The sequence below is a fragment of the Eurosta solidaginis genome, chromosome 3, assembly GCF_040869045.1.
Source record: "Eurosta solidaginis isolate ZX-2024a chromosome 3, ASM4086904v1, whole genome shotgun sequence".
NCBI lineage: Eukaryota > Metazoa > Arthropoda > Insecta > Diptera > Tephritidae > Eurosta > Eurosta solidaginis.
In genome coordinates, this window is record NC_090321.1 from 221791163 (window position 1) to 221863251 (window position 72089).

General features: G+C 37.2%; 2 protein-coding genes across 8 annotated transcripts; one reads left to right on the plus strand and one right to left on the minus strand.

The window, feature by feature from the left end:
* Positions 1-645: 645 nt before the first annotated feature.
* Positions 646-28414, minus strand: exu (exuperantia). Of its 5 annotated transcripts, XR_010951253.1 has the most exons (8): positions 20960-21117; positions 20694-20806; positions 20105-20348; positions 10365-10517; positions 9361-10291; positions 8959-9277; positions 3204-3552; positions 646-1721 (listed from the first exon to the last, which is right to left on the minus strand). XR_010951253.1 is itself a non-coding variant. In XM_067775267.1 (6 exons), the coding sequence occupies exons 3-6, from the start codon at positions 20282-20284 to the stop codon at positions 9018-9020; spliced, it is 1524 nt and encodes a 507-aa protein (XP_067631368.1). In that variant the 5' UTR covers positions 20285-20348; positions 20694-20806; positions 28255-28413; the 3' UTR covers positions 6730-9017. The 5 variants fall into 5 exon arrangements, 3 of the variants coding, with proteins under 3 accessions (XP_067631368.1, XP_067631366.1, XP_067631369.1); XR_010951254.1 differs by lacking the exon at positions 3204-3552; XM_067775267.1 differs by lacking the exons at positions 646-1721; positions 3204-3552; positions 20960-21117 and adding an exon at positions 28255-28413 and having other exon boundaries at positions 6730-9277.
* A 1376-nt stretch (positions 28415-29790) lies between these two features.
* Positions 29791-32493, plus strand: galla-1 (cytosolic iron-sulfur assembly component galla-1). 3 transcript variants are annotated; one of them, XM_067778047.1, is made up of 5 exons: positions 29791-29919; positions 30013-30368; positions 30430-30542; positions 31061-31211; positions 31602-32493. In XM_067778047.1, the coding sequence occupies exons 2-5, from the start codon at positions 30146-30148 to the stop codon at positions 31697-31699; spliced, it is 585 nt and encodes a 194-aa protein (XP_067634148.1). In that variant the 5' UTR covers positions 29791-29919; positions 30013-30145; the 3' UTR covers positions 31700-32493. The 3 variants fall into 3 exon arrangements, with proteins under 3 accessions (XP_067634148.1, XP_067634149.1, XP_067634150.1); XM_067778049.1 differs by having other exon boundaries at positions 29813-30047; positions 30163-30368; XM_067778048.1 differs by having other exon boundaries at positions 29809-30368; positions 31061-31216.
* Positions 32494-72089: the final 39596 nt, after the last annotated feature.

Consider the following 72089-nt stretch of genomic DNA (forward strand, 5'->3'; position numbering starts at 1 on the left):
GTTTTATGTTCGAAAAGTAGTATAGGATTGTTTTCCTATGTACAATTCTTATCGGCTTAAAAACAATTCAATTTAAAGTACGCTTAGCCCTTAATTGGAAAATTTAAGAGCACAAAATCACCACGTTTAACCAACTCAGCTCAAAAAAGGGAAAGATCTTTTTTCTCCCTCCGGAACTTGTGGTTTTCTTTTTTTTCCGTTAGCGATCGCCCGTCTGTCGTTTTCCTTGTTTTTCGATACTTTTTATCGCAACTTTCGCCACATCACTAGGTGTGTTCGCGTGAACACGCTCCCAAGTGGATCGTAGCCGTAGACCGTAGCAGCAGACCGTAACAATGATCATAGCAAAAAAATAGATAAACACATTTTCAATATATTGCTTGCCAGAAGTGGCTTCTCTCGAAGCCAACAACACCATAAAGCTAAATTTATAAAAATAAAAAATTACAGAATATGTATTTCCTCAAGCGTCCGTAAAGCAGATAGTGATGAAAGCTTCGAAACCGAAAGTATCGAACGATTTAAAAAAAATCGATTCTACATTTCTAAAAAAAAGATCGATTAAAAATCGAATCGAATCGAGCTCTACTCGGCACACCTAAGGATATGAAGAGGATATCCGGTCTATGAACAAATAACACCATATTTAAAAATGATTTTTGAATTTTTATTTCAAATCAAGTACAATTAGTGACAACAGATTATCAGCAAATTTTTTTTTAAAACGAGAAACAATACAAATAAAAAATTTACGATTATTAATATATTATACTCTGATAGACAGTTATGAGTTATTTATGTGCGCACATATGTGATTGAATGTATTGCGAAACGAATTGTATTTGCTGTTTTATGCGTTTCAATGCAAAATACGAGAACAAAAATGAGCAAACGCGAGGTGGGTATGTGTTTAATTATATGCTATTTTATTATATGCATGTACATATGTATGTAGCTTATCGCATATGTGGTTAGTGAGTTAAGTCAGCTTTTGAAGTTAGGACAATTTTTTAACACGCTCTCATATTTCTGTTGTATATATATATTTTTTTATAGTTTTTGTTGCTATTGCTTTTAAATTGTAGCAAATTATTATATTGCTTTTGTTGTGTTGTTTTTTCATTTTTCGTTTATAGAACAAGATATTAAAATTAAAAAATTAAAAATGAACAAGAATCTGTCACTTAAGTGATTCTATATCTTTAGCATGTTCTGATTCGTAAAATATTAATTAATTCATAAGAATCATTTTAGGGATTCCTTGATTATAGAGAACAATATTGAAAGTGTTCAAGCTAATTATAATTATGTACGCACATATGTATCTAATACTGTATGCACTTGTATTATGTGTATGCCACTACCAAGTATTGTCCTTTGTAATATTAAATAACACAATTTCTGATTTTAACAATAATATCCTATAGATCCTCAAATTTTTGTCATTTATAAACTAAAAAACGAAAATTTTCAGCTCAATCTACCAACATGGCTGGTGTTTTAATTGCTGTTATGCTGGCAGTCATATGCGTGGAGACCCATTCTTGTTTGTTGGAAATTACGTTGGAATTAGTCGTCTCTGAGCTTTGGCTTGTTTTATGGCGAATGTGGCTCTGCGCCACTATTTGACTTCGTTATGATCGCGCGTTGCTTTTGTAGGTGTATCAAAAACGTATGTATTTATGCATATAGATATCTTGCTATATATGTATATATCAGACCTGTTAAATTTGAATTAGCATTAGTAATCAATTAATTAGATGCCTATTTTAATGGCCAATGATTATTTCAATTGTTTTCCGTAAAAAGCAATTACTAATTTATTACCATTAGAAAAAAATCAAGAAAAACATCATGATTTTTTCCGATTATTGAAAAAAGTAAAAAAAATAAGATTAAAAATAATCAAAAGTAATCAAAAAAGGCGTTTTTGACTACTTTTGATTATTTTTGATATTTTCGATTTTTTTTTTTTATTATTTTTCTGCTTTGTTGAAAGAAAAATTCTCGTTTGTTGGTGCACGGGATAATTACTACATACAAGTACATTTTAGGATGCAATATTAAATCGTAACCGCTTATCCAGGCAAATACATATATACATGCAACATATAGGGCGAATGGTATATGAGCGTTGATTTAAACATATTCTCCGGTAAGTATATACACGTGCATAATTTGCTACACTCATTTTATAAAATAATAACGATCCTCTATGGTTCATCCTTAAGATGTAATTAATGGTGAATTATAACCATAAAACCATAACCAGATAAAACAGCTGATCGAACCTACCTTATGGAAATCAATGTAATCGATTAATGGTGCCATACCATACCGCTAAAGCCATAACCATAGCATAGCCAACCAATTGGTTTTTGGTTTCTCGCCATATCCACAACTTAAAAATATTTGAGTTGGTGAATTTAATAACTTTTTGTAGATTTTATTCATTGTTTTGGATACGTTATGTCTAAGAGATTTATTTTTTGTGGAATATGTTTGTAATTTTTAGCGTTTTCTTAATTTTTATGAAATTTTCACGATTTTTAGGTTAAGGCACCATTAATCGATCACATTGGAGATGGATATGGATATGGGTATGGTTACGACTATGGCGTTAGGGTTAAGGAGCTTTAATTTGGGCTTTAAGTCAAGCCAATTTTGTTTTGTATACAAAATTAATATATCCACTATTTTGGATTACTTTATGGCTATGCACTGATTGTTTTGTAATCAAAGTTTATCATATTGTTCGCTTTATTTTAGTAATATTGGTTTCATATCATCGCCAGTGTGGGGCAATGTTCTCCAACAAAAGGTGGACTGAAAAATTTGGTACAAAATGAGCTGTATAGCTATCTGGGTGATTCATGTACTAGCATGGACATTTGGAAAACACGAAGTGCGGTGAAAGAAACTGCACGTAGACTTTATTCCGTGCATGCAACAAACAAAAATTGTTCTCTCAACAAAGCGGAAAAAAAATCAAAAGTAATCAAAAAAAAAAAAAAACCAAAAATAAAGGCTTTTTTGATTACTTTTGATTATTTTTTATTTTTTTCTATAATCGTAAAAAATCATGATTTTTTTTTATTATATTTTTAATTAATTGAAAAGTAATCATTAAAAATAGAAAATAATGGCAAGTAATCATTAAATGACGTTCAAAGAAAATAATCAATGGAACGGCTAATCTTTACCATTAGTAATCATTATTTAACAGGCATGGTATATATACACTACGGCTGTTTTAAATTCAAGTTTTTGTTTGCATTCTGTCGTGGCAAATCATTGATGACATTATTATTTTTTTTCTAATAAAATTGCTGCACAAATTATTGTTTATATAATTGCTGCTGCATTCCAAATCTCGATTACTTATTGGTTTGACCTTCAAATTTTGTTTAGTTTCAAAATACACAAATAAATTTTTTTTTCACTAAAATTTTGTTTGCAAGAATTTCAATGGAACTGGCTCGGTTTAATATTTGCTTCTAAGCATTTTGAAAACCCTCACGATTAAATGGCGTTTGAGTGCTTGAAATAGAGCTGTAAAGATCATAAGATGCGTTTAGTTAAATGAGCAAAGATGTGTGAAGTTAAAAAATACTGCATTACTACATAAATTGTAAACAAGGCTATCAACGCAAAAAAAGATGCAACCCCAGACAAAAAAATTGCCTAAATCGCTTAAGACACACTTGATTTGCTATGCACTTTATGATGTTTTAGCGCCATCTTTTTAGGGACCACTTTTGCAGTTTTGAACAATATTTTTTTAAGACCTGGTACGAACATGATTTGTGGGTTACACTTACTTTGCACTTGAACCTAGGGCCTGCCTCCGCGGTGGTAGACGCATTTTCATGCATTTCAAAAAAAAAATTAGTTCTCAATTTGTAGCCAAATGTAACTTTCTAATTGAGCTCACACAGAAACTTAATCGAAGCACAATTTTATTTAATGAAATAATTAAGTTTCTCTTTTTATACAGGACCTTTTGCTTCATTAAGCGAACATCTGTCAGCAGCCCCAACAAAAATAGCTCGTTTTAACAAAAGGTAGTTAAAATGGAAAGCAGCCGTTTCCTTCTTAACTATAAATACATTTACAATAAAATGCATGGCCGACTACACATAGACGTTGCACCTAACCAAATATGTGCCTATTTTCGAAAAAGCCATATCTTTTGCAGCAAATGCAGCGAAAATTAAATTTTGAATTTTTTCGGGTTTTTATATTTTTCGTAAATTATTGAAAATAATTTATTTTTGATTGTCATTTGTTACATTGACAATATAAATCGAAGCACCAAGCAAAGTCGACTGGATTTTTGACTCGATTAGGCATTCAATAAAGCAATAATGGGATAATTAAAAATTTGTATTTTGTATGGTGGATCGAATTCAATTAGGGCTTTAATGTAGAAAACTTGACTAAATATTTCATTAAGGCTCTGTGTGAAATCGATATAAGATTGAAATACTGAATGACGTTCGACATCAATATGAGAATTAAAAATTCTCAAAGGTTGGAGAGTAATAAGAAAATATTGTTAAATATAAACTTGAGAGCTATGAAATCATCATGTTTTTTTGATGTTTGTTGGGCCACTTGGGTGTGAATTTTGATAGAAAAAATCGAAAGATAAAATCTTAAAATCCGAGGGTCCAGGCTTCAAGTCCCACGAAATCAGATGCTTCGGAAATGCCCTCGGAAGTCTCGTCCCTTCAATTTGTAGAAACACTAAAATGTAACACGACGCAATATAATTCGATTCGAAAGCTGTCATATTACATTCTTTTATATTCAAATGCGAAAGAAATTTCTTTCGAATTGTGCTAAAAACCCTACACAAGAATATTTTTCACTGAAGCGCTAATCTTAAATACAATCACCCCTATTCTGCATTTCGATTACGTTCCCGTTCTCCGCTCCGCTTTAATCGAAGTTTGGTATTCTGCATTACGACGGAATCGTAAAGAGAAGAGGAAGAGCAAATGAATTTTCGAAATCATCTGTTGGTACGGAATGTGTGAACATTGGAACAGAATAAATTAAAGCAAATTTGTTAAAAACACTGAAAAACGTTTATATTTTATTATCCACGCCATTTTGTACAAAAAAAAAGCAATAGAATATATTGCCGCAGTGTTATATTTTTTTGAGTGAAGTGCTTTCATAATTGTAAGTGTGTTTTTGTCGTTCTTTTGGCCAATTCCCTGCCGTGGCCACCAAGTTTTGTTAAAACGGATTCCTGCACGAATATAGTTGACATTTTCTGAATTTTAAGGATGCTAATTTCATTGCACTGGCCTAAAATACTTTATAAGGGTTTACTTATTCCTTCCGCAAGGATTGTTTACGTTTTCGCTTCACCTTCCTCTACGCCGGCAGCTTGCTTTGGCATATAACTGGACCCAATGAACAGACACAAATTATAGCTATTATAATGGAATCAATAGCCGCGGCATATTTGTGGAGTTGGAAAGCAACGCATACGAAAATGGCCAGACGAGAATGGAAAGGCAAATATTGCGACATTTGTGTAATCCATTTGAGGTGAGTGACGAATTGTAAGAAATTGAACTTAAAAGTGGTAAAGTTTAAAGACTTGTTCTCTTATTTAGGTTCAAAAAAAAACTCTCGACTTAACAAGGATGCTTTCAAGTATGTGTTAGATACTTTTGCGGGGCAAATACGTCCAAGGACTTCGACATCGACATGTTGTTTTTGACCTGGAAACATATAAAAAACAATCATCATCAAGCCTTCTACGTTTTTTAACAAGTTTTACTTACATTTTTGTTAAAATTCTGTTATAAATTAATAAAAAAATAAAAAGAAAATATTTTTCCGCCAACTAATTTGCAACTTAGAAAAACGGAACTACGATCGAAATGCAGAATACAAAAAATCGAACGATTCGAAGTTGGATCGAAAGAGATTGGAACACAGAATACCAAAATTGCCAAATCGAAAAAATTCCAATCCAAGTCGAAATGCAGAATAGGGCTGAATTTATTTTCAGCTGCGCTAGGGTGTTTTGGAAAGCACATTAAAAGATAGGGATTTCTTCAATCGATCTCTGAGATAGCACCTTTTTAAAAAAAAAAAAATCTGATGTAGAACGTTTTAAAAAAGAACTGACTCTTTTGAGATAAGTGGTTTTCGAACTAATGGCCAAGATATGTATAGTAGACTGGTCGATTTATTAACCGATATCGCGCAATCGATTTTTCGATAGGATTTGGGCTCAGGGAAAAAAGTTCCACTACGCATACCCAAAAAAATAATTTTCGAGCCTGTGAAAAAAAAAATGGCGAAAGGCTCAGTTTTTAGACCAAAACACTCCCCAAAACCCAAAAAAAAATTTTTTTTTCAAAAAACTGTTGTAAAAACGTTGGCGGTAACAGTTTTTTGAAAAAAAAAAAATATTTTTTGGGTTTTGGGAAATTGACCCTTTCGCCATTTTTTCGCAGGCTCAAAAATTATTTTTTTGGGTATGCTTAGTGGAACAATTTTTTCCTGAGCCCAAATCCTATCGAAAAATCGATGGCGCGATATCGGTTAACTTTCGTCCAGACAAATCGACCCAGGTTAATGTATAGTATGATTTTCCTCATGATTTCTAAATACATTTTAATTCAGCGTGCATTTGTGTGCATTTGCTTTTTTGTGTGAAATATTTTACTGTTAATACATTGTAATTAATATAAATACAAATTTTCTACTCAATCATATTGTTGTTTGTATATTTCTTGTGTGTAGTTTTGTTTGGTTTTTACAAAGATTTCAAAATAATATAAATACATAAATAATATAGCAAATTAAGAATAATAAAACAATATATTTACAGAGGCACCTTTAGAAAATTCAAATTTGTGCAAAATAAGCAAGGCTGTCGCATATTTCTTTTCAACATTTATGTAAGTTTGCAATTGATTGTTAAGACGTCGTCAAAAACCAGAGTTGCACTAACACAAATGCTTAAATTTTTACTTACAAGCTCAAGTAAAACTACTATAAATTATGATTCAAGGCTTTAAATGTGGAATACGTGGTGGCAAGAGTTAGTATTGAAATCAAGAAACTCTTGATTAATAATTCAATGAAATATTTTTTTAACAATTCAGAACTCCACAAATTAGCCGAAATTCAAATGCTACCAATATCCACCAATTTCCACAAATTCGATTGTCGGTAAAACTTTTCGTTTGCTGGCGAACAATTTAGAATGCTTAAGATAATTGTAGACTGTATTAAAAGTGTTCAAATTTACTGCAAAGTATATAATATTTTATAAGGTTAAGCGGCAACACCAATTTCACGTAAACCAATTAATTAAGCTTTTGTGTGAAATTGGTGTATTTATACCTGTGAAGTTGGCATACACAATATCGCAAAGCAAAAAACAAAAACTGTTCTGAGTAGGTTTCAAATAGTTCTGGAGTTCCTGAAAAGGAGAAAAAAGTTCTGGCTTTTTAGATAGAAAAAAAACGTTTTTGAAATTTGTGTATGCCAACTTCACGCAGCATACAAAGTGTCGAAAATCGATAAAAAAAAAACTGTTCTGAGTAGCTTTTCAATAGTTATGGAGTTCCTGAAAAGGGGAAAAAAGTTCCGCACATTTACGCCCAATATTCACATTTTTCAAAAGTCAAATTTAAAAAAAAATGTTTCAAAAAAAAAAAAAAAAAAAAAAAATTGGTGTTCTGAGTAGCTTTTAAAAAGTTCTGGAGTTCCTGAAAAGGAGAAAATAATTCTGCAAATTTACTATTCACATTTTCCAAAAGTCAAATTTTTTAAAGTGTTTAAAATCAAAAAAATTTGGTGTTCTGAGTAGCTTTTAAAAAGTTCTGGAGTTCCTGAAAAGGAGAAAAACATTTACGCGCATATTCACATTTTTCCAAGTCAAATTTTTTAAAAAAGGTTCAAAATCAAAAAAAAATTTGGTGTTCTGAGTAGCTTTTAAAAAGTTCTGGAGTTCCTGTGTATAGTGAATATGTGAGTAGTGAATATTGGGCGTAAATTTGCAGAAATTTTTTTCTCCTTTTCAGGAAGTCCAGAACTATTGAAACGCTACTCAGGACAGTTTTTTTTAATCGATTTCGACACTTTGTATGCTGCGTGAAGGTGGCATACACAAATTTCTAAGACGTTTTTTTCTATCTAAAAAGCCAGAACTTTTTTTCTCCTTTTGAGTAACTCCAGAACTATTTGAAACCTACTCAGAAGTTTTTTTTTTTTTTTGTTTTGCGATATTGTGTATGCCCACTTAACAGGCATGGTGTATTTGTAATAAATAATATGAGGTTATATTGTTATTGTTTTATACGCTGTTATAGAAATCCAATTGGTGAATGAATCGAAGTTTAAACCAATAAATATTTATATCTGAATTTCTGAGATTTTTCATTATGTGCATCGTTTTGAAAGCCGTTTTATTCGTATACGCATATAGTTTTTACCACTTACTCTATCTACTTCGAAATAAAACTGAACTTGTGTTAGAAATACGATTTGAACATCTAACCAAGATATTAGCTGACTTTCGACTACAATTCACGTCAATTGTGTTCCTTTAATATAAATAAATGCGTAATTACTAGTATTTTCAAAAATAAAAATTTCGTATGTATCGCACGCTCAGCTACAATTATAATTATTGTAATTATCAAACTGTTAAATGTTTGTGTACATATGTACGTTCTAAAATATAATTCAGTCCGTACACACATTCGGTGTAGAATTGTATTGTAATTATCATAGTGTTAAATGTTTATGTACATATGTACGTTCTAAAATATAATTCAGTCCGTACATACATCAGGTGTAGAAAAAATTCAAATTCTATTACATTCTATATACCAAAATAAGCACCTTCGGCGCCAACTGTTCTAAATTAACAACGTAGAAAAACGTAACGATTTTATAATAAATTTTTTTTTTTACTTTTTATGACAGGTGCTGTCCGTTCCAACAAAATTCTTGCATGAAAACATTATTTGGCCTTAATTGGCTGCCGTTGCCATTGTTGTGTTGTTTGTTGCTGCAACAGGGCTTTGTAGCTGTGTTTTCAAGGAGTTATTGCGTGAGCGTGGATTACGCTTACCACGTTGTGGCTTGCCGATGTCACCATTTTGCGGAGATGGCGATTTTGTTGTGGAATCGGGCAGCTGGCCACCGGATGCGATTTGCTTATCACCGCCTGCACCATGCTCGCCGCTACCTGGACGAGCACTATTGCTGCCGTCGTTCTTCGTGTTGCGTACTAGAAAAGCGAAAATAGATATTTTTTTAATTCCGTCAAATTTCGTTATAGGATTGAATTTACTATGTTTCATATTTACACACCTCCGCGCCTATTACGGCGACGATTGTTATTCTTAACAATCGGCTTAATAGTCGTTTTTGCTGGATCGAAGTAACTGTCAAATAAATCGGCCAACTCCGTCTTATCCTCTGGTTTTAATTCCTCCATAACTTGCAATACTTCAACTAAACCATCCTTTTGTTTTTCACTCCATACAGCATTCAAGGTCTGTAAATCATAACCTTGTTCGGCAAGTATAATGCGAAATTTAACAGCACGCACACGATGATATAATGTTGTTTTGAAATAATTCAAAAATACTGGACGGAACGAATTTTGACGCTCCAAATTCTCATTTTGTGTTTGTAGTTCATTCAAATCACATTCGATCGGTTGCGCATACGGCTTTAGAGCGCTAAGTAAACTATCTAATGCAGCTGGTGAATCGATGGGTACTGGTGGTACCTTATTATCTTGTTGTGATTGGTTGCTCAACTGCAGTGCTACTTCATATGCTAATTTGGCACGTACACTAGCATTGCCGTCGAACAACTCACGTTCTTGTGTTGAAGCATTTTTATTTTTTTGTGGACTCTGTCCGTCGCTGGTTGCATTGTTATTTGCATTACTGTTGCTATTTGTTTCACCATTAGCTGTATTATTGTTAACCTCGTTTGTTTTTGGAGTGGCACTCAATACTTTAGCGAGTTTACGCAATGTATAATGTTGTAGTGATTCATTGACATTGGCTTTAGCTAAATTGAGACCATTTGCAAATGATTTGACTGTATTAAGAAACCTGTCTAGCAGGTTATATTTTTTAAGCGATTCCAAAATCATATATGGAATGAATTTACGTTCCTCATGATAGACTAGAATAACACCTTGCGATGCTGCATCTTTGGCTTTAAGCGCTTCCAGCCAATCAAGAAAATCTTTCAAGGCAGCGATTTCCGATTTGGACTTGATAATCTGTGGGTAAAATAAAAGAAAAATGCATTATATATAAAACCAAAATTTATTGTTTTTTGTTTAATATATTCACCTTATAGGTTTGCATTGATTTCAACATACGATAGAATCCAATTGAAATAACACGTACTTGATGACGTTGGCGAGCGGCAGGATTCAAATTCATGTATGGCATAATGTATTGTTCAAAATGATCTATTGGCGTATAGGCAGCCAACTGAACGATCTGTGACGGGAAGTAAAGTGCGATTAAATATATGTAAAATAGAAAGCAAGCAAAGGTTGGCTTGCATGGAGTGTACAGCGCTGCTAGGATTTAAACGGTTTTATTTAGCTTGACTACACGGCCGTTGTGAACGAATTTTGTAATTGAAATTTATGTAACTTCTCGCTAAGCTACAAGCTTGAAACTTGGAATATAGTTCAAAGCCCGATGAAAACGCAATAAGAAAAAAATCGCCGCTAGGTGGTGCAAGAATCGAGAATTTTGTATTTGTGGTCCGATTTGAATGAAAACGTGAACATGAATCGAAAACGGCCTGTGAAAAAAACGCCGCTAGGTGGCGCAAAAATCCAGATATTCTAAATTTTCGTATTCGTGGTCCTATGTGGTCCATATTTGGAACACATAATACATACATGAATAGAAAGCGACCTATGATGTCCGATTTGGCTCATATTTGGAACAAATATTACATACAGTCAGAAGTCACATCAATATATTTTGGAGTTCGAGGAGGGACAAGCATACGAGGCCAGAGTCTTTGGAATGATTATGTATTGAGGACTTAAATTGTAACAAGTTGTCAGGAAAGAGTCCTTGTAATAATGAGTCACTAAATGAACTAAATAGAATGAGAAATAATGGATAATTAAATAAAGACTAAAAAATTTAAAATAAAATAATTAAAAAAAAAATTTTAAGTTAAACGGTTTTATTGAAAACAATATTTACATGCATAATAATACTAAAAGCTAGAAAATAATTAGGTAGGTCATAGGTACTAGTCGTCACACTCATCTATATAGGCCGTTGATCAGACAATTAAATAAAAGCGCTGGACGCAATTACTGGCATATGCTGATGACATTGATATCATCGGCCTAAACACCCGCGCTGTTAGTTCTGCTTACTCCAAACTGGAAAAAGAAGCGGTAAAGATGGGTTTGATGGTGAATGAGGACAAAACAAAGTACCTGCTGCCATCGAGCAAAGAGTCAGCGCATACGCGCCTTGGCACCCACGCTACTGTTGGCAGCCATAATTTCGAAATAGTAAGACTTCGTTTATTTGAGAACCAGCATCAACACTACCAACAACATCAGCACTGAAATCCAGCGAAGAATCAATCTTGCCAATAAATGCTACTTTGGACTAGGTAGGCAAGTCCTCTCTCGGCGAACGAAAATCATACTCTACAAGTCACTTATCGTACCCGTCCTGCTATATGGGGCAGAAGCATGGACCATGACAACAGCAGATGAAGCGGCTTTGGGAGTGTTCGAGAGAATAGTTCTTCGAAAGATTTATGGACCTCTACGCGTTGGCGATGGCGAGTACCGAAGAAGATTTAATGATGAGCTGTGCGAGCTGTACGCAGACATCAACATAGTCCAGCGACTTAAAAAGCAGCGGCTGCGCTGGCTAGGCCATGTTATGCGAATGAAAGATGATGCTCCGGCCAAGAAAGTGTTTCTATCGGAACCCGCCTATGGAAGCAGAGGCAAAGGGCGGCCCCCACTCCGTTGGAAGGACCAGGTGGAAAACGATTTAAACTCCCTTGGCGTGACCAATTGGCGCCGGTTGGCGGCGCGAAGGAGCGACTGGCGTGCCTTGTTGGACAGTCATAACCGTTTAGACGGTTAAGCGCCAATTAAGTAAGTAAGATCATCGCCCTAGATTAGTGAGGAGTGTGACGACTAGTACCTGTAGCAATATAACCTAAGTATAATAGATAAGTGTGCACCACAAGGTTAATACATATATATATATATATATCAGGGATGCACCTTAACGTTAAGCTAATCGTTTATTAAAAAATGTCCACCGTTTCCGTTGAAACACTTCGAAATATTATCGATAAAGAAATTATCAAGATAAATTGTATGTCGTTTTTAACCGAAACGAAAAGCTTTCGTTAACGTTAAAAACGTTAACAAAAACGTAATACTTTATGTTTGAATTGTGCTGGCAATGCTATTGTATAAGGAATCATGAGAATTAACAGCATAAACATGAGATGGCTTTTGGTGTATTGGAAGGGAATATTATTCTGATAATGGACCCGCCATATCAATAATCTAACAATGAAAAAAAAGTCCAGATAACCACAATCTTTACTAGGAGGGCAGAATAGATATGGATAAGTAAAAATATGGTTATGATTGAGGCATTATGGCTATGTTAACTTTATCAGGGTTTTAGTTTCTAATTTAAAATACAAATTTATCTAAAGAGATTTTTGGCAGTCGAAACAGCTATAACATCAGCCAGTAGGTTTAATTCTTTTCCGTTTCTTCAATCAAAATAAAATATAATAATTGAATATACAAATTTCAAAAGTCGAACACTCAAAAAAATTTTCGAATGCGTGAGATGAAGACGCATGATTTAATCACAAGAGGTTTGCTCGGCCGACAAATTGTTCGACAATCGCAGCCATTTTGCTCCCAAGTCGAATAGACATCCGTTAACCGTGTTGTTTCTTTGCAATTTTGCGAAGAATATTAGTAGTAGAAATAGGAGGCAATCAGTTTACAAATACCCGTTAAGTACTGAACTTCACAATTAGAACAATTTTTTTCATTTTATGATGAATTTGGTAAATAATCTATTGTGTGGCTGAACATACTAGGTTAGGTTGAACTGAGCGGTCTATGAGGACCTCACATAGACTGAATGAGTCCGTAGTGTTGCCAGAAGTTTGTTTAACGACCAAACTGAGAAACCCTATCAAAAACAAGGATCTATATTGTGACGAATATTAGCAACACTAAGGGATACTATCATCTCTAAGCCGATACTAAGCAGTCACTTGTATGTACATAAACAAATCAATCATTATGTCTACACATATGTACATACAAGCAGCGGAGATACGAACAAACACATGCATATATCTAAGATACTCACAAAGGTATGCAATCATCGGTGGAAGTATTACTCACATATACACGCGCAAATGAGAGGCTATAAACGTGCATCTGTACTTTATAGCTGGTAAGTTATAGCTGGTAAACAAGTAGTAAATTCTAGAAGAAGAAACGCCTAGAAGTATGCGAACGAGACAGCAGAGACTATAAAAGGAGCGAAAGCTGAGTAAACAGCAATCAGTTTGATTTAAGCACGCTATCAGTTCCGAAGTATAAGTGTTGTTGTGAAGTATTTTCAAAGTAGTCTAATAAAGACCATTTTGCATTATTGAATATTGGAGTTATTTATTGAACAGTTTACCGATACGAACGTTAGTAGAAGGTTGCAAATAAGCGGAATTTCAGTAAATTCGTTACAATTGGTGTCAGAAGAGGAATTGTTGAATAAATTCTGAAGATTTCGAATACAACTTGGACATGGCGAAGTTAAGTGAATTAAGGATCCAGCAACTTAAAAAGGAGTTGGAGAACCGTGGATTGAATACAACCGGCAATAAGATCGAACTTCAAGCACGGCTACGAGACGCTATGGAGTCGGAAGGAATTAATGTGGACGATGAGGAGACACGTATAACATCCAAGATGGAAGCACAGGAGGCACGCATTTCAGAAATGTCGTCGCAAATGTTATCTCAGCTGGAATCGCAGGAGGACTGTATAACATCGAAGATTGAAGCACAAGAGGCACGAATATCCGAAATTTCGGCGCAAATTTCAGCACAGATATCATCGCAGATCTCTGCTCAACTGGAAGAGCAAGAAGGACGTATTTCCTCGAAGTTGGAGGCGCAAGATACAAAAATTGATGCCGAGATTGAAACATTGAGAGGAGTTGCAACTAAATAGCCTAGCAGTTTCAGCGAGTAGTCCAAAGGTAAAAACACCCATCCTTTGACGATTCTGTTCCTTTCCAGGTGTTTAAGCTTCAGGTTGAGAAGACCGCAACAGTGAACAACTGGAATGCTGAAGATAAAGTTGCAGTTCTATTCGTAGCATTGAAGGGGCCAGCAGCCCAAAGGAGAGCGGAACAACTATGAAGCATTGATGGCTGCTGTAGAACGACGTTACGGAAGCGAACACAGGAAACAAATCTACCAAATAGAATTGCAAAACCGCTAACAAAAATCTAACGAGACTTTGCAAGAGTTTGCTTCAGCCATTGAAAGATTAGCTCATCTTGCAAATGCGGACGCACCTGTGGAATACACTGAAAGGGTAAAGATTCAGAGTTTTATAAATGGCATACGGGATGTTGAAACGAAACGAGCTACATATGCGAATCCAAAACTAACATTTGCTGAAACGGTATCCCATGCACTGACACAGGAAACAGCATCACTTTTGAGTAAGCCCGCATACAAAGCTCATCGCGTGGAAGTGGAAAGGCCAGACTGGGTAGACACAATTTTGGAAGCATTAAAAGGAACGCAGCAGAAAAACGATGGTGCCGTCAAATGCTTTAAGTGTGGAAAGCCAGGGCACATTGCACTTGCAGCACCGGTCCTAACAGTTCCAATAATATGGGTGGCCGTAAACGCAGTGCTGAAGGAGATGAGCAAATCTCCAAGTCCACTCAATCGTTAAACTAAATCGAGTCAGCCGCAAGGGGCGACAGCTGGCTCCCTCAATTGAATACCCTATAATCTCTATCTCGCAAATTGGAAGAAGGTCAAATAATCTTACTGTCGGAGGACATGTGGATGGAAAGGAACGTTTACTGACTGTAGATACGGGTGCATCAATTTCCATCATTCGAGCGAATTTAGTCAACAAGAAGATAAGACCATTGCATGGAGCAAGATAGCGTACAGCCACTGGAGAAGACACCACGGTTCTAGGAGAAGTAGCATGTGAAGTCACAATTGGGAACGTCACGGTGGTACACAATTTTATAGTGGCAGAGATTGTTGATTAAATCATAATTGGAGTGTACTTCTTAATCGACCAAGGCATCAAGATCGTCATGCAAAGCAAGACGATGCGATATAAGAACATGGACGTGCCACTTAGGGCCTCATTCTCTATTACGAAACGAATGTTCCTTTCGCCTCAGAGACGAATAGGTAGTGTGTTTGCACTATTGTAAACGATGGCAACATATCGGGATTCAAGGGGTTGTGTAGCAATATATAGCTTCTTCAACCCAATTGTCAACCTCACCTTCGAGCGGCGAATCCCGTTTCACTAACAGACGAGGCTCTGGCGACCCCAAGCTCCTCATGGAACTTGGGGGTGGGGAGGGGGGATGGCCTGAAGGTTTAATGTGACCATATAAATCGTTCCCGAGATGGTCGGGCCAGCACCTTGATGGTGCTGTGTTACCGGAGCGTATCGGATCTGTATCCGACAAAGGACCATCACATCGATAACACTCCCCAAAACCTTCGGGGAGTAACTAATCGCTACAACAACAACAACAACAACATGGCAACATATCATTTGATACTTGCTTTCACCTTCCTGTTTGAAATAAAGTAAGAAACGTAAAGGCCGTACGAAAATGATAGAGAATACCATTGCTAGACGAAATCGTTTGGAGGCGAATCGTTCGTCTGAGTTATCGTTCGCAATACAGAATTAAGCCCTTAATTTCGGCTACGAGAGAGACTACAGCTCGTGCTAGTGCTCGTGGAAGAGAGTCAGCAAATACCACCAAAATCAGAAGCAGTCATCTTGGCAAAGGTTGATGGAGATTGTGGGACAAACAAATTGTGGGTTGTCGAAGCAGCAAATAAATCAACACCGAACGTACTTATAGGAAAAACCCTGGCTATGACAAAACAAGACGGACGTATTCCGGTAAGAGTACTCAATGAGTTCAAGTCACCACTCAAACTGACCAAATGAGCTATATTGGGAAGATGCGAAGAGGCTGAAGTAGTTATTAATTGTGAACAGCTCCAAGAACGCGTTTCATCTAGTAATACTGATCTTTCAAATGACATCACGGCATGGACGGAGGGGCTAGAGGAAGGCTATCAGAGTAAGGCAAAACAACTGCTCCTAAAGTACGAGAAAATAATTGACCAAGATGACTCGAAACCAGGCCGCACCAACGTTGTGAAACATCAAATTGACACTGGAGATGCGAGGCCGATCCGTCAAGCTCCACGTAGTGTTCCACTGGCGAAGCGGGAAGTTGTGAGTTAAATCATACAAGAAATTAGCGACAGCGGCGTCATCGAACCATCAGCTAGTCCATGGAAATCACCGGTAGTTCTTGTAAAGAAGGATGGAAAAATGAGGTGGACTACCGTAAGTTGAATGACGTTACGAAAAAGGATAGCTACCCATTGCCAAGAATTGACGACACTCTGGACTCGCTATCTGGTACGAAATGGTTTTCCACACTGGACTTGAAAAGCGGCTACTGGCAAGTGGAAGTGAAGGAGGAAGACAAACAGGCTTCAGTGTCTGTGATGGTCTTTGGCAATTTACAGTGATGCCTTTTGGACTATGTAATGCACCAGACTACTTTTGAAAGACTTATGCATCAGGTACTGAAACGACTACATTGGAAAACATACTTAGTGTACCTAGACGACATCATCGTATTGGGAAAGAACTTCGAAGAACAACTGAAGAACTTGGAGGAGGTTTTCCAAAGAATAGCTGGTGCTGGTCTGAAACTTAGCCCAAAAAGTTTTCTCTGTTCAAGAAGCAAGTTAGTTACTTGGGTCATAAAGTAACAACGGAGGGCATTGCACTGCGAACGAAAAGATAGAAGCGCAACTCTTTCAAGGGTTGCTAGCGCAAAATATAGCTTCTCCAACCCAATTGTAAAACCCCCCTACCCGCGGCGAAGCCTGTTTCTTTAACAACCGAGGATCTGGCCACCCTAAGCTCCTCGTGGATGGTATGGCGGTATGGTCTTGAAGGTTTCATCTGGTCATACTAAATCATTCCCGAGATGGTTGGGCTAGTACATTAATGATGTTGTTACCGGATCTTCATCCGGCAAAGGACCATCAAGGTCGATAAAACTCCCCAAGGCCTTCCGGGAGTGTCTTTATTACTACAACAACAACAAAATAAAAAACTAACATCTAATTTTTGACTTGTATATTTCACAAAGAAAAAATATAAGCTCATTTTATTTTGTGCGGGTGGTATAAGTTGCTTTGGAATAAATAAAAAAAAAGACCGTTCTTTCCAGTTTTTCATCCGTGGTGTCTTTTCTGGCGGAATGACCTTTTGGTTTTATTAATTACGTCATTTGTTTGTTAATTTTCTTAAAAACATAAAATTCTATTCTTAATATGTTAAGCCCATACATAGTTTGTTAGTTTTTATCTGCTTGATATTAATTTTAAAATTGTTACACAGGGTTTTTTAATAAATTAGATTAAACTGAAGCTTTCTTTAATTTAAACGCAAATACTGTAGATAAATAAAAAAGGTGGAAATGCAAAAAAAAATAATAAGTATGAATACTGCCCATTGGCGCAACGAATCAAACACAAAACAAATCCAAGGGCAATGACTTCCCAAGAAACATTCTAATTATGCTACAGCAAAGGTTTAACTAACAATAAATGCATTCGTGAGCATAAACATAACAAAAGCCAACACAAGAAAGTCAAACTATTCCATTATAGAGAAAATTCTGTTATAAATGCAAAAACAATGCGCATACAGGTACATGACCATATAACAGTAAAACGGATTAGAAGAATCAAGACGGAAGCAGCAAGAATTTTAATATTTTTGGTATTGCAGTTTTGCGCATTAAGACATTGTTGTATTTGTATGAAAGAAAACAAAATTATGCGATCAGTTTTATGTAAAAATATATTAAATATGATAAGCAAACATTTAAAACTTTAAACAAGATAAAAAAAAAATGTTATTTAATTTAGTATAATTTTTGAAAATTATTTTTAAAAAAGTTGAGTTCTTTAGGTATTTCAAAACAAAAAAATGGTAGAACATATTCCTACGAGCAAAAATAGCAGCGAAGGTGATTTGCAAATTTTTGGAGTTATTTTCTTCTTTTCCTTTTTTCCTTATTTAGAAAAAAACTTGAGTTGTATAATGTGAACTGCATACATAAGTAAACCAATTCGAGAACGCTTTCAAAAACCTTTAAAATTTGAAAATTTTTTTTAACATCTTCATTCTTGAAACTTCGAAAAATTCGAGTTCTGAATTATCTTTAGTCTTCCAAATTCGAAGACCGTTTTCGAAAATTTTTGAAAATTTTTGCATTTTATTCACAAAAAATAAAATAGGTTTATAAGCTAATTCGAAATTTGTAGGGAAATGACATTTTGAAAGGCTCTATAGAACTTTTTTATTGTTTATGAATAGGGGGGAAATTTTTCAAAAACCGTCGATCCTCCAATTTCACAAACGGCTACGAAAGTTTAATATTTGAGAAGTTTTAAGAATATTTCAATTTCGAAAACATTTTCGAAACTTAGTAAATCGAGGTTTTTAAAACCCTCAATTTGCTAATTTCGAAACTTTTTGAGTTTGCAATTTCGTAGTGCAATTCTTTTTAGTTTGACGTAGTGCAAATTTATAAAAAAATAAATAAATGTAAGGCGCGATAACCTCCGAAGAGATCTAAGGCCGAGCTTCTCTTCCAATTTGCGTCTTGCTCCTCTTGATTTTCCCTACAAATTGGCCGGACGGGACCTACATGTTTTATGCCGACTCCGAACGGCATCTGCAAGGCAGATGAGTTTTCACCGAGAGCTTTTCATGGCAGAAATACACTCGGAGCCCTTGCCAGACACTGCCGAGGGGCGACCCCGCTTAGAAAAATTTTCTTCTAATTGAAAAACCTTATTTCTAAAATTTTGATGTTGCTTTTCCCGGGGTTTGAACCCAGGGCATACGGTGTGGTAGGCGGAGCACGTTACCATCACACCACGGTGGCCGCGTAGTGCAAATTTAGATCTCCTAATATTCACAATCATTTTTGACAACTTTTTTCCCGAAAGTTGTTTCAGATTTGCTTCCACAAAAAAAATTAAATTTTTCAGAATTTGTATGAAGCATAGCAAATTATGAAAAATCGTGCTACTACTCGAAAAATACATTTTTTAATGCAATTGGGGGCGTTATTCAACCGAACTCTGAGATAAAGCATTTTTCAAATTTTAATTTTAACGTTCTATTTTAATTTTGTTGAAGATCAATCTCAGGTCGTTTTTGAATAAAGATTTTTTTTTAATTCGTCTGAAGAACAGCTAAGTAATAATACCTTTGAAACAAATTCATGATATCTAATTTTTGAAACAAATTTTTATACATCGTTTCCGGACCGGCAGTAGAAGTGGGATGATCCCCCACTAAGCCGGAGATTTATAGCTATATATAAAAAAATAATAAGTATTTCGAAAAAAAATTTTTTTTGAATCGATGTTTTTCATATTATACTAACGACAAATTGATTTCGATCCCGCTCATTCCGACATGGAAATTTAAGCCATGAATTGAACTATGTATTTACTTCTTTCAATTTAGATTCCCTAATTAATTGATTTTATGTTGAGCAATTAAACTATGCAATTCTGGGCACACAGTGCGGGCGGTGTGTACTCCAAATCTTACGCCCATCTCTAATACGAAGATAATAGTAAGGTTGAAGTGGCTGCCACAGAAGCACACATAGGCCAGTGATAATAAGACAATAGTTAAGTTTGTACTCACTTCATCGATGAGCCGACGTCCGGTTGTATCAATATCGATGCCCACTACAGTATATTTGCCTTCAGGCAAAGTTTTGTTTGCAGCTACGTTAATTGCACCATTGGAGATAACGCCATTAGCGGTACCTGCTGCTGCTGCAGATGACGAAGAATTGACAACACCATTTGTTGAAGCGACCATTTTGTGAAAATTCCCAATTAAAATAATCCAAGCAAAATCGGACTGATTTGACTAGTTAAATGCGCTGAAAGTAAAACATTTTTTTTGTCAATACATTTTAGCATGCAGAATACAATTTATTAAGGAAATTCGAAATTTTTAGCTTTTGTAGAATAAAAAAAAAAAAAAAAAAACAATCTTAAAATATCAAAATCAGCCGCGCAGTAACAGATGACCGTTAATTTTAAAACCAATGTAGCTTGTAATAACTTTAAGTAAAAAAAAATTATAGACCACTTAAATTTTTAAAATATCTATAATGTCTGAAAATTGATTTTAAATAAATTTCGCTACTTTTTAAAACGTTGCTAATTTCCTTTTAATAGCTTTTATATATTAATGATGTAGAAACAAAATTTTTAATCCTTACCTGAAGCAGCTCAAAAACTCCTTTTCTCTGCTAACGAAACGAACTTTTCTGAACGAACTGAATTGAAATTTTTTTAAATTTTGATGCGAGCGCCTCAAAAAAGACAATTAATCCTGTGAATATATAGAAATCAGACCTAACTTTAGCAAGTAATTTTTTGTTGAAAACTTAAAAGTTTTCGAACAGAAATGCAAAACAATTTTATATGGGAAAACTCCAAAGTTAAGTAGCCCGTCTATCTCTCTGTCCGTGTCCATCATTATTACCTTCAATCTTGTTGTTATATGCTAAAAAAAAATTAAATAAACACTTCGAAAAAATGACTATAAGCGACCGCACTCTATGAATTTCACATATCAATTAAACTGCTGGAAGCGTTCGTGCATTTGGGAGGCTTTGTGTGTGATCTCTTCTTTACAACTCGTTTGCACAGAGTACGGGTGAGAAAAAAAGAAACAAGTTGACAATCGTGTATACAAAGGACAAGCACAAAAAACAGCAGTGCAAGACCTGACAAATTGAGCAAGCGCATAAAATAAATACGGTAAAATTCCCTGTAGAATTACACATACATATATTTGTTTATATTAGGCTGTTACATAAAGACATTTTCATAACACCAACCACTGGCATAAGTTGATATTAAAAACATTAATCAATGATTGAGATAGAACATTCTTGCAGGTTTCATGTGGTCATACTAAATCGTTCCCGAGATGTTCGGGCTAGTGTTTTGAAGGTGATTGTTACCAGATCTGCATTCCGCAAAGGACAATCAACATCGATCACACCCCATGGCCTTCGGGGAGTATCCTCATCGCTACAGCAACAACACCAACAACAACAACAACCACAAGAACAACAACATAGAACATTCTTCCGTCCAGCAGTCGATCCATAAGCTTTTCCCCCAGATGAAATTTCCCAAATGTTGGAAAGTTGCTAAGGTAATCCCAATCCCCAAGCAAAACAAGGAGTATATACCTATAGGTATTCTGCCTTTCCTTTCCAAGGTCGTCGAATGAATTTTGCACTGCCAGATAAATACTTATGTGCAGAATAATAACCTTCTCACAGATTCCCAGTCAGGTCAAATCGTAGCTGTAAAACGGCGCTCCTATCGGTGATAGAGGATATTCGAGAACAAGTTGACAAAAATTTTACTGCTTTCCTGACTCTTCTCGACCATTCAAAAGCGTTTGACTCGGTCGACCACACCGTTCTCTGCAATAAGCTGGACAATCTATTTAATTTCTCCAACTGTGCAACAGCCCTAATCAGATCGTATTTGGCCGACCGAACTCAGGCAGTAAGTGTTGGTAGCAGAAAGTCTGACTTCGTCAGTGTTTTAAGAGGAGTCCCACAAGGCTCAATCCTTGGTCCCCTGTTATTTGTTTTGTATATAAACGATTTGCCTTGTGTTCTCAAGTATTGGATTATTCACATTAATGCTGACGACGTACAATTGTATATGTGCTGTCCTAGTGATCGTACCAGTTCATGTATTAATAACTTAAATTACGATTTGTGTCAAATTGGTACGTGGGCTTCTATGAACGGCTTATGTCTTAACCCTAAGAAGTCGAAATGTATAGTCATTCATAGAAGGTCACTAGATAAAAGTGGAATGGAAAATTTAATTTTAGACAACACTATTATAGAATACGTTGACACGGCAAAAAATCTAGGTGTAGTTTTTAACAAAACCTTGACATGGAAAGATCACATCTTCCGCACAGTGGGGAAAGTGTATGGGATGCTTCGTACACTCTGGCTTACACAATATTTTACTCCGTTACATATTCGTCTGCTAATAGCAAAAGCGTACTTAATACCTACGCTCCTTTATGGTTGTGAGGTTTACTCCAATTGTGACTATGTATGTAATAGGAAACTTAATGTTGTTTATAACAACATTGCTAGATACGTCTATGGGTTGAAAAGACTTGACCACGTCTCTCATCATGCTTACAGGTTGCTAAACATTTCTTTCGATAACCTTATAAAACTTAAACGCACACTACGCTACATAAATTAATATATATGAAGGAACCTGACTATCTGTATCGGAGGCTACATTTTCTCCAGTCGTCTAGATCTGTTCCCCTTACCCACTTCAGACATCGTATGCTAATATCTGATCGCCAGTTCTTCATTACTTCCATACGTCTTTGGAACTCGCTCCCTTCTAGACTTAGGCTTATAAGCAATGCTCTGCTCTTCAATAAAGAATTAACAAGTTTCTATAATAACCTAGACAATTAAAATACTGATTTCTTCTAAGCAAAGGTACTCTATCATTCGTTTATTTATTTATTTACTATTTATTAAATATATTATTTATTGTAACCTTTTCTTAGCCATAGTCATTAGCTTTAAGTTTCAAGTTTAAATTGTTCCTATTTTATGCCTTTTACCGACTAGCACTGTAAAATAATGTTTGCCAAATTGTTGTGCTGGGATGAATTGCCTAATAAATACAAATACAAATTCCTCCAATAGGTTGTCGAATAACGGGAAAACAAAACGAAGGCTTTGGTATGCTTCTCCGGACCGATGTGATTTGGCCACAGTTCATCCGTTCACCGCATCCTTCCGTAAGGAATTTGGTGTAGTTGTTGATGTTCTGGAAGTGATAGAGGTATTCCTCGTTTGTTTTTTGGAGTGTTGCTTATGGTCCTTTGTAGGATATATGTACATACATATGTAGATCCGGTCCAATTATCCCGGGACCGATTTAATAACACCACTTTAAATGTCCATGCTACCGGCAGAGAAAATCGTTACTACGAGGAAAATGGTGCGTTTGTTGGTTAAGTTGGGCTTCGGATCAGCTGTACCAGATATTGAGCATGGAATCTGTAGTTGTTGTTGTTGAAGCGATAAGGACACTACCCGAAGGCCTTGGGGAGTGTTATCGAGTTGATGGTCCTTTGCCGGATGCAGATCCGGTACGTTCCGGCACCAAGCCTGACCATCTCGGGAACGACCCCCAGCGGGTTAGGGGATCAGAATATACCCGCGGTAGGTATGCCTGTCGTAAGAGGCGACTAAAGTACCATATTCAAGGGGCTGTGTAGCGCAACCCTTCAGGTTGCCAGCGCAATATATAGCTTCTCCAAACCCAATTGTCAACCTCACCTATCCGCGGCGAATCCTGTTTCACTAACAGACGAGGCTCTGGCGACCCCAAGCTTTGGGGGTAGGGAGGGAGGGAGGGAATGGCCTGAAGGTTTAATGTGGCCACATAAATCGTTCCCGAGATGGCGGGCTAGCACCTTAATGGTGCCATGGTACCGGAGCGTACCGGATTTGTATCCGGCAAAGGACCATCACATCGATGACACTCCCCAAAGCCTTCGGGGAGCAACCTTATAGCTACAACAACAACAATATATCGGGAACGACCTTCTAGGCCATAACGCCGTCCCAGCCCCTAGATCCATGACGAGTTCGGGGTCGCCAGAGCCTCGGATGTTAATGAAACAGGATTCGCCACGGATAGGTACTATTGACAATTGGGTTCGGAGAAGCTATGTATTGCGCTGGCAACCTGAAAGGGCTGCACTACACAAACCCCTTCAATCCGGTATGTTAGTCGCCTCTTACGACAGGCATTCCTACCGCGGGTATATTCTAACCCCTAACCCGCTGGGGGATGGAATCTGTAGCCTCCTTCTTTTCTTCAGACTGCCCTGATATATGAACTGATCTCTCCTATGATGACATGATCCATTTTGTATTTTCGTGTCGAATAAATAAATCCCGTTTATCTAGCATGCGAGGCCCTGGCGACCTAACTTCCTCACGAATGGAGGTTGGATGGCCAAAATGGTTGAACGTGGTCATATCAAATTGTTCCCGAGTGGGTTGGCTTGGTACCTTAATGGTGCTATGTACCGGATCTGGGAGTATATATTTCATTTCATTTCATTTCATTTCATTTATTTATTACGGCAAAAAAGCCTAATTCATAAATTAAATTATATTACAATTTACTATCTTATTGCTAAGGTTTTACAATATTCATAAAGTTTTGTTTTAAAAGCCCCGATTTCATTACAACTTTTTATATCTATAGGCAGTTCATTGAAACTTTTTAGACCTTTATAAAAAATATTTTGCTGATCTATTTCAGTTCTGAATAAAGGCAGTTTGAAATTGTGTTTATTCCTTGTATTAATGTTATGTGTTTGCTTAACTAATACTACGTTTTTACTTAGATATTCAGGTACATTTTCACTTTTAATATTAAATATAAACTTCATAGCGTGAAAAAAAATCTTTTGCTTTACACTTAACCAGTTCAAACTTCTCAGCATATCAGCCGTACGAGTATCTCTAGGTTTTTTAAGAATAAATCTCATACATCTGTTTTGCATCTTTTGAAGTTTATCTATTTCTTTGTCTGACACAATGAATAGAATAGATGGGCAGTTTACAAAGTGCGGTTCTATAATGGACTTATATATAATTATTTTGTACTTTTTTTGAATATATTTGGATGTTCTCTGCATAACCCCAATTTTTTTCGCAACTTTCTGGACTGTGTAGTTTATATGTTCTTCAAACTTGAGTTTGTTATCAATTATAATTCCCAAATATTTTATACTGTCAACTTTTTGTATGCTTTCATCATTTATTTTTAAACCAATTATATCCTCATTAACGTTCCTCCTTGTTATTATCATAAATTTCGTTTTATTTATATTAAGTTTCAGTCTATTTCCGCACAACCATTTATACAGGTTATTCAGTTCATGTTGTATTTTAGAAAGTGCAGAATTAATATTATTCTCACTAATCATTATTAATGCATCATCAGCGAATAGTTTGATTTCACAACCTTCAATAGCGTTAACTATATCATTAATATAAATTAAGAACAGTATCGGTGCCAAAACTGAGCCTTGTGGTAACCCTATGGGTACTTCCAATTCATCAGACATCACGGTATTTATAACCGTTTTCTGTCTCCTCTGCTTCAAATAGCTGCGAAACCAGTCAAGTTCTATACCAGTTATACCAATACGTTCCATTTTTTTGATTAAGATCTCCCTATCCACTGTTTCAAAAGCTCGTTTGAGGTCTAGGAAGACTGAAACAACCACTTTTTTTTTATTTAACTCTTCTTTCCAGTCATGTATCACCAAATTAAGAGCTGTCTCACATGAATGTTTCTTTCTAAAGCCTGACTGCTGGTGGGCTAGTATATTATTATCTTCAAGGTATTTCGTTAACTGGTTCTTAACATAAGCTTCAAGTATTTTACAATCACTAGGCAGGGTGTTTATGGGTCTAAGTTCTTCAGGTTTTACTGTCTTTTTAACTTTTTCCACTGGTATCACCGTTGACGTTTTCCACTTTTCTGGTACAAGACCCTCTTCTAGGCTGTTATTGATTATTTGTGCGTAGAAATATCCTGTATACGATATACAATCTTTAAGTACTCCATCAGATATAAGTTTTCTGCCGCCTATTTTATATTTGAACTCTTTCAGAATATTAATAACTTCATCTGTTGTTATTTTGGCAAACTTTAATCTAGAATTGACTTGTACATCACTCAGTATCAGTACAATAAGAATGGCGTATCAGTTTCTGCCTCAGTTTATTATTGCTTATTGTAATTTCACTATTTATTCAAAAGCTAGTACCTCCGACGTCTATATTGCCTGACTCAGTCGTTAGAGTACGCTTTTCACTTCAGTTACTATGCAAAAGGTATTACGGCGAAAAACTTAGGTGTAATTTTTAACAAAACATTGACATGGAAAGACCATATTTTTAGAACGGTTGGGAAAGTGTATGGAATGCTTCGTACACTATGGTTAACACAGTATTTCACGCCTTTGCACATAAGACCACTTCAGGCTAAAGCGTACTTAATACCTACGCTACTACATGGTTGTGTGATTTACTCAAACTGTGACTATCTGTGCAAGAACAAACTAATTGTTGTTTACAACAACATTGCTAGATATGTTTATGGGTTGAAAAGATTTGACCACGTATCTCAACATGCTGAAAGGTTGCTAAACATTTCTTTCGAAAATCTTTTAAAAGTCAAAGCACTGTCCTTCCTCCATAAATTGATACACACGAAGGAACCTGACTATCTATATCGTAAGCTTATTTTTCTGCAATCATCAAGATCGGTGCTTCTTCTTAAGCACATCAGATACCGCTCGCTAACCTCTGAGCGCCAATTCTTTGTTACTGCAATACGTCTTTGGAACTCGCTACCTGCTAGTCTTCGACTCTTAAGTAATGCTCTGCACTTCAGAAAAGAGCTAACATCATTTTTTAACGACTCTTAAACTGGATCTCAAATTGTTGTTGTTAAAATGTTCATTTCTAAGTCCTTTTCCTTTCTCTGTGTCTTCTTGCTTTATTTGTTAAATACTATTCAATCTATAACCAGCCAAAGGTTATCATCACTACTGCTGTCTTTTAATATTTATTAACTACTTTTCTTTAGTTTTAAGATTTACATTTACATACATAAATATTTCACTATTGTCCGCTATATTTAATTTAATTTGATTAATCTAATTTATTATTATAAATGTTCAATTTTTATAGCTCATGCTATTCATGACTAGCACTGTTAAATAATTTGTCAAAATTGTTGTGCTAGGAACAAATTTTCAAATAAATACATACATACATACATACATTAAGAAACCTAATCATCTCCCCAGCGGATTAGGGGGTCAGAATATACCCGCGGTAGGTATGCCTGTCGTAAGAGGCGACTAAAATACCAGATTCAAGGGGCTGTGTAGCGCAACCCTTCAGGTTGCCAGCGCAATATATAGCTTCTCCAAACCCAATTGTCAACCTCACCTATCCGCGGCGAATCCTGTTTCACTAACCGACGGGCTCTGGCTCCATTAGGAGCTTGGGGTGGGGAGGGAGGGATGGCCTGAAGGTTTAATGTGGCCATATAAATCGTTCCCGATATGGTCGGGCTAGCACCTTAATGGTGCTGTGTTACCGGTGCGTACCGGATCTGTATCCGGAAAAGGACCATCACATCGATAACACTCCCCAAAGCCTTCGGGGAGTAACCTTATCGCTACAACAACAACAACAACAAACCTAATCATCTCAGATGCCGTTATTTAATATTGTAAACAGTGAAGAGTTTATGAAAAATTTAGTACCCTTATAATCAATAGTCTGAACATGAACATATTTTGGATTGGAATGTGGAACTAACCAACTTGCTTTATGGTTCAACCCTGCTGAGGTCGCTGGTTTCTTTGCATTCTGATACCTATACTTCACATGATCGTGCCTATTAATAGGGAAAAGTATCGCTTCAACAGCTGCCTGCTCCATTGTGACAAGTCTATGATCTAACCCTTTTCTATGTAAGCAGGTATTTCCTTTTCATAAAAAAATTTGGCGAGATGATAATTGAAGATCAGCATATGAACTTGTGAACTTTGTTACGCCCTCATAAACAGAAAATATACGCTACATTAGCTTACTAAAAAATCATTTCATTTACGTGTATATTCACATACATATAATTGCAATTGCAGCTACGCACCTGTCTCCGTTGGCAACTATATTATTTTTGAAACTCTTTTAAGAACCACAAAAATGATATTAATAAATGAAGATCACTTTAATAAGCTTTTTAATGAGTTGGACAATTTATTTTCTTCCACCTATTTTATTAACGGCTGCGCATCTTACTTTTTCAACTGATAAGAGGGGAACTTGTATTAACATGAACAGCTGATAAAGACACGTTATTTGGCGTTGTCAACATAGCAAATCTTTACAAGTAGCTATCATCCGGTGGCAAAATCATTGTAAATTTTACCAAGTAGCGCAACTAACAGCTGATCGGTGAAAATTCGCACATTCACACGCACAGTTCTCGACTCAGTTTCAAAAAAAAATTTAGATTATTTAATTCAAATTTTAAAGTGAGATAATCCTCACAAATTTATGTATACAGAATATATATGGCGTTTTTGTTGTTATTAAATCAATAGTTTTATTTATTATTAAAGCTTTTATAATTTTTTTTTTTAACTTTGAAAAAACTCCGAACACCATTCCTTCATTATATGACATTCGACTGCCTAGTCCACTGCCTTCCACTCTATTCGCAACATAACCTCTACTTAAGCTGCCAAGCTACATAGTAAACAATGGGCAAAATCCTGAGCCAGATAAATAATTTTGCATGTAAATGCAACAACAACGATTTGAGCCAGATAAATTCAGATAGAAGTCTGGTTCAATTTGTGAGCCAGATAATTTGTTAATTACTTCTTTTTAGGTTGGCAACGCGGCCTTTAATATACCTACTTTTTTAAAAATAGATGTCGCTGTTTAGCCTTTCGCCGAATGAGTTAAATGAAAAACAGCGGCGACATCTCCCTATCACGTTTCACGTGTGCGTAAATTTCACAACATCTGCTTCTGTTGTTGTTGTAGCGATAAGGTTGCTCCCCGAAGGCTTTGGGGAGTGTTATCGATGTGATGGTCCTTTGCCGGATACAAATCCGGTACGCTCCGGTACCATAGCACCATTAAGGTGCTAGCCCAAACATCTCGGGAACGATTTAGGTGGCCACATTAAACCTTCAGCCCATTCCCTCCCTCTCTACCCCCAAGTTCCATGAGGAGCTTGTGGTCGCTAGAGCCTCGTCTGTTAGTGAAACAGGATTCGCCGCGTATAGGTGAGGTTGACAATTGGGATTGGAGAACCTATATATTGCGCTGGCAACCTGAAAGGTTGCGCTACACAGCCCCTTGAATCTGGTATTTTAGTCGCCTCTTACGACAGGCATACCTACAGAGGGTATATTCTGATCCCCTAACCCGCTGGGGTAACATCAGCTTCTCAAGTCTCTCAATGATCCGGAGCCCTCCCGTGAGAATTGAGCGTGACCCGGAGCTGTAAAACTCACTGAAATACGGCAATTGTGTCACCGCCGGTGACTCATCGCCTTTAAACGCATCTATATTAAAGATGTCATACTGCCGCGGCCTTAAAGCCAATGGTGAATATGAAAGAATTGCCAACTACCAGAGAAAATCGAATTCATACGAATTTTGACAATCATCACTGAAATTCGTCGTTGTTCCTTCTCGCATGTCATTCGAAAGCAAATTTGAAAAGTTATTCACAGAGGGGGTGTACAAAAATAATTTGATTAGAAAATAAACACATCGAACAAATAAAAACACTGAAAACGTAAAAACAAAAAAAAAAAAAAGATATATTTTTGCATAAGGGAATCCAAAAGTCATTACGTGAAATTATATACTTATTATTTCCCGTTTGCAGAACCGAAGTTGTGTAATAAGCGCTCTCGCAAAGTGGTAAAGCATTGCTATCATATACAACGCAAAAACGACAATAACAACCAGAGAATACTACAGCATTGCTCGCTTAACGATTTGGTTGTTCTAAATTTATAATGTTATCTTTTATCAGACGAAAATTATCAGACGCAGATTCGGTTAGCGTCAATAGCACAACAGCAAACGCGAATGTGCCATCGAGTGGTGCCATAGATCATATTCTCGTACAAAAAATTAGTCAGATGTCTTTGGAAAGGGAAGCCATTCCCTTTGGGGATGATGCATTACTGCAAGAGTTGGGCTACAAAAGTACAACTGAACTGCAGGAAAATATCTATGGTGAATATTGGGTTTAAACTATTTTTAATGATGCTTAAGTAATATTATTTTGTTTGCACAGATGCGTTGAGAACTATACGGGATCCAGAAAAACCATGCACATTAGAAGACTTGAATGTCGTTTATGAAGATGGTATAATTGTACAATCTCCAACGAAATCAAATGCTTCTGTGGTATGTTCAATTTGCAATTCACTTTAGTGTGGCTGTTTGTGTACCAGCCCGAATTAAGGGGCCAGCGCAATTTATAGCTTTTCCAAACCCAATTGTCAACCTCACCTGCGTTGGGTAAATCGTGTTATCATACACATATTTCACAGGTGAGGCTTGGCGACCACGAATTCCTCTCGAAAGGAAGAGGTCGAATAACCTTGAAGGCTCAACGTGGTCACATAAAACCGTTCTAGCTTTAGTTGTGCTAGTATCTTAAGGGTGCTAGTTTGCGGAACCTAGGGGTTCGTATCTTGCGAAGTTTCCATAACACTGCCAAGCCTTCGGTAAATGTTTTTGCTGGTAAACCAACAAAAAGTGAAGGAGTAGTGGGATGGTAGTGTGTGGCCGGCTATGAAACCGTATCATACAGATTCTCAGAACCCACACATCGAGCTGCCAGGTTCCATTTCTGTAATTTATCAAATAGCCATTTTCTACCTTTTAAAAAAACAACTCATATTTTTTTTTTAAATTTACAGGTACGCATTGAGTTCAATCCCACTGTTCCACATTGCTCTTTGGCAACGCTCATCGGGTTATGCATACGCGTTAAAGTGGAACGCAGTTTACCTCATAATATAAAATTAGATATTTACATAAAAAAAGGTGCCCACGCAACAGAAGATGAAAGTAAAGTAATTTGATTTACTAAATTGAAGTATTTTTCGTTTGAAAGCGGTGTAAGGTCTGGCTTATGCTACGTTTCCACCAAACCCAAACTCTGTGTTTGCCAACTCTTTTATGCAAAATATCTCTTGGCAGAAATGCAACTTTTCATTTTTGCTTTCGCATTATTGATAACGAAGTTAAAACGCATTTTTCGATAGCTTTCGTGATATTTTTAGACATGTTTTAACAGTCTTACGAAACTGGCAAACACGGAGTTTGGGTTTGGTGGAAACGTAGTATTACATAGCTTTTTGCTAATGTTCACCTTATACCGCATTCGAAATCAAACATATATTTTGCTTCTTGTGGCAATCAGTCAATAATTAATTCCGTTTTTTTTTGTATTTTTAGTAAATAAACAAATAAACGACAAAGAACGCATTGCGGCAGCAATGGAGAATCCCAGCTTGCGTGAGCTTGTTGAGAATTGCATAAAAGAAGAGGAATGAAAAATAGACATTTAAAATTCAAATATAGTTTAAGAAAATTTAGCATAATATTAAATTCATAAATGTATCGACATATCGCACACAAACTACAAAAGAGTCACAGCTTGAAAAAATGTAATTGTTCAGGAGAGAAGAAAAACGGTTTATGCGAAAACTTTACAAAGAAGGATACCTTTATTATAAAATGAATTAACGAAATTTTATTGTAATTATTTGTTTACGGACAAAATATATAGCAATTTTGAATTATGACTATATCTAAGAAAACTTACTACTCATACATTCATAATTATTTCATCAAAAAAGGCACATTTCACAATAATACAAGCAACTTTACTCACTCTTTACGTATTAAAAAAAGACACAATTTTAATTAATACACAACAAAGTTAAAAGTTTTTTGAAACAAAATAGTCAGAATTGAAAATAATACACTTTATGCGTAAAAAAACTGTTCACTTGTTCTTAAGCACATTGAGACAACTAAAAATAGTACTCTTTAGTTGATAGATCGCAAGCGATGCAATCAACACCAAAACTGGCATAACGGTAATTTTCTAGTTAAAGAAGAAAATAATGACAACGAAATTTAAGGGGCAGTTAGAGATGTGTACTGTGAATTGGTTTATGGAAAAAACCGATTTTGAAAAATTTTAAGTTGTGACTCTTTTGTAGTTAGTGTCCGATATATTAAGGTTCCTTAAGTCAAGAAATTTCAAAGTTGTTAGTTTTATATTTTCTAGTAAATATCTGAACTTTTTAAATAAAACATATGCAACTGAAAATTAATGAAATGCTTGTTGTCTACAAATAAGTACAACAAAAAAATTACGCTAAAATTACAAAAAAGCTTCATACAAACCAATTAGTTAGACAAACGATAGTCGAGTGGAAACGATTTCTGTTTCCTATGTAAGCACTGCAACGAATCGCTACAAAAGCAAAAACAGCACCAAATATTGTGGTTCCAGGGGTTTACAAGCGCAATTCAGAGCTTCAGTAATCAATTGTCAACCTCACTTATGCGAGGCAAATTCTGTTACAAAGATGAATGTATCATACACATATTTAGCGAGCGAGGCTCTGGCGACCCCAAGTTCCTCATGGAATTAGGGGTGCTAGAAGGTTCAATGTGGTCATATTAAATCGTTCCCGAGATGGTCGGGATAGTACCTTAATGGTGTTTGTTACTGGAACGTACTGGATCTATATCCGGCAAAGGACCATCAACTTCGATAACACTCCCCTAAACCTTCGGCGAGTGTTTTTATCGCTACAACAACGACAACAACAACTCCAAATATTGTCGCTGAACTGCCGGAAATCCTCAGTAACTTATGATAGTGTTTTCGCTGTTATAACATCCTAATTAGGAAGTTCTAATTTTGTTTCATTTTAAGTAGAAGTCGCGAAGCATTTGAAAATGTAGTTTCGATTCCATTCGGGTCATGTCTTACAGTCTATAAAATTTCTCTTTTTGCGAGATAGCAAAAATAACATGACAAAAATTGTATATATGGGCATGCTTGCATGAACTGAAAATTATTATACAAAATTTTAACTGTTTTATTATTGTTTCCATAAAAAAAGAACTTTAATAATTGCCAGTCAGATGTTTACGACTTCACGAGAGAGTTAATTAATTAGAGAAATTTGCAACAATTGCATCAAAGCCTTCTAATCCATATGCCCAGAAGATGTCTCCATGCTGTGCTAAATACAAAAAAGTGATGGGATTCAGGGGGTTGCTAAGAGCAATGCAAAGCTTTATAGCTTCACAGCATCCCCAAACCAATTGCCAAGCTTCCTCGGCAAGGAAAGCTTAGTTGGAAAACATGAAGTTTCGTTGTGATTTCACATAAGACAGCGGTGATGTAGGATAGAGAACAACGTTTGGATGAGCCTTTCTATCCACTTCCGGCCAAAGGGATCTCGCTACCCTGCAAAAGGGGTGTCCACACAGCACTGCTTAGTTTTGCTATACAGGAGCAAACCACCTCAACTTCATCTCTCTGACACGAGCCCTGTTACATATGTATATGAATGTCTCGTACACAAATTTAAGAGGCGAGGCTCTGGCGACCCCAAGCTCCACATAGCGATAGGGGGTGGCGCGGGATGACTTAGAAGGTTCAACGTGGTAATATTTAATCGGGGAGTTTCTTTATGCTACAAGAAGAAGAAGAAAAAGAGGAAGAAGAAAAGAAGAAGAAAAGAAAGTGAGAAATCTTGGGAAAGGGCAGAGACTTAAGTAGTTACACGTTCTCTGCGAAGGGTTTAAAGTGTGCCCACTAAAAGGTATGTCTGTCGTAAGACGCGACTTGAATCCACAAAACCTGAAGGTCCTAGGAGTCGAAAAAATCTATCCCGAGACAGTCGGGCTAGTTCAAGACAGACAGTCTATAACAATTTCCTAAGCAGGATGGGAGAGTTATTGCTGTTATAACAACTGCACCAACGAGGAAATGAGTTACTTTAAAATAATCTGCAACCTCTATCTATACACCCTCATCATTCTCGAGATTCGAAAACGAAGTTGTTATGTATGAAACAAGATGGCAGCGCCACAACAATAAATTATTTATATATACATCTGGCAACTGTGTTGCCAGAACATTCTTTATCTTCTTTATTACTTTTTTATCTTTCAATTGATATACTTTTACGCATTAACTTTAAAATGTAACAATTAACTTATTTCATTAATTAAATAAACACTCATATATAAAAGTGGTGTCAGAAGTGTATTTAAAAATGAGCCTTACACCGGAAGATTTAAAAACAGTGTTGGATGCGCTAGCAGGAGCAATCCGAGGAGCTGTGGAGGAGGCTGCACAGAATGCTGTGGCAAATACAAATGTAAATCGTTCGTTGTCACCCAAACCGCCACCATTTAGTATTACGGAATACAAATCGGAAGATAAATCCTCAGTACGGGATTATTTCACACGTGTAGATTGGGCATTACAGTTGAGCAAGGTTCCAGAAGCGGAACAGCACAAGTTCGTACGTGTACACATGGGGACAGAGCTTAATACAGCGCTAAAAATTCTTGTTAGCCCAAAAACACCAGACTCGCTCAACTACAGCGAAATAAAAAATATCTTGATTCGCCATTTTGATGGCTGTGGGAATAAGTATGCAGAAAGTATCAAGTTCCGGCAAAACGAACAAGAAAAGGAAGAGCCGATTTGCAAGTTCGCACTTCGGTTAAGAGATGCGGCTGTACATTGTGAGTATGGAGAATTCTTAGATAGAATGCTACTAGAGCAATTGTTGTATGGCGTAGAATCACGAGTTATTTGTAATGAAGTTATTGCAAAGAAACCAAATAATTTTGCTGAAGCATACGAAATTGCGCAAAGAATCGAATGAAAACAAAACGCCACAACAGACCGAAAGTGCACAGAAGTGATACAAACAAGCGAGCCAACGTATAAACAGAGGGCAAAAGAGAAAGGGTCCAATTGTTACGGATGTGGGGGGCAGCACCTTAGAAAAGACTGCAAATTTAACAATTCCAAATGCTTTGCATATGGAAGAGTGGGCCACATCGCCAAAGTGTGTAAGACCAAATTAGATCAGATTTCAGAGGATGAATGTGAATCAGTTCAAAACTAAACAATGTTAATGCATGCAATGTAGTAAATAGAAAAATGGTTCCTATATATATAGATGGGAAACAAATTCAGATGGAATTCGATATGGGTGCACCATGTGCAGTAATGAATTGGAAAACGTTGCGTTCGATTAAATCAAATTTTAGGTTGTTAAAGACAGATCGACGATTTACAAGCTATACGGGCCACAAGGTGAACTGCATTGGACGGGTCGTAGTAACTGCGACAATGGGGAAAACTTCACGACGACTTAATTTGTATATCGTTCAAGGAGATTGTGATACACTTTGCGGCCGAGAATGGATATCGCAATTCGCACGAGAAATAAACTTCACTGAACTGTTTTCATCGTCTAACCGAATCAATACTATAAATTTAACAGCACCAAAACCATCAGTAAACCAACAAACGCGACTGCAACATCTCATTACACGTTTTGAGGACATCTTCAGTACGACAGCTGGGAAGTTGAGTGGGCCACCTGCAAAAGTAAAGCTCAAAGCTGGAGCAAGACCAGTTTTCGCGCGAGCGCGCGATGTACCGATGGCGCTGAGAGAGGAGTATGCCCAGGAAATAGATCGTAAAATTCAGTCAGGTTTTTACAAGAGAGTGGAGCATTCATAATGGGCCTCAAAAACACAGGTAGTAGCAAAAAAGAATGGGGGTATTCGCATTACCGGTAATTATAAGCCCATTGTCAATCCAAAAATGATCTTCGACAAACACCCGATTCCAAAAGCAGATTTGTTTAATAAAAAAAAAGCACAAGGTTGAATCTGATTCGGCCAGAGGAAATTTCAAAGAAGGTAGAAGAGAAGCAATACGTAAAGTCCAAGAAAACTATTAGAGAGTTTGAACCAAATCAAAATGTTTACTTTTTGTCTGGAAATCCACGAATTTGTAAGTGGCTCAGGGGAAACATAAATGCACGTCTAGGTGATCTTCACTATGAAATACTCTTCAATGGGAAAAGTGTAAAACGGCATGTGGACCAAATACGCAAAGGCCCGGTTGGACCTGATAAAACAGCTCGGGAAGTTGATTATTACAAGGCGAGGCTGCCAACCGAAGACAACACTAATGAAACCGAGGTTTCAGCTGAAGTAGATAGCACTGAAGCAATAACGCAACCGGTGGTTACTGAAACGGCGCAAAACGAATCGTGGGGATCGGAAGATTTTGAAGGCTTTGCTTCGGCCAATAGTACAATAGGGAAAAATCCTACATCGACACCGCATACAACACCCGAAACAAGTAGGATACCTCAAATTCCACTGAGATCAACCAGACAGAGAAGGGCATCTGTCGGATACTCACCTTAGCCCTTGCAGAGGAGGGAAAAATGATATGTATGAAACGAGATGGCAGCGCCACGACAATAAATTATTTATATATTCATCTGGCAACTGTATTGCCAGAACATTCTTTATCTTCTTCTTTATTACTTTTTTATCTTTCAATTGATATACTTTTACGCATTAACTTTAAAATGTAACAATTAACTTATTTCATTAATTTAATAAACACTCATATATAAAAGAAGTAAATAAATCAGTACCTCATTCAAGCAAAGGACTTTCAGAAAGTCCAGAATGGTGCTCGACTTTAAGGAGTGCATCCACCTATTTTACATCCTAAGCGATCTTTAGTCTTTTTCTCGAAAGAGCTTAGAATCCGAGAAGGATAAAGGCGTTTATGTGATAAGAGGCGACTTAAATCCACATACCTCAAAGACTCGCGGTCATATTAATGCGTTTCTGGAATGGTTGGTTTAGTACCTTAATACTCTCCAGGCTTTTGAGCCTTCGAGTAAGCAGTGAGCATACCTTTTAAGAACTTCAGATAGGTTTGTGAGAAAGTAATCATAGCTGTATATCGCTTTGTGTTATCCCCCTAAAAATGCCACTTGCTTTCCTGTGCTTTCCAACCAATGTAATTAGGTCCTATTGTCAAGTTTTGGGTGGTGTGCGCCTTTCGGCAGCTGTTTTCTGGCCCCTAAGTGATTGAGCAGAAGACTCCGCACTTGAGTACTATTGAGAATCTAACCCCAACTGAAGATGCTGCCATGAGTGCAAAGTAAAACTAATCTCTCATTGGCGAAGACTACTTCAGCTTCAGCAATGCTAAGGTCCTGTGGCCGAAGACACCCGTTCCAACTCCATCTGATGGCTCACCTGTGCCCAATATTAGTGTTTGATGCGGCTTGTGCACATCGATTCTGGAAGTGTCCTCACGTGACGGGTATTAGTCTCATGATGTACATCTGTCTTTTGTTGTGGCTTTTGATATGCTGTCAACATGTCCATAGTAGATTCTAGTCGGTAGGTGATCCGCAGGCACTTCACTTCAATCACATTGCTCAAAACAGTACTCCATTTGATGCCGCTGCTTAGCGGCTTTTGATACAGGGATATCGGCCTGATAAAAGCTCCGAAGTAGACAACCTCCGTGTGGACTTTTAAAAGGAAAAGGCGACACCATTACTCTGGCCCCGCAACAGTGGGGTCCGGGCATCAGGGACACAAAGGTAATAAACAGGCAGACTACCTAGCCAAGCAAGATGCCATATCAAGATTTTATAATCCAGGGTAATTGCTGCCACGAGATCTGGTAACTCTACCGCCCCTTACAACTGGAGCCTTGATCTATCAAGTGCAGGACACGAACACAGAACGTGCTCAACCGTTTCTTCCTGCAGCTCGCACTTCCTACCACTGCTGTTACTGTCGAGGCCCAATTTATAAGAGTGTGACGCCAGAAGCCAGTGTGCAGTTAGTATGCCCATTGGAGCCTTAAGTATTCTCTCTTGAGAGATATGAGCTTGATGGATCATATGCAACTCCTGTCTATGTTTAATTTCCCCCAAACGGATTGGGACGTCTATCGTCGTTTCAGCGCGTGTTGCACTCTCCTTTGACAACTCATCGCCCTTTTCGTTCTATCCCTTTATGACCAGTATAGATGTATGGTCCGGCCTGAGCCAAGTTTTTCTAATGCTTCTTTGCATTCCAAAACACTTCTTGATGAAGTACTGTGTGAGATTATTGCCTCAATCGCCGCCTGACTACCAATATACATATATATTGAAGCGACTGCAGCTTAAGCACGCTTCCTCCAGAATTTCTTCTGCTTCTCCTCACGGCTATATTGTCCACATGAAAGACGCTGCAGTAGTCTGGCAGCCTGTAGGATCTACTTATTTATCCCAGTAAACAGCAGACCCGTCTCAGACTAAATTATTTATAGCTCTCGCCACGGAAGTATCAGCCAAATTCATTAATCCAAGCAGAGGCCTCTCACTGGGTACTATATGGGAAACGAAAATCTGTCGCTTTTAAGGGATGGAGGATATAAAAGCGTTGTTGTGGCAAGGCAGAGACTCTTCCGTCTAGGTGGCGTGATTTTTAATCCCCGCATGCATTGGGGTAAAAAGCACTAAGATACATTAAAAGCCTCCATTCACTGTAAAAATTTTAGTTTAATTTTAATACCAATTTGGGATTTATATATAACTATGCCAGAAAGTATATTATCAAAACCGTGCTGGTGTTATCAAAGAGAGGGAAATTCATTCAAAGATTCTCTCTGAAAAACAAACCATGGGATTAATTGCTATACATTTCATGGTTTTAAAATAAAACTAAAATGGTTTTGGATCTATCCGTGTACCGAAATATATTTAATAATAACTGGAATTAAAGTTAAGCCAAAATAGAATTGGATGTAGTACATTATTGGTATTAAAATAAACCCATAATTGGTATTTTAATGTCAGAGAGGCATTGAATCAAAGGCAAAATTGTACCGGATTTAATACTTTTTTGGTATTAAAAAAAGCCCATAAATGTTATTTTAATGCTAAAATGGCATTGAATCCAAACCAAAAATTTAATTGAATTTAGTAAATTTTTGGTATTAAAACCAACCGGGAGTTTTTTTTAACGTACAGAAAAATAAAAAAAAAATAAATATAAGGCGCGATAACCTCCGAAGAGATCTAAGGCCGAGCTTCTCTTCCAATTTGCGTCGTGCTCCTCTTGATTTTATCTACAAATTGGCCGGACGGGACCTACATGTTTTATGCCGACTCCGAACGGCATCTGCAAGGCAGATGAGTTTTCACTGAGAGCTTTTCATGGCAGAAATACACCCGGAGCGCTTGCCAAACACTGCCGAGGGGCGACCCCGCTTAGAAAAATTTTCTTCTAATTGAAAAACTTGTTTCTAAAATTTTGGTGTTGCTTTGCCCGGGGTGCGAACCCAGGGCATACGGTGTGGTAGGCGGAGCACGCTACCATCACACCACGGCGTGGTCAACAAAATTATAAGCCCATGCATAGTCCTCTTCAAGTAAAATTTAGAAGATATTCAACCGAAATCTTTGAAAATTGATATTTATTAAAATGAATATTATTTTGAAGAGTGCTGAAAATAAAAACCCAGTTTAATTATTTAAATAGAAATGCATGCCACTGTAAATTCTGTTATTGGGGTGTTGAGCTGCAAAAAAATAGATTTTTTATTTGTGTTGATTAAAAATATTGGTTGCAAATTACGTTTTCAACAGACGCGAACCTATCGACAGATTTTTGGAATTTTGTTTTTTTTTTGGCCACGTCCATTTGCAGTAGATGGCAGCAGCTTTAAAAAAATCAAATAAGGTAGCACTTCAGAGGACTAATCAGTATAGTTTTCCAAATTAGATCCGCCACTCGCATCAATGAAAATATTTTCCACACAGCTTTCATACTTTTCACAGTTTTCTAAAAACCTTTCGAAATCGCTTCTCCATATCAAAGATTAAAATCAAAATCAATCTACAACAAATAATTATTATTATTACATGTATGCAAGTATGTGGTATAATTCTTTATACATTACCAGTGACGAATCATATAAAAATATTGGGAAATATTCTAAAACGTTAACTGCAGTTGCAATAAATTTTTGTCTTGCTTTTAATGTTTCTCGGAATTTCTAAAAATTTTAGAAATAAGGTTTTTCAATTAGAAGAAAATTTTTCTAAGCGGGGTCGCCCCTCGGCAGTGTTTGGCAAGCGCTCCGGGTGTATTTCTGCTATGAAAAGTTCTCAGTGAAAACTCATCTGCCTTGCAGATGCCGTTCGGAGTCGGCATAAAACATGTAGGTCCCGTCCGGCCGATTTGTAGGGAAAATCAAAAGGAGCACGACGCCAATTGGAAGAGAAGCTCGGCCTTAGATCTCTTCGGAGGTAATCGCGCCTTACATTTATTTATTTTTTATAAATCCAGAAATTATTTTTTAGGTTCATAAGAACGTTTTAGCGCAATATTAAGAGTCTTATTGTGTACTTACAATTCGCCAAACTTGCTGTTAGTAACTTTATAAACTGGAAAAAGACCTATCACTGATTCAGTTAGTGCAATTTTTTCCTCACGCTTAGGGTAATTTCCACAATGCTTTCGTAAACAGTTGGTACACTAGCGCACTAAGGAACGTCGGGAGTTATCACTTAAATTGTTAGTTTTTTTGTATTCCTCAAGAATGCACGAGAAATCTCCACATCGGAGATAGTTTTGCAACTCCTGGTGAATAATCTACCATTAAAATAAACTTTGGCATTTCTTCTTATACTTACTTCGTGATTTAAACTCTTTGCACCTGATGACCCCTTCTTTAGCAAATTTTCATTTATTCTCGAGCTCATCAAAATTTAATAAATGATAATATTTGAGGGTAAATAAAAATCTTTTTAAATTGGCAAATAATTTCTTGGAAATCGTCCACAAAAATTTCAGCTCCATCGCGGTCTCTTAATGTTATTGCACAATCGATATTAATGTTTAATTGCTCCACAACTGGCTAGAAATACAATTTACTTTTGAAAAATTTCATTAATTATTTACATTACTTACTTGCTACAATTGCTTCGTTCGTCGAGAATTCACGACTTTCAGGATTTGCGATTTTAATGAAACCCACTTGTTCCTCGTGTTTAATTTTCAGAAACATCGTGCACATGACGCTTTCCCAATAGTCGGACAAGTGATACTGGTTTTACTTTTAAGCCAATAGCACTAATGTGCAGAGTGCAATGAATATAACTGGGAGAAAGAAAATTTCTTAATATTTTTTGGTTTCGTTTTAAAACCAAAAATACTTAAAATATCGGAGAGAGCATCTTAATGCCTTTCTGATCTCAAATTAAAACTAAAAAGTATTAAAGTTTGGGAGTGAAAGCACGTCTTTCCTGGTTTTACTTTTAAGCCAGTAGTACTAAAGCGCCGAGTAACATTAATATATGTAAATGAGAGTGAGAGAATTTCTTAATCCTTTTTTGGTTTTGTTTTTAAACCAATGATATTTGAAATAATAGAGAGCGAAATTTAATATTCTTTTGTTCTTAGATTAAAACTGCAAAGTATTAATATTTGTAAACCGCGACAATCAGCATTGATTAAAGTTTTGTTTCAAAACTATATTGGATTAAAATTTATTTCAATTATATTTCATGGTCTGAAAATAACACTTTTTAGAATTAAAACACAAATTTAATACCAAAAATGTTTAAGTTCAATAGCAACTGGTATTAAAAGTAAGACTCCACTTTTTACTGTGTATTAGACTGGGCCGATTTATTAACCGATATGGCGCCATCGATTTTTCGATAGGATTTGGGCTCAGGAAAAAAAGTTCCACTACGCATACCCAGAAAAATAATTTTCGAGCCTGTGAAGTTTAATTTTTTTGACTTTTTTTTCGACTTTGATTTTTAAGGTTTTTTCATGACGTACTAAACAATTTTTCATTTGATTGTAAAATTTTCACGTACATATGCAGTGCTGCTCAAAATTTTTTTATATGAAAGTGCGAATCACAATATATGTACAAAATTGTATGTGCACTGAAACTTTTTTGTATTTAAAAAAATATATTTAAAAAATTTTAATTGTTTGCGGTCGGAAAAAGTTGAATATTTGGTTTCATGTTACAAAATATTTGCTTAAAATATTACGTAAATAGTTATATCTTCAACATACAAGAGCAAATAAATTTAATTCTGAAAGTAGCGAAAAAATGCATTCACCTCTAGCATCAAGTTTTGTGGGAACATATTCTATATACATAATCGTCGAAATTTGGGTTTCAATAATCATACTAAAAGTTAATGTACATATTTCCGCATGGTTTGTTATACTCAGCGTGCTTTGCACACAGAGTATATTAACTTTGATTGGATAACGGTTGGTTGTACAGGTATAAAGGGATCGAGATAGATATAGACTTCCATATATCAAAATTATCAGTATCGAAAAAAAATTTGATTGAGCCATGTCCGTCCGTCCGTTAGCACGATAACTTGAGTAAGTATTGAGATACCTTCACCAAATTTGGTACAGTAGCTTATCTGGACCCAGCATAGATTGGTATTGAAAATGAGCGAAATCGGATGATAACCACGCCCACTTTTTATATATATAAAATTTTGGAAAATACAAAAAACCTGATAATTTAGTAAATAATAATACTCCTAGAATGTTGAAATTTGACACGTGGTCTGATATTGAGACTCTTGATAAAAATTTGGAAAAAATTTTCAAAATAGGCGTGGCACCGCACACTTATGATAAAATCAATTTTACAAATATTATTAATCATAAATCGAAAATCGTTAAACGTATCGTAACAAAATTCGGCAGAGGTTGGATTTACTATAAGGAATGATTTGAGGAAAAATTAACGAAATCGGTTAAGGACCACGCCCACTTTTATATAAAAGATTTTAATAAGGGTCGTGGACGAATAAAATAAGCTATATTTTTGCAAAAAAGAGCTTTATATCAATGGTATTTTATTTCCCAAATGGATTTATAGCAATAAAGAGGAAAAACTTCAAATTTAAAAAATGGGCAGGGCACCGCCCCTTTATGACTAAGCAATTTTCTATGTTTCGGGAGCCATAACTCGAAGAAAAATTAACGGATCGTAATAGAATTGGGCATACAAATTTTCCCTATAGCAGGAAATTTTTCTAGGGAAAATGGACGAGATCGGTTAAAGACCACGCCCACTTTTATATAAAAGATTTTTAAAAGGGACGTGGACGAATAGAATAAGCTATATCTTAGCGAAAAAGAGCTTTGTGTCAATAGAATTTTACTTTCTAAATTGAATTATAACATTAAATTGGAAAACACTAAAAATTTTGAAAATGGGTGTGGCACCGACCCTTTTATGACTAAGCAATTTTCTATGTTTCGCGAGCCATAACTCGAAGAAAAATTTACATATCGTAATGAAATTGTGTACACATATTTTCCTTATAGCAGAAGATATTTCTAGTAAAAATGGACGGGATTGGTTAAAGACCACGGCAACTTAGATATAAAACAAATTTAAAATGGTCATAGACTAGAATAATAAGCTATAACTTAACCAAAAATAGTTTTGAATCAATAATATTTCACTTATCAAGTTTTATTGTAAGAGGAAATGGGGAGACATTTTTTTTAAACGGGCGCTGCCACGTGTTATGTAGAAAGTAATTTATCTGAAATGAAATGTACAATTGAAGCTCACGCTGAGTATATGATGTTCGGTTACACCCGAACTTAGACACCTTTACTTGTTTTAAATTTGTGTTCAATGTTTTTGAATAATTTTTAGTTGTCAAATTGTTAGTGTAAATTTTTTATCATACAGAAGTGCCTGAGCTTCATACGGGAGTGCTTTTTCTTGGCACTTTCATAAGAAATTCAAGCATTTTCATTTGATTCGAAATTATATGTGAGGGCATGATGTAATTACAAGGTGACTGACGTTGGCAGCTTCTCTTTCTAATCCGCCATCTTGAACTCCCACTCTGAAACTCAATTTGCCTCTTTGCTAAACTACTTTTACATTCAGAAGAAAGATTGTAGAAAAAACGATACAAATTAATTTTCCTGGAAAAGTATGCAACGGCATCACTTTTTTCTCCAACTCTGTTTTGTGTTGACTTTTCTTTCATTCAAATTGGTGACAATTTTCATAAAAGTAATTTTGTTTATTTAAAAAAATTACAGAAATTTTAATATTATCCACACAAAATGAAGGTAATTTGTTTAATATAATAATCATAATTTACATCTAAATTCTTTTACACTTTCCAGGCTCTTTTTCTGGTTTTTGCCGCTCCGAGTGTGTTCCAAAAGCATTTCATCCGCCCGTCGCAACATGATCGACGTGGCTGGATCGAAAGACAGGATATGTAATGACTTTGCCAATGTTTCGGGAGTTGGGGAAATTGATTAGGCTCCATTTGGTGAGATAATGTGCTAGGGGCTATATTTTCATTGGGACCAGTTACATCTTGTTAACACTTGCCAAAGTTGCCAAGCATCACTTTTATATTATGGCAGAGGTGGCGCTCGTATGAGCATTACAATGCGATGTATTGAAATACCCCAGATTCGGCATCAAATCAAAGCTTTTCTAGAGTTAATCATATTTCTATCGCATCTCTTTGTTGCTGTTTTGTTTTCTTGTGTGCGTTGTTTCATATGGCAAGTGCCAATTCCAGCGCATATCTCGGTCTGCAGGCAATAGTGTTTGATTACACATTGTAAAACAGTTTTTCATTAGAAAACCTTCAACTTCAAACAAATTAGGACCGTGTGATCCTTCCTGGTTTTAGCCTTAAGCGCATCAATATACTGATAGTCAATGTACCCGTAGGCGATTATGGTGAATGACGTTTAGGAAGCTTCATAATTGTGTGCATTTTTTGTTACTTCATCCTGCTGTAATTTTTAGCCCTGCATATTATCTCACCTCTGCGGTGCTTAGGAGTGAATCTCGGATCGGGTTTTAAAACATGCCCCATAAAATGCAACAGTCACACGATTCGATTTTCTCGCCAAAACAACATTGCCTAACACGGCAAACTCTCACGTTGTTACTGGAGCCAGTTTCCCGAATAATTTGGTTAATGCCTGGTAACCTCATAATAGGATAGCCAGGTATTATCTGACCTTTGTTTATACTCTGCAGTAACTCATGTCCCGATCATGAAAAAGGCCCTAAGCCATTTTTCAACACCACATTGCTCACATATTTGTGGTGATCTTCGGGCAAAGGGATTTTCGGATACTCGAGTAATATCAGGGTAACCGGATTCCCGCTACCTGATTACCCAAGTATCTCATTACTCCGGTAAAATCACCAGTCATACCTCTCATCAGGCTTTTAAAAAACTATAAGGGCACACTGGAATTTCAATCGTCCATGCATACTTAGTCAACTGTGTTTACTGGCTACGGATCCACACTTCCATCGAACCTTTTTCCGCCCCCTGTATCTACATACAAAACGAGCTGCCGTGGTCTTAAAAAGCGCCCGAGGTAGCGAAAGTAATTACAGCAGGGTAGCTGCTTCTTCTACACCTAGCTATTTATATCAAATATAATAACAGATATTATGCAGCCTTGGGGAGATAATGTGGTCCTCTTAATTCAGGATTCAAGATCCTTATCAGAATCGGTATCCCAAGGTATCTGCTAAGTCTGATAAAGGTTTTAATGGCAGAAATTTACTCGAAGGGCTTGTAAAGCTTTTTTCAAAAAAAAAAAACAAACTGTTCGAAGTTTTCCTACAGTATTTCGATGATTGGTTTCCCTGGACTTGATTAAGCACTCTCGATATAAAAGGCCAACACCATTACTCTATACATGCTTTGCTCTATCTCGACTAGCGTATATTAATATGAGTAATATTTTTTTAAACAATTTAAATAAGCACACAATTTCGTCACCATTTGCGGATTTAGTGCATTGATACAAAAAAGTACTTTATTTAATACTATTTCCTAAAACAGCCTCTTCTATTCTTCCCCTTTCTCTCATCATTCGTATTGTATGGGAGTTTTCAAAATGAGCTGTCACTACAAAGATCACCTTGTCGTTACTACATCATGTGTGAGGGCATATGGGAGTTTTATGAACATTTTTTTTATATTCAAAGTGTGAATTTGAATCTGTGCCTATGATTCAGGGCAAAACAAAAACAAAAGTGCTACAAGTGTATAGCGGTTGAGCATCTCTGTACATATGTATACCCTGTCCGACCCAAAAATGTCCGCTAAAAACGTTGTGGATAAGTTTTTGAAACAAAGAAATTTTTTTTTCAAAAAACTGTTATCGACAACGGTTTTAGCAAACATTTTCGGGTCGGACAGGGTATACATATGACCATTTTTTTAGTAGGTCTTGAAAAAAACCTTAAAAATCAAAGTCAAAAAAAATTAAAAACATGAAATTTCGCAGGCTCGAAAATTATTTTTCTGGGTATGCGTAGTGGAACTTTTTTTCTCCTAAGCTCAAATCCTATCGAAAAATCGATGGTGCGATATCGGTTAACTTTCGTCCATACACATCGACCCACCCTACTCCATATAAAGTAATAAGCTGAAAGGATAGATGGGCAAGATTTTTCTTTCGACAATTTTTTCCCCTTATCAAAGATTCTCCGTTTGATTTAGGCGGCCGCCGTTGTGTGGTGATGGTAGCGTGCTCCGCCATCCACACCGAAGCCCCTGGGATCACGGCCCGGGTAAAAGCAACATCAAAATTTTAGAAACAAGTTTTTCAATTAGAAGAATATTTTCCTAAGCGTGGTCGCCCATCGGCAGTGTTTGGTAAGCACTCCGAGCATATTTCTGCGATGAAAAGCTCTCAGTGAAAACTCATCTGCCGTGCAGATGCCGTTCGGAGTCGATTTGTAGGAAAAATCGAGAGGAGCACGATGCAAATTGGAAGAGAAGCTCGGCCTAAAATCTTTTCGGAAGTTATCGCGCCTTAAATTTATTTATTTTTTAATACAAATAATGAAATGATTTCCTCTCTTTCCACATTCCACATAATTCAAGTTTTAACTTCCCGCCGTTCGTCCAACATTTTACAGGTGAAGTTCTTACTTTTTATGTTTGGAACGTTTTGATAAAAAGTGTATGTTAACAAATAATCTACAGATTTTTATGCAAATTGTCTCCCTCTAATTGAGTGCTTTAATGGGTTATAAAATGAAAACAAAGAACTGTCTAACATCTTTGAAAGACAACTTCTTCTTCATCTTCATAGTTACAGCTCACATCGCCACTTCAAACAAATGATCTCCTTCTCAAAAGTCACAAAAAAAAAAGGAGCCTCAAATGACCGAGTATTGACTATGTTACAAGGAAGAAGGATAGATAAATTGAAGGAAAGTCTGGCGTTTGTTAATGGACTTGGAATCTTTCGTTATTTTTGTATGAGAAGTACACACACCAGCCCTCGTACATTTTCACACATACATACATACACACGAACACCTCATTTATTATTTCAATTTTGCATACTCAATGCACTTTTTTAGTTTTACCCAACTCATTTCCTTTACAGTTTATGACACTTCCACGCAATCTTGACACGAGTTGTGCGCTGGTATGGTCTTCGAAAGATGAAATGCAAATTGGCAAAAAAATGTGTAAGAACGCAACTGTGGGCGGTTGTGTCGAAGCCCTAATACCTTTAATGAATTCGACTAAACTTTAATCACGCTAGACTTGTGAGAAGTCCTTCGATTTAATGGTAGCCGACATACTCTACATGAGCTATCACAGACCACATTGAATCAAGTAAGAGGGAGCATATGGGAAAAGAGTATGGTAAGGAACTCTGTTAAGACGGACAAGATCGTTGTTAATAGCCAATACAGAATACTTTCCTTTAAGGTAAGGCTTGCTTGAGAGGGCTTGCCTGAGGCCTTCCACTTGAAGAAATTGTTCCCCATTGTGAATGCTCTCTATGAGTTGCAAGTAAAAGCTGTTAAATCCAAACAGATAAATTTTAATTAGTCTTTCTCAAACCATTTGATTCGAGCTTAAGTAGGATCGAGATCTCTGAAAAATCGTGAGAAAATAAATCTTAGTTGTCTTGTATGAATTCCTGTTGTAGCTCTTGTAGAGTGCTCCTGTAGAAGCATTGGTGGGATAGCACCACCACCTATGATAACGCCCGCAAGTACGCCGAAAGTTCTTGTGAAGTGACCTTGTAGAAGTATCGGTGCGATAGCACCTCAACCTATGATGACGCCCGCAAGTACACTTTGCAGATTTGTTTACTTTGAGAATTAAGCTGGTACTATAGGTATAAATATAAGTTGGTCCACAGCAAGTTTGTTGCCCTAATAATGTATTTCTCATTATCCTCAAAAGATACCTAGCAAAGAAACTAATCGAAGCGTAACACTTGCCAACAAGTGCAACTTTGGACTGAGTAGACAATTGAAAAGTATAGTCCCGTCTCGATGAACAAAACTGTTATACTGATGCATGTCTCAGAATCATGGCCGGTATCGAAAGAAGATAAGATGGCTTCGTAACTGCTTGTTTTCCGGAAGATTTGTGTTCTTGCTCGTGATGGCGACGCGACGGCGAGTATCCAAGGAGTTAGGTGTAATGATGAGTTTTACGCAAGGGATTCGTTGGCTAGATCATGTTACAAGAACGAATGAAGATGCTCCAACCAAGAAAGTATTTCTATACAAACCCGTATTTGGCATCGAATGGAGAGAGAACACAATTGAGTTGGGATAGGTAGGTTGAGGAAGTCTTGAGCTCCCTTCGTGCTCCCAATTTGCGTGAGTTTTTGCTTTTGGTATAGCTGTCGTGAAAATCGCCTAGGCAGCTAAGCTCCAATTAACGATGATCTCGGCTTCGTTTTTCATTTCAGAATCCTTCCTGGCCATCTTATTGCCTAACTCATTCTCCTCAATATTGCTTTCCTCATGTGTCAGGGATAAATTGAGAGGCTCTCTGGACGCCAGCCGTGCTGGACAGTTTTCACAATATCAGATTGTATCACATTGGATTGGACTCTAACTCATTTAAGGCAGCCTGACTGTCGTTATTACATAAGTCTCTAAAACTTTACTGTCCTGCACCAGTTGACTGAGGAAAGTCATAAGGAGTATATTGATTGTAAGTCCTGAATATTTTATCGTTTCTACATACAGCGAACTGTTACCTTCAGGTTGAGAAGGAGGTCGAGCATGCTTTTGTTGCAGAATGGGGTGTAGTTCGGCGATGTGTGTGTGAAGAGAGAATATTTAGAGAAAAAGAGACGCTTGTCTCAGCAATGCTACCTATAATGTTCGGAGTGTTGAATGCGTTTTTAGATGACGGAGGCACCTTATGACCACGGCTTTGTGATGTATGTGGGAATGAATATGTGCTCGAAACTTTCAAGCAAATCTCATACCTATGCTGCGAGTCTAGATTAGGTGGTAGCTTCTGGTGAGAAAGTTCGAGCAGAGACTTTACAGCAACTACAACAGGGAATAGACACCTATGGAGACTGTTTTAGCTTGCTCTTGGGATGGGATCTTCGGGAGATTTATGTTGGCTGTGGTTGCTAAAGAGTTTTAAGCTCAAATGTAGAGTTGAGTAAAAACGGGGTTCCAAGGTCCAAAAAACGAGGATTCAATTATACCATCGACTTGGCCAGCGTGACGATTTCTCTACTCGCATCATCAATAATCAGCCCATGTCCTTTGGTGCACCGTGACGTTACACCGACTCCGGCAATTACTTACGTACGTAAAACCTACAATACGCTGTACCTTTTAGCGTTCTGATCAGAGGTAGTTGCAGTGCCTTTTCCAGATTTTTGAATGGTATAAAAAAGAAATCTGAACAAAGGCGAACGTTATTGGGCTCGTTATTACTGCTCATTTGAGCTTACAGAATTGTAGGTGTGTATGTGTGTGGGTTTGTGTCTATGAGGTACTCAAACGTAATCAAAGTATGCACACAAGCGTTCGATAAAGATGACAGGTCAGTTATTTTTGGCTTAAAGAAGGACCTGCAAAAGGAACTATGGAAGCAATCAAAACACGCGGTAATGGAACGTCGAAATGGTAAAAAAAAATGTTTTCTTAAAAGAACGAGATGAGAAAGGAGAGAGAGGAAAGTAAATAGGAGTAAAAAAAAATTAATTAAGAAATGGAGTACTGTATACCCAACGTAGTCGACACGTTTTAAAACCTACATACACTACTCTGAATTGAATTGGAAGATTGTAAACACCGTCTGTCCATTTTACCGTACATTTTCTAAGCGCAGTGTGGACCTCCCGATGCTTGTATGTATACCTGTCTATAATAACTCTGAAAGGTGGACACACGGCATCCCCTATAAATGAGGCGTATATGCTGGCGATTTTGCGTAAGTATGACCCACACCCACATACACACACAAACACATTCAAAGCGACTGCCCTTTCTAAGGATTGAAGGGAGGAAGAAACCTAGTAGAGCAGCAAATAACTATAATGTCATCAATAGAAAACCGGCGGCAGCTGTTCAAGGCGAACTGAGGCAAGTTTAGTTATACGGAATAGTTCTGATTGCTACGCCAATTAGTGTAATGAGTGCAGCGTCGCGCATATGGCACTTTTTTATGTTGTTGTTGTTTTGTTTTACCTTTCCACCATTCTCTTTGCACTTTTTCGTACACGCACATATTATAATGTTGTTGTGTGATGTGTTGCGCCATTTTTTGCGATACCTCTTTGGAGGTATTTTATGTGGCTTTTTTCCGTTAGCAGTCTGTTGCCGATTTGGTTGTGTGTGTGTATTATAGCTTTGCACTTACCGATGACGGCGATGCGGCGAGTACATTTTCCACATCTGTATTTTGGCATCGTGGTATCTTTTTCTCGTTTTCTAGTTTACTATGAGAATGTAGTTCAGCAAGTAGGATCAGATGAGGATAGGGAAAACTTTCAGTTGTATTTCAGATCCAGCTCGTTTACTTTCCCGAACGCGGCCTTACAATGCTTATAATACGACATTTTCCTCGACACCAACAAATGCTCTGGAAGTTGTGATCAACTACCTCCCAATAGATCATCTAGCTATTTATAGAGCGACATACGATTTGACCATGCCAGTGTTCTGGGGATTATTCCCGAAAACTATGTCATATTTGAGGGCACCGGCCGTCTTCACTTATGGTTTCAAACTCAATGGTGATTTGATATCTAGTTTTAGTATATTTCAGTCTCCTTCAGTATAAGACTGCGGCGCTATTGAATCATGCAGAGGAAGTTCGTTGCCAGCTGCCAACAATGCCCCATATCCTTGCCAATTTAATCTAATAATGAAACAGTGATCAAGACTTTGCATGATAGGAAAGCTTCATAAAAGGTAGCAATAGACCACAGACGGTCCAAGGCTACAGTGATCTAAGTACCTGTGAGCTTTACTGCTGTTGAACTAACGAGAAAGGCGACTGAGCAGACGCCATCTCAGAAGAGCTGAGAAGGGATTCCATCAAGATGATAAGGACTGTCAAGTTGTGGCTCACGCTGGTTATCCTTGTAAGAGGGAAATCTCTGACTACCCCGCAGTGTAGTGACCAAGTGTCCTAAATCACGTGAATGCCTTTGTAAAATCGAGCTGATTCTGTTTACAATGACATACCAGATTAGACAAAATGTTATGTTGGGTTAGGTGGTAGCTGCCCTAATAAGGGGAGCTCCCTTGGATAACATGAAGGTCCGTTGTGATATCACATGCACTAAAATAACGGTGACGTAGATACTTACAGAATCGTTGGGTAGCAACGATAAAGATCCGAATGATACCGATCTCAACTATCGATAAATTCTCGGGAGATCCAAGTGAGTCGCGACCGAAGTACTTTCGCCTAGTTCTGGAAACAGCTGGGTAATCAAGCATAAAGTGATTTGGTGTCAATACCCCAATGACCATTGATAGGTGAGCCTTAGTGAACCCAATTATTTCAGCAGACCTCCTGCCATCCACTTTCGGCCAGAAAGATCTTGCTACCCTGCAAGACGTGGTGTCCGCCCAACGTTTGCTGAGCTGACTCGAGGTCCAGCTATGGAGGAGCAATTCACAGGTGGGCAGCGGAAAAGGTTATATATTTGGAAATTATTTTTAAGAGGTACCATGGAAGCTTTATGTGGACGACAGGGCTTGCGGGGCTACGAAAGCTTTAGTTGATTTATTTTCCTCTTGAGAGGCAATTAGCAAACATTACTGACTTTCCCCAGGAGTGGTAAATTCGCAGTATGATACAGAGGTCAATATGACGCTGTTGTAAGAAGTTCTGGTTATCCATATACGCAGCAATATACAAATCTTCCTAGGTCAAGAGGATGGAAGCAAAATACTGTTCCCGGTTGACATCGTGGGAAAAATGACCGCAGAACAGATGGCATCGAGCTCCAGAGCTCTGACTGACCTCGACTTCGTCTCTAGCAGGAAACTACTGTGATCTGGTTTCTCCTTTTTCTTTTTGTTTGTAGCCATAATGTGACTCCTCGAAAGTTTTGGAACGTTCTATCGATGTTGATTGTCGTTTGCCGGATATTGATCCGAAACTTTCTGGTGAATAAAACAGTTAAAGTATTAGCTTGACGATAGAGAAACTCGGGGTCGTTAGAGACATGCCTGCTAGATAAAATGATTCGCCATATGTAGGTGAGGTTGACAACTGGGTTGTAGCTATAAGTTGTGCCGACAACCCTTAATTTTAAGGAAAAAATGGGACGCGCAACTGTAGTGGCAGTTTAGTGGAAATTTAATATTTGTTCGTATAATAAGCGATAATGAAAGCGCTAAGCTCAGCTCTGTAAAGTCTAGGACTATTAGAGATTACTTGATCTCCTTGGAAATTTTCAAGCTGATCTCTCCGTCTGAGTGGGCACTTGTGAACTGAACGTGGCGGCAAGTAGGGACTTTGGAACTCCGATCGCAAGCTTAATGTAAATGTCCTTCTGGTCTGGCATAAATATTCTGTAAAATATCCAGGACTGATGTCTGTCGGATCTCTAACATTATCGATGCCAAACAGCTATTCAAGTAAGCTGTTCCTTAACAGGGTAGAGCGCGTTCTATCTTAACTAATCTTATATCAAATGTTACAGTGCTAGTAATCGTGCAATACTAAAACACTATATATCCGGTGCTTAATGGCAAAATGGAAATATTGAGACACAAAATTTAGTAACACACCCGTATGATGCCTGATGTACTCGTGCAATCCTCTAGTGTGTATATGAAAAACACTTAGCACTCGATGAAGACACTAAAAAATAGTTTATAAAAATAGTTTCCTAGCCGCGCAGCTCAAATGACCTTTGTACGCGCTGCATGATTCTTTTTCTAGTCGGTTGGTTTTGTTCTAGAAAAATGTCAGCATACAATTGGATTGACTTTTTTTGCGAGCTGCAAGTGCTTTCGGCTATTTTTCTTTTAATAGCAGCTGTTAGAGTTGAAAATATGGGTTTAAGCGTACTTCAGGTTCTTTGTGACACAAATTTGAAAGGCAACAGCATTTGTTACTTATGGGTGCTTGCAATTTGTAGATCGGCTCCATTGTCGATTGATTTTTGTAAGTTAATGAACAAGCCGTAAGACTTCAGAGTCTTTTCAGTGTTGCTCTTAATAAATGGATCTCCTCTGTAGCTTCGGCGGATATACTATTGGTGGTAGCGTGCTCTGCCTACCACACCGAAGATTCTGGTTTCAAGCCCTGCGCAGAGTATCACATTTAAAGGAAGTTTTTCCAACTAGAAAATATTTTTGTTGGGGGGGGGGGGGGTGGGGGTTGAACTTCGCAGTGGTGTGCAAACACTCCGTGTGTACTTCTGCACTGAAAAGCTTCTCAGTGAAAATCTATCTGTATCAATAGCTGGTAAGCTTCATTAGCTGTCACGGAATAGGAAGAGATTCCGTTTGGTGCAGTGAGAGGGGAACACCACGAGGTGTCTGTGGCAAGGTGGACTCCCCTACTACCCCGGTAGAATGCCCGAGACAAAAAATTGAGCTTACAACGCTCTAATATGTGAAACGGCTCTTTACCAACGTTGGATTCAGTACCCCCGTGTCTAGACAATTTCAATTCCTGATGAGGACTAACGTCGCTAATATTCGCCCTTCGAGCGTCACCGTTATCAATACTACCGCCATCACTGCCTGGCATCGACCGACGTTATTAAAACTTTCTCCTCGACCGTCGCTGTTACTTATACTTTTAATTTCTGGTGAGGATCGACGTCTTTTATATCATCCGCCCTGGCGCTCTCGTTACTAATACCAATGCCGCCACTCTCTGGTGAGGGCCCAAATCGTTAATACCCTATCTCCGAGCGTCATCGCTACCAATACCACTGTCATAACTCTCTGGTGAGGTTGGCCCTCATTCATCGTTAATACCCCTCTTTTGGCATGACCATTACCAATATGACCGTCATCACCCTGTGGTGTGAGCCACCGCTAGCTAGTACGCTATATATCGCTGCGTAGAACTGGCACAGTCCTTGGATTCCAACTATATATGTCCGCGAAATTATACCTCTGATAAGCCGCCCTCCTACTCTCTCTCTCTCTCTCTCTCTCTCTCTCTCTCTCTTTCTCTTTATCAGATTTAAGGTTTGGGGATTCTGGCTTGAGAGCCAAGTTATGTGCGTGTGTCCGAAATCCATATATTAATTTACTGTATATTTATTTATAGGGAAAGTGGGGCCTCCACCCGAATCTGGATTGACTAAGCATACCCTAACTCCCTTAAAAACTAAGCAATGGTAAAAACTAAGCACGGATGTATGGTAATATTATGGTGTTATTACACCGGATATCTTGGTGAGGATACCAAAATGAATATACCACCTCAACTTGCAACAGTCTTATCACCGAACAAGTTGCAGAATCATGTTTAGTGCGTAATTTGGACACGAATTTCATATTGTATTTTTTCCAATGCAATGCATATTACTTTCGCCACATACGTTAGTATGTTTTGGTTTTAGACTTTAGTTCTGCTAAGTATTCTTTTACACGAGTAGCAAACTATGTGCGGCTTTCCCAACCTACTTTCGGTGTTAATTTTTCAGCTAAGTTTCTTGTATATCACTTTACTCTAATAGAAAGGGTGCTCATTTGTCGCTTCTTTGGGTTGAACAGGTAACAGAAACAGTTTTTTCTTTGATGCCATTACAGGCGCAGAAATTATTAATATAATTAAATCTCTAAGTAACTCCAATTCATGTGGTAATGACAACATATCAAATAGAACGTTAAAGAGCATAGCATTTAACATTGTTGATATTTTAAAACATTTATTTAATTTAAGTATAGCCTCCGGAGTTTTTCCTGCTCACTTAAAATGCGCTACGGTTATACCACTCTTTAAAAAGGGGAATAAAAATGACAAAAATAACTACAGGCCCATATCTCTTTTATCTTCAATCTCAAAAATTTTTGAGAAAGCAGTGAAAAATAGGGTGCTGTAGTATTTAAACAAAGTTAAATTTTTTTAGCCCTAAGCAATTTGATTTTATGTCCGGGCTTTCTACCGAAGATGCTCTTCTTGATATTTCTTCCTCTATAAGTCAATTGATGACAAAAAATGTTGTGCGAGTCTTTTTTTAGACATAACAAAGGCATTTGATATGGTTGACCACAGTATTCTAATAAGCAAGCTTAGCTACGCAGGTTTTCATGGTAACATTATTAATTGGTTTACGTCATATCTAGAGCATAGAGTTCAGAGAGTTAAAGTTGAAAATGAACTAAGTGAACCAAGGCCTATAACCCTAGGGTTCCACAGGGTTCGGTTCTGTGACCAATCTTACTTTTAATATACATTAATTCAATATTCTCTTTGCCTTTTATTGGTAAAGTAACAGCCTTTGCTGATGACCTTGCCATCGCATATGGATCGAAAAATGAATTTAATCTTTTTGCTGATATTAATCACGATGTTTACCTTTTAAGATCTTGGTTCGCAAGGCATAAGCTCGTGGTAAGCAGCAAAACGAAGTTGATGTATTTCAACCTTTGCGGGAAGGAAATACCTAAGAACGAGGTTGTCTTTCATAGTTCTATATGTATGCAGCATCGTTTATGTTCTTGTACTCAAAATAACAAAACTGTCAGTTTTGATGAGAAAATAAGTTGTGACAGTAAATGTTTTAAGATCGAAGTCGCTTTTAATTTCAAATATTTGGATGTTATAATCGATCACAATCCAAGTTGGTCATCGCATATTTCTGCAATGAAATCTTATATGTTATCAGCTCTTCGTTCTTTCTATAACTTAAGAAAACTGTGTTCCAATAGAATATTGTTATTGGTGTATCATGGACTAATCCATTCAAAATTACAATACGGAGTCAATTGTTGGGGTGGTGCCTACGCTAGTAAGATCCATCCGCTTTTTATCCTACAGAAGTGTCTAATCCGAAGAATATGTAAAGCTGGTAGTTTAACACACTCTATGGATCTATTAAAAAAATTAAATATTCTTCCTGTGCGGCACTTATACTATTTTAAAGTTTTCAAACTTTTTTTCATAAGGAACGGGTATACGCAAAGCCTAATATGCAACCTTTACAATCTGAGAAATAAGACGTTATCTCAAACAAAAGTTCCTAGCTTTCGCACCACACTTTTTCGTAACTTCCACACCATCGTATCATGTAATCTATATAACAAACTACCTGCTGAAATACGACTCATTAGATGGTTACCAGCGTTTCTGAGGGAAGTGAGGCAGTGGCTACTTGGTTTCAATTATGAGGGCATTGAAATGCTTTTGAGACCTATAATATAAGTACCTGTGTCCATTAGCACCGAGGTTTTTTTCTTATTCCATTTCATGAAAGTACCTTGACATCTGTAATTTTGAATTTTTTGTTTTAATATACATAGTATACTTTTTCCTTATACATATTTATATCTTTTCAATTGTAAGCAATTATAATTTGTTATTATTATGCGCCCCACAAGAATTTATAATACTAAACGAATGAAATGGCATTTCCTCTGCTCTTTGAATGAGCATCTAATGTCATTATCTATTTTCTTATTTGTATTTTTATTTCATATTGTAATACTCTAGAAATTGTAAATATTTACGAGAAAATAAAGATTATACAATACATACATATACATACAAGTAGTCTCTGTAGCATACCCAATTTGTGTTATTCAAATTCTTTAGAGGACATACATCATCATCATCAATGGAGCTTAACCGCCTATCAAGCCAGCTATCCCTGTTTGGCGGTAACTGTCGCCAATTGATATCGTCAAGTCTTCCGCAACTTGCTTCTCCCAACTCACTGCAGGTCTCCACTCTCCTCTGCTTTCAAACTGCGGCGCCGACTGAAAGTACAGTTTTGTGATTTTTGTTTTTCGATACATGCCAATATGTTACTCATACGCCAAGGCACACAATATCGTTTGGGTTGAACAATTTGGAATGTTCGTTGGAGCGATAAGAATATTTCTTGATGCTTTAAAAAGGTAATGCGAGAGTGAAAAGTAAAAAGGCTTATAAATTGCTAAAAGGCAGCCGCTCTCATTTAAGAAGATCTATCTTGTAATTCATCTTAAACTATTTTCACTAGCTGGTGTGGCAATAGACTCAACTAAGGTGTAATCAATATTCCACCTGCATAATTATTAGGGTGGGTCGATTTGTATGGACGAAAGTTAACCGATATCGCGCAATCATTTGTTTTGTTGCGCTTCCGTTGCCTTGGCAATAACGAGTACCAAAGGAACGGTACACCAAAGGAACGCCACACATCGACGCACTTAAGGGATTAAGAAAAATAAAGTCTACGTTATTATCTGTAATTTAATCAGAATGAATGAAGATACTTGGTGGGAATGTGCTGGTACAGCAAATTAATGGGAGAAATGTTTGGATTTGCTTGATGATGTCTTTGATTGCTGTCAATTAATATGAATATGAAAAGAACGATGGCCTTTTAGCTGGACTCGTCGAAAATCGTCTAGACGGCTTATATGCCAACCTAATAAAACGGCACTGCGTTTTTCTAGCGCACGCAAACAACCGGCGTTTTTTGCCCTCACCCAAATAAGCATGCGTTGCGACAATGTAAAGCATGTGTGCAAACGTTAAATCTAAATGTCACGCAATAATTGGAAATCGAGTTAGGTTTTCACGCAGCAAATTCAGAGACATCTTTGACAGAAAATGACTTGCGTGCGTTTATATTAGGTTGGCATGTTAGAGTCAATACAGACAAAAGTAGAATTCATCGAATTACTTATAAAGAATTGACATTATTTGTAATAAGTTATTATTAGGGTGGGTCGATTTATTAACTGATGTGGCGCCATCCAATATTTTCTGGGTTTTGGGGTTGTTTTGGTCGAAAAATTGACCCTTCCGCCATAATTTGTTACGGGTTTTTTCAGCATAGATGCATTCATTTTCAAGGCTCCAAATAATTGTTTATGTATTTATTAAAAATTCGTGGTGAAAATGTTTTAAATTTTTTTTTCAAATAATGCGTAATGAAAATGAAATTTCGCAGGCTCGAAAATTATATTTTTTGACATGCGTAGTGGACCTTTTTTCCCGAGCCCAAATCCTATCGAAAAATCAATGGCGCGATATCGGTTAATAAATCGACCAACCCTAATAATTATACTTCTTAAAATAACTTATTTTAAATAATGTTAATTCTTTATTAAGTAATTCGCTTAATTCTACTTTTGTCTGTATTGACTCTAAGCCGTCTAGACGATTTTCCACGAGTGCAGCTAAAGGGCCATCGTTCTTTTCATATTCATATTAATTGACAGCAATTAAATACATCAAATAAATCCAAAAATTTCCCCCATTGATTTCCTGTACCAGCACATTCCCACCAAGTATCTTCATTCATTCTGATAATATTACAGATAATGACGTAGGCTTTATTTTTCTTAATCGCTTAAGTGCGTCGATTTGTGGCGTTCCTTTGGTGTGCCATTCCTTTGGTACTCGTTATTGCCAAAGCAACAGAAGCGCAACAAAACTGAGGCAATTGAGGCTGCGAATAACAGTTCCACGACATCTGTAATTAAATACGATTTTAAAAAGGAAGCGAACACGAATTCAAAACTGGAATTAAAGTCGAACACAAAACGGCAACTGAATCAAAATCTGGTGCGGAACTTAGTCGAAGCAAATAAGTACGTAGCCAAAACCGAAATTATTTTCGAGGCAAAAAATAAAACACAAATTAGGCACATAAATAGGCGAGGCCAAGGGCTTATGTAGTGTAACCTTTTCAAGGGGTTGGCAGCGCGATCCCCATACGATGGGCTGAAAACAGAATACGGGCGAATTAGCAATGGAGATTCAAGCTATAGATGAAATATTCAAAGCATCCAGTGAACCCATCATGCACAAAAAACGAGATGGAGGAGGGAGGAAATCCAAAATTACCCCGAGTAGATTGGTGAATGCAACCTCAACTCTTTCAGATTTGAGGTGCAGTTTGAATGAACCTTAGAAGAACCTCAAACTGGTCGGATACGATTGGAGAAACATCTGACCAAGGGATAGGCTTGTCTAAGGTTTCTTAGGTAGAGGAAGCAACTCATGAGATGACAATCATATCTGCTGCAAAAGGAAAGGGGCTTTAGAAATCGTTGTAAGTTCGGAAAATGTCCTCTTATAATAATACATGGGCTCCACCTAAAATCTACTGGGGCTACCCTATTTTTTCATTTCAGTGAAAGGGGTGAGAAGCTCCTTCCAATTTAAGAACATTGTGTCGTTGGAAAAAACGTTAACAGCTTAGAATCTGATGTTTGTAGCGTCAGTTACACCCCCTGCATTTTGTTATCTTATTCAAGGGGCGCAATAACCGTACGAATTAGTCTCGAATCAGAGGAAAAAGAAATTTGGTTTGTCGCATGACTGTGGTTTTCCTATCGGCAACTTGAGAAACGTAATAAAAAAAGTAAACCTTCGCCAGGTGCCTCCTATTATTGGTATTTCGGTAAACTCTCAGTACAGTAAGCGGTTTTACGGAAATTCATACCCCTTGGGAGTATCTTCTAGACTTCACCTTACGTAATAAACTAAATATAAGGAAATAAGCATAACAAAACTGTGTAAGGCAAGCTATTCTCGATCTAATTGTAGGATCTTATCAAGGAAAACATGAAAGTCACTAAGGAATAGATCCGAAGCTTACTAACTCAGTAGAAGATTTTCATTCAAGCTAGACAAAACAACCATAATTAATTAGCATTTAACCGCCTAAGTGATTTAGGCCGCTGCGCAAAAAGTCACGCTAGCTATTCCTGCTTCGCGATGGCAGAGACCAATTCCGAGCACCAAGAGAGGGCAAGTATTCATTCACCTACCTCTTCATTTTCGGTGGAGAAATGCTTCCAAATGTGGCTGTCGGTTTAAATACTTTCTGGGCCGAAGCGGTTTCGTCCATTCTCATAGTTAACATGGCTTAGCCAGTGTAGCTTTTGGCTGCACTATCTTCATATCTGCGTAAAACTCATTCAGATCATCATTATACCCTTTTCGATATTCCCCGTTAGCATCACGGACAGGGCCATTATTCTTTAGGGCTTTATTTTCAAATTTCCCACTCAGTCTAGAGTAGCAGTTGTTGGCAAAAGTTATTTTCCTCCTTTTATTTCTACTATAACTACTATTCCATGGGAAATGTCGAATAAGCCGAAAAGCATTCGACCGATTAAATGTTTTTGAGCCCGGTAAGAAATTTCCCACGGAGCTGCAAATTAAGTTATAAGATACTGGATATGAATATAGTACATTAAACAAAAGCACGACGGTTACACTGACGTCATGCTATGTGATCGTGCAGGGATTGGCCACGAAAGTGGCTCTACGACTTAGAAAACCCAACATATGGAAATCAGCCAAATACAGGCATGTATACATGGCATCTACTCGTACAGGTAAACGAATCGAAGCAAATTCCTGACTCATGCAGTGTCTCCCAGGCGAAAGTCTATTTCATAGGGAGAGCAGTCAGACGGATCCAGCGCTGGACGCTCCCAACCATCCCAAACATCCAGCAACATGTAACGTACCTTATCAGGCGGCCTTAAAGACATTGGAATCCAATGTGATAAGTATGGATATTATGAAGAGGTGTAGAGCCTCGGTGAGGTACTTGAGGCATTTCAATATCTCCCTTTGCTAAGTCCCTACACAGCGATATTGAAGGTAATGAGTTTGAAGATGAGACAGCCAGGAAGGTTCCAAAAGGGACACATGCGAGGCGGAAAACTCCGTATGATCACCGCTGCGTTATCTTCTAAAGAAAAACCAAGAATATCGTATTAGGACAACGGACTTGCTGTGGACCAACAGGATTTATTATTGCAGTGGGAGTACTTACTTATGTCATCAAAGAATAGTGCTTCATCACTTTCTTTGCCGATGTTCAGGACTTCAAACAAGACGGCTCAGATCTCTGGACGGGTTTTCCACATTCACGCAGAGTTTGGGAACGTGTATTTTTCACTCCTACTTAAGTTCAGCAGAGAAAGCAAGTGGTTCGTTTAGAACTTTTTAAAAGTAAACCGGTTAGACGAATATGCCGCCATTAGAAACTCACTGAGTGTTGGTTGGTTGGTTGCTGTGGCGCCCGGATATCAAAAGTTTGAGCCCAGGCAGCGCAATTTTGATGCACATTTCTCCTGGAACCAATTGCTGCTGATATTGCATGGCTAGTTGGTGCTCCGTTCAAACCATTTGGAGTGGACGATGAACCTGATAATATGTTTTACAGAGCTTTAAGCTACTTCCCTATGTTCTGGCAGTACATAACTGCCTACAGTTAGAAACCTAGTGTGTGCTAGAGCTGGGCATTCACCCAGGTTGTGCGCGACTGGATCCCCATTCTCTCAGCATGTTGGCTAAGCGGCCAGTGGAACATGATTGTGGCAGTGATCATTAAAGTTTATTTCCTCGGCAAACTTATAAGGTCCTCTGTTCTCTTACTGTCGTAATTCGACAATATTTGCTTGGTTATCTTGCAGGTGGCCGAGGAGTAGCAGTTGGAGACCGCTAATTCCTTGAAACCTCTATAAATGTTTCCTTTAATTGATGTAAGTGGACGATGCATCTCGACTGCATCCGCAGCCTGCAGCAGTGCTCCTGCCCTTCCTTGTACTTTCGTCTGCCTTCTCGAAGTCCTTAGTACCCTCACTGAGGGTAATCATAATGGACAAAAATATCGTCGACTGGAAGTTTTGACAATTCCAATGCACCAACTCTTAACCTTAGTTAAGCTAACCTAGCCTGTGTGATCCTGCTACCCAGTAGATATTCCTGTAAAATTAAAAATAAATGTAAGGCGCGATAACCTCCGAAGAGACCTAAGGCCGAGCTTCTCTTCTAATTTGCGTCGTGCTCCTCTTGATTTTCCCTACAAATTGGCCGGACGGGATCTACATGTTTTATGCCGACTCCGAACGGCATCTGCAAGGCAGATGAGGTTCACTGAGAGCTTTTCATGGCAGAAATACACCCGGAGCGTTTGCCAAACACTGCCGAGGGGCGACCCCGCTTAGAACAATTTTCTTATAATTGAAAAATCTTATTTCTAAAATTTTGATGTTGCTTTGACCGGGGTTTGAACCCAGGGCATACGGTGTGGCAGGCGGAGCACGCTACCATCACACCACGGTGGCCGCCTATTCCTATTCCTATAGACACAAGAATTTGTCAGCGGAGAAAAGTTAATACACTACAGCATTGGAAAAAACAGGTGCAGGATATTTGGAATGCTCTGGTTGTTTCCAATTAGCGTAGTTTGCAGCTAAGAGTAGACGACGAGTGATTTCTAGCCGGTTAAGCACATCGAAATGATAACGATGTACCCATGAGTAAAATAATTTTTTTTTCGCTTTACTGTTGTATGCAATCTCTGGAATTCACCTACATACCCACGCCATCTTTCGGCGCATTGCACACACTTGCTCGCACAGCGTTAACTTTCCTTTCTTCATGTACACCTCGATGTGATGCGGTGCTGGCGACATTGTGCGATTATCAATTTTGCTTCCTTAACAGCATTTTGTGCATTGTTCGACATTTTGTCGTTTGGCTGCACGTGTGCCTTGCAGTCATCCTTAATTGTTATTATTTCGAGATCTTTTATGCTTTGTTGGTGTTGCAAATGCAGCACCAGTTTGTTTTAACTATTCCAGTTTTTTTGTGTATAACTCTTTTTATTGGTGTAGCTACCGTGGAAGTAGTCACTTTAATTACTTCTTTCCCATTGTATTAATTGTGAACTTTTACTTTACCTTTCACAGTTTCATTTCCGTCTCCGTTTGAATCTCGCATATCACTTTTTTACTTGCTTTGATGGTATTCTTTTGCCGTAATTTCTTTTTTAATTCATACAAAAAACCGGACATGCATCCCCTTGCAGCTTAACCCTCAGTTGTTAGACTTAAAACGATTAAAATGTGAAGTCGCGAAAAATAGTGCAATTACCTGTGAGGTTGTCGATCTAATGAGCTTCATTGTCTCATGACCATTTAGCAGACAAAGGAAAAGCAATAAGTGTAAGCTACAAGGTAATAAAGCTTTTACGGTATAAGAAATCTTAAAGGGAAATGAAACAGGACGACAGGAAAAACTTAGCACAAAGTAGTCTAAATGTAGGAGATGATATTAAAAGTCAGGTGTTGTTGGTGTAATGTCATATATACTCATACAAAGGTCAAGAGTGTGAGCAATCCTTGTAAATGATCGGGAAAGGGAGAAGTATACATCTATATTGGGTCCCAGGGCATATTCGAATAGATGAGAATGAAAAAAACGGATGAACTAACTATAACTAAAAAGGGCGCATCCCTGATCCCTTGGGTCCAAGCGCGGGGCTGTAAAATGTCAAAGATAAGGTATAGGTCTTACAACCTCAGACTAACAAAGTTGCTCCTATCATTAGAAATAAAAATAAGATAAAAAAAATTTAAGCACTTCCTTTATATAAATGAACAAAAATCAGCGAAAAATGTCTCATTATATAAAGACATATTCTTGCTAAATTTTGATTTCTAAATTTTGACATAGAAGTTTGAAAAATATTTGTGAGAAGTAAAAATATAACATTACTTGGATTCGAAAGTTGGTAGGAAAGGAGATAGTTATTATTAGTCAATCAATTGCGCGCCACCTTTATATTTTTACTTCTCATAAATATTTTTGCAATTTCTATATCAACATTTAAAAATTAAAGTTTAGCAAGAATATGTCTTTATATAAGGCGACATTCTTCGCTGATTTTTGTCCATTTATATAAAGGAAGTGCTTAACATTTTTTTATTTTTTTTTATTTTATCCTCTTCTCACATTTTCTCGGTGTCTTAACCTATCTGTTAAGTTTTACGCTTGTAGCTCAATGAGAACTTACATAAAAATCAATCCCAATCTCAGTCCGTGCGCCTCTAGCGAAACTTTTTGTATTGTGTCATCGGCTGTCATCGACCTCTGAATTAAGCTTTAAATTTTTAGCCTCTAGCTCATCGAAAAGTTACTTAAAACCCGGTTTCAAATTTCATAATTATTATTTAATTTTTTCGTTCCGTGCGCCACCTAACGGAATTTTTTCTCCTTCTGTTCCTTTATCACGGTGTCTTAACCTGTCTCCGAGGTTTCATGTTTGTAGCTCAATGAGAAGTTCCTTTAAAATCGATCTCAAAACACCAAATTTCCCATATATGTAATAATTCTATCTCACTACTACTGAACTGTGCAGCCTGTCAAACATTACAGTACAGATATACAACGAGAGAAGGAGACAAAATTTCAAGGCTGTCGTTAAATTTTTGTAAAAAAGGCGCTTAAATATATGCACATTTCAACAAGCCGCCTTGCTTCTATAAATATTGCACATTAGGATATTTCGTTCAAAAAAGGAAAATGAAGGTACAAAAGAAAATAAAATGTTCCACATATCAAGGGCAATAGATAGGTGAAGAAATGCCTTTACTTTCAGCGCACATAAAATAAAGGTCCGTTTGTCGCACCATCTGCGGACGTATGTAATATTTGTATAGTGTCAGAGAAAGCTTTAAGACAAATTCTCAAGGCATGCCCAATTGGAAATCACAAATTAAGTTTAATAAATAAAATTTTTCAAAATGCAAGTGATGCATTCTCCAATAGTATCATGGACGATCACATAGCCATCGAAAATTTATTTAGCAATGACATTTTTAATAATCACCGGACACAGCTGTGTAAGGAAGTAATAAGTTTTTATTTGGATATTCGTTTGGTTTTGAAACGAAAAAAGCACGGACGAAAAAGAGTATGTTAGAAAAAAATAGATATTATTTCAACACCAATAGCAGCCAGTGAGTACTGTACTCATATTTTGTTTACTTCATCAAAAATTTACATCGTTAAAAAACTCAAAACGTTTAAAGAAATGCTTGTTGCGATGTATGTATAAGTATATTTTTATACATGTATATTTGAATTTTTTTCATTTTTAAAATATGAATTCTTCACCTTGTTGTTTTTTTTTTTACTATTTCTGTAAACAATGTACTTTGTATGGCTGCAGCCCATGCTTAAATAATAAATACATCAAGCCTTGTATTGTATTTGTTGGCCTTTTCATTGTTTAATCGACTAAACTGAGATTTTATAAGAATTGGTATGCAGAAGTTGAGTAAAGGGGATTGTGACCCGTTGTTACCCCTTTAATACTTTTTTACAAACGCTACTACAATTCACTAACACCAACAAAGCCCGCGCATGCGCAGAACATACATTTGCACAGCTTCAGCAAATAATGATTGACAGAAAATTTGAACATTAGGAAGATAGGAAGGTATTGATATAGAAGTATTATATATATGAAATTTCCAAATTCTTATCTAAATATTTCCATCCGTGCGCCACCTATAAGAATTTTTGTCTCCTTCTCTTAAATTTTCTCGGCGTCTTATCCTATCTGTGAAGTTTTACAGTTATAACTCAATGAGAACATACATAAAAATCAATCCCAAAATTCCCTCCGTTTCGTACGATTTTTCTAAATCTCATCCCGTGTATCGTGTCAAATTCTTATCTAATTATTTCGATCAGTGCGCCACCTAACGGATTTTTTTCCTTTTGTTGCATTGTCACGGAGTTCTAACCTATGTGTAAAGTTTCACGTTTGTAGCTCAATGAGAAGTTACTTAAAAATCGTTTGCAAGATTTGTATGAAAAGCGGACAAACATTCAACCGACCTAATATATAGAGGAAGTAAAAAGAGGACTGTGGACTCATGACGAGTATTCTGACTTTACAGCGCCTTCTGGCGTCACATGCGTTTAAATTAGGCTTGGTGAGTGATAGCAGATGTAGGAAACGCAGGTTGGTGGTGTGCTTGCCAGTATAAGACTCCAGCTATTAGGAGTGATACAGCTGTCAGATCTAGAAGTAGCAAGTGGCTTAAATCCTAGGAAGCTTCTAGTATAAGCCAAGAGGACGGAGTTATTTAATAACATAAATCATTGTTTTTGATAGGGGTTTTCAATTTGGTCGTTAAACAAATAACTGGAAACACTACGGTCTAATTCAGTCCATTGTAAAGGAAAATATAATATCGTGACGAATATTAGTATCACTAAGCTGTTAGTAAATAATCACGCAACAACAAAAACAAGAATCAGCCACTCTTACGTAGAAGGTGACGAAGGGATATCTCACACACACAAATATGTAGTCATCAGCTCAATTAGTTACTCACACATAAACACGCATATGGCTATGGGAGAGGCGGGGACTACAGATAAACATGTATATAGCTGGTAACTAACCAAGCATGAGGCACGACTCTTCGCGAAGTTACTAGACCTTAGGAGAAATGGGTGAACGAGGAAACCGAGAGTATAAAAGCAGCGCGAGCTGAGTAATAACTATTCAGTATTCAGTTTTAATTTAAATACGTTATTGGTTGTGAAGTATAATTCTGAAGTACTACTCCCAAAGTACTCTAAATAAAGACTAGTTTGCTAATACTGAATATATTACTGACTTATTCCACAGTTAAGAGATTCAAACGTTAGCAGAAGTGCATAAATAACCAGGATTTCCCTAAATTCTTTACAATATCCATATATTTTGTTTTCCAAAAATTTACCGCTTCCTCGCTCGAAAGCACTATTTCACTATCCTGAAATATTGGAACGTTAACTAAGAAGTTAACACTACGGACTCAATCAGTCTATGTGAGGTCCTCAAGGACCGGCCAGTTCAACTTACCTAAGAAGTTTCACTTCAAATAAAGTTTTGGGTTAAATAATCTTCATATTTCAAATTTGAATGAATTAATTTATTCGCTAGCGTAAACATTAATTTTGCAGCTTTAAAGCTGCTGCGTTACGTACGAATTGCGCGATATTTTCTGTCATTGCCGCATTTATATATTTTAAGTGGGATTTTTAATGACAGCAACTTCGATGAATTAATTGCATATGTAGACATCCCTCGATTAAAGAAGTTAAGAGCTGCTTGCGGTGTTTTTCGTTCATTGAAATCAGTTGCAATCAGTAAATAAAAATGTACAATAAGGTGGTCCAAAAAGAGTTGCAGCTTTTCATTGTTACTTTGACAACTGAAAGCTTTAGGACCATTTTATCATGTAAGCTTTAAGGTTTATAGTCCGATAAAAGCAGTTTTTGTTGACAACATTTATGTTAGTAGGGAAGATAAATGTGGCCCGGTCTATGAAAAGGTGGCTTATGACACAAAAAGAAATTGTGAGAAACAGCTGTTAACAGCTGTTTTTTTTTTAGTCATAAGCCACCTTTTCATAGATCGGGTCATAAATTTTAAAGTTCACATGCGAATAGGGCCTTTAACCTAACCTATGCTTCCACTAAAATTCATTAAGCAAACGAAATAAAAGAAATAAAAATATGCATAACAGAAATTGCTTGAACAACCTGCATAAACATGTTGGTGGGGCGGGTGGGGGGGGGGGGGGGGGTGGTATATGGAAACTTCCACAATAATGCATTTGTATGTGCTAAAGCACGAAGTGAATGGTGATTGTTATTGCGTAATTGCGCTGCAGTTGATGCCTAAGTTGAAAATGGCAATTACATATGCGGCATTAAGATTTACAACAACACTACCAACGAATGATGTTGCGGAAACAACAGCTAACAAAGGAAGTAACAGTACGATTGGCATGAATAACAGTGGGGCAATACCTGTAAACGGTGTTCGAACTTTAATAAGTGACACATTTACAAGAAAAGATGAGTGAATTTGAAAGAAACGGGATTTTGTTTGAATTTCACATTATTTCAATGAATGCAGTTTAGAACTTTTTTCCATTGTTGTGATCTTATGGGTGTTGTTTTTTTTTAACTTCAATAATCTTCTTTCCTCAGGCAGAAAGGCTTTTGCCGTTCGGTGGTTGGGGCGGAATGTTCATAGACAGCCCTTACATTGCAATTTTGGTTTAAAAGCTAAATCAATCATCAATTATTTTTCAAGTCTGAATGCTGGAGTGTACGTGGGGCTTATTACCCTCTCTCTCAACCAAACAAATAAGAAGATACCCCAAAGAAATGCTGCACTGTACGCCATTCTGCACATTCCATCTGTAGATCTGTTAGCAAAGAATAAAGCATTAATAACAACAGGTTCAGGATCCTCGGGCAGCTTGAGCGCAGACCATAAGGCCATAGCAATATTGCGTCGTCAATTGAAGGACAGACATAGTACCTGATTCCGTATTTGCGCTTCGAAGAGGCTCTTAGAGCCACAAGAGAGGTGGGCGGTTGGCGCAAGTGTGCCCACGTGGCGGACCTGTGTACACCGATGATTCTAAAGTTATGAAAGGAGCAGCCAAGCAGCTATTAAGGCTAAAATCTCGCATAGCACAGCTTCTAAAAGTGTGTTGGGGTATAAGCAATCCCTGGAAACTTCGGGATAGGGAGAAACTTACATCTAAATTGGATCTCAGGGCATATGGGAATAGATGGGAATAAAGAAGCGGATGAGCTAGCTAAAAATAGCGCATTCCTCGAAGCTTTCTCCGTAGACGTCCTAATTAGACTGGGCGAGATTAAAAGAAGGCGAGAGGTGCACATGATCGACCAAGCGGTAAAGGCGTGAATCCAAGCGCGGGCCTGTATATTGTCGAAGATCATGCGTAGATGTTACAAGCTTAGACAAACAAATTTACTTCTATTATTAAAAGGAGAGGACCATAGATTTATGACGCGTATGCTGAACGGACACTCCCTTCTGGCATCACATACCTTTTAATGAGGCTTGGTCTGTGATAGTTGATGTAGGAAGTGTGGGTTAGGGGAGGAATTTGTTTATACAAAAAAAATGTATGTGTGGGTCGCTATACGCTTGATATATGGTTGCGCATCTTTACATAGCTTAGTAAATTTCTAGTGTGTCGGGTATATTAGGTCACTACGGTAGGAAGGTAGAAGTGGCAGTCACAGCAATATTGAAGGGAACATAAAAGCAAGAACATTGACTTCATAAAAAAGGCTACTTTGGCCGAAGTTGGTAATTTAAAAGGAAAGAGAAAACAATTGTGAAAAAATTATAAGAAAAGTGAAGATAAAACTACGGCGCAAAATGATTAATTGGCGGCAGTTATCGCCACTGCAGAACAAAAATCCGTATCAGCGTTGGCTATATCATCTTTTGGTGCAAATGTTCAAGTAATTGCATATTGAAAATCCTCGCGAAATGCGCGTGCCAGCCGTTACTGACTAACGGCGACGAAGTCTCTTTCCCATATCAATACCAACACTGCAGTAAACGTGATAAGTCCCTATGGTCCTTGTGTTATCCTGTACATTTTGCTTCTAGTATAGCCTTTAGTCCGTTGAATAAACAAGTTTGTAGGCCGTAAGGCCACTTTAGTGGCAGAAGTCCGAGCACTGCCTCTTATGCATGTAGGTATATACATTAACCTCGGTCGATTTGTATGGACGAAAGTTAACCGATATCGCGCCATCGATTTTTCGATAGGATTTGGGCTCCGGAAAAAAAAGTTCCACTATGCATACCCAAAAAAAATAATTTTCGAGCCTGCGAAAAAAAAATGGCGGAAGCGTAAATTTTTCAACCAAAACCCAAATATTTTTTTTTTTTTTCAAAAAACTGTTATCGCCAAGAGTTTTACAACAGTTTTTTGAAAAAAGTATTTTTTTGGGTTTTGGGGAGTGTTTTGATCGAAAAATTTAACCTTTCGCCATTTTTTTTCGCAGGCTCGAAATTATTTTTTTTTGGGTATGCGTAGTGGAACTTTTTTTCCTGAGCCCAAATCTTATCGAAAAATCGATGGCGCGATATCGGTTAACTTTCGTTCATACAAATCGACCCAGGTTATTATACATCCATGCATTGTATTGCTTAACCCATTTATTGTGCTACGCTGCTAATGAATCTACTAGCTTATAGCCTAGACAGGTTGTACGCTAATGCGTATTAACTGGATGATACAGCATCAAATTGAGAAAGCAGCTCTGATTAAACTCTGAACTCGTTTGCACGATACTCAATTCAGGGCATTGGAACGGTCATCTGTTTTCTGATTCTGATTCGGAATTTGAATGTGATAAAATGTTTTGTTAATTATAATTAATGTTGCCGTTTGTCTCCGCTAGAACATAACTACAAACATCCAATCAACTAACAGACGACCCATGGTGATGCGCTTTGCATAGATCTGGCTTTGCTGTTGGTGTGGATATACAATTTCATCTATATGCGTTGTTTTGTTTTTATTGTGAAGGCCTTTTGTCTTTTGGCACATTACAACAAATTAATGCTGCATATTTGTGTGGAACCTACCTTCCAACCGTCTCTCCTCCTTTATTTACATTCTCGGTATAATAACTTATTGTGCAGAACTTAATACAATTGCAAATCGGAAGTGCCTTAATGTTCATTTCCCCTCTTTCGACTATTTCTGGCTAACTTGTTAAAGAGCTTAATATTGTTTTGTTGTGTTCTGAGAATTTTAAACCAGGTCAGCTCTTGGATATCATTGATAACAAGTGTGTATTGAATAAGTAAACAATTACTCACTTTAAGATATATACGTACACATAATGAAGCTGTCACCGTGATGTGGATGTAGCGTACTCGCCAATCCACCGAAGGCCGCTGGTTCAAGGCACACGAAATTTAGAGACAAATTTTTCTAAACTTTGTCGTCCCTTGGTAGTGGTCTGGCAAATACTTCAAGTGTATTTTCGCCACTAAAGCGAAAACTCATCTGCAACGGCGTCGGCATAAAACATGTAGGTACCGTCCCAACAATTTATAGGAAAATTTAAAAGTAGCGCGAATTGGAATAGAAGCTCCACCTGAATCTCCTCAGAAGTATAGAGTGCGTTGTGTTATTTTTGATTTACGTATAAGGGAGCACGAGACCTTTGTAAATCAAGGGAGGACTTCGTTTGCCATTATGTTTGCTATTTATTCATGTCAGTCGATAGTGCCGTGGCTCTCAAGGCGTACTTGGGTATATGCTGAGTCTTCGTTTGAAAACAGGAGGTACTTCCTAGTGTTCTCTCCCAGGTAAGCCTAATAATTTACGGCATGTTTTCTTAGGCCAATGATATGTTGTTATTGATGTTGTAGCGATAAAGACATTAGGGCTGTAGGGAGTTAAATTGATATTCATAGGGTTTGGTCAGAGATTGATTCAGGTAGCTTCTGAAAAACTTTCTAACAGCTCTTGCCCGACTAACTCGGAAAAAAAATTGATGCAATCCCATACAACCTTTAGCTCATCCCATCTCTCCATATGTAAGAAAATTTCAGTCGTCAAAGCCTACTTATTCCGTAAGAACCCTCGGATACTATTTCTATCAGTCGATACTGCATCCATTTACAATGCACCATAAAGCTAACATACGCTCTTTCAGCTTAACCCTT

What these genes read in the sequence shown, in the direction of transcription:
- galla-1 (XM_067778047.1), top strand. Translation starts at nt 30,146, where the DNA reads ATGTTATCTTTTATCAGACGAAAATTATCAGACGCAGATTCGGTTAGC. An exon ending in CGAAATCAAATGCTTCTGTG is followed by an intron (nt 30,543 to 31,060) that starts GTATGTTCAATT and finishes TTAAATTTACAG; the next exon opens with GTACGCATTGAGTTCAATCC. An exon ending in CCACGCAACAGAAGATGAAA is followed by an intron (nt 31,212 to 31,601) that starts GTAAAGTAATTT and finishes TTGTATTTTTAG; the next exon opens with TAAATAAACAAATAAACGAC.
- exu (XM_067775268.1), bottom strand. Translation starts at nt 20,284, where the DNA reads ATGGTCGCTTCAACAAATGGTGTTGTCAATTCTTCGTCATCTGCAGCA. An exon ending in AATCAATGCAAACCTATAAG is followed by an intron (nt 10,292 to 10,364) that starts GTGAATATATTA and finishes TTTTACCCACAG; the next exon opens with ATTATCAAGTCCAAATCGGA. An exon ending in TCGCCGTAATAGGCGCGGAG is followed by an intron (nt 9,278 to 9,360) that starts GTGTGTAAATAT and finishes TCGCTTTTCTAG; the next exon opens with TACGCAACACGAAGAACGAC.